We start from the raw sequence: 72,089 nt of genomic DNA on the forward strand, positions 1-72,089 counted from the left end.
TAGCCTACAGACCAGTGTATAGTTAAATCGTATTGCATTACATTTAACTCAACTTATTTACGCAGTGTTGTTGTTATTAGGTCGTGCGATATTGCTTTACGGTTTTGTAGTTAGTTAAAACTTATTCCATTACATTCAGCCCATCTTAGTTACGCAGTGATAAATTAACAGTACCTATTTCACTTATTCAGGGACGGGTTCACTTTAGTAGGTAATTCACGTAATTTTAAAAAATACTTTGTGGCGTAAGCACTGCCATCAAGATAAATTAAGTAACGAATTGCTTTAATGTTTGTTATTTTGTGAGCTAACACTAACAAAGAAAGCACATTAATTGGTACACTGCATCCAGATCCTTCAATCGAACGTAAACAATAAACATTCACTTGTCCGTGTATCAGAACAAAAACAGTATGCGAATTACTTTCAAATTAGTTTCTTAACTACCCGCGTTAGTTTCTTGACTACCCGCATTAATTTCTTAAACTACCTGCGTTAGTTTTTATTTAGGCTATAACCCTTGACAAATAACAATTAATTGCTACACAAAGACAGCCTTATTGCTATTCGATTAAAAACGAAAAGTAATGCCTTAACTAGTGCATTAGAGGTTTAAAAAAAAAACTTTTCGTAGGTTTTATTTAAGGTGATATTTGAGGTAATTTCTTAAAATAAAGTTGTGAACAATTCACAGTATACAGTTTTACGATATGAAGTTTTATGAAATGTTACAGATTTACTTTGATCGAATAAAAGGTAAATCGAGGCATTTAGTTTTGAATTTTTACTTGGGAGAATTTATTAGGTCCTTATTTAGGCAGTTCATAATACAATGTCGCAGATAATTAGCGTGTTCAAATAAACAGCTGGCCTAAGATAAATGTTATGATTGGAATACGGGTCTAGATTTAGTTTGAGTACGTAACTTGATTGCTTTAAAATTATTTTAACTATCTCATCGACGTTTGGGTCCGTTCAATGTAAAGATATTAAGATTTAAGACTGTTGAAAATAATCTTAAGGTTAATAGCGCCTTTACAGTTTACATACTATCGTCAGATAATGTCTGTTTAATTGCATAGAGAAAAGAAAAACCCATCCAGGTTTTCTGAAGGTTTTTGAAGTGAAACTTCTTTATCGGGGTTGAAAAAAAATTTAGCGTGACATTTTTCCGTTACGCACCATTTTTTTTCTTATCCCTATCACGCGTGATTCGACATATTTCTGTAAAGTTGCATATAGTAAATTATTTTTTTTGAAAAAATAAGGTCATAAAGAAGTTTCATTTCGTGCGTAGTACACGCACATATTCACACCTCGATCTAGAAATAAATGCATTAAAACAACACGTGCGCTATATGGAACAGCAGCGTCTGGATACCGTCATAGAAGTTGCCAACATTCCGTCTCGTCCTAATGAAGACCTTAATGACTTATGTAACAAGTTAGCTGATAACCTAAATCTAACCAAAGAAGGAATCTCCAACGTGAAGCGCCTGGAAGGAAGAAACGGACAGGATGGATGTATTCAACTGGAGTTCAAACAGGAGGAATTATGTAATATGTGGGTACGTGCTTCCAGACGCAGAGAGGTACTTGTGGGACAGGTGGTATGTGATGAAGCAGTACCAGCAGCTAAAACCAAAGTGATAGTACGCAAAGCCCTAACTAAAGCGAATAAAACCCTGCTGTGGCAAGCTAAGCAAAAATTAACACCAAATTATAAATATGTGTGGTTCCAGAATGGGAATATTATATTAATCCGTAAATCAGAGAATAATAAACCTATTGTGATCAGAAGCGAAACAGACATTGAAAATCTCCTCAACCAGGCAGCACCAGCACATCATCGGCGGTAATAGATATAGTATTTTATGTAGGTCACCATAGTTCAGTCGAATATCCCAAGCAATAATTTAGAACTTTTTAATTGTAGTACATATAACTCATTTTGTAAAAATGTTCCATCGTTAGCGAAATCTCAATTTAAGTTAAATTTAGTCCATATAAATGTAAGATCACTAATTAAAAATTTTTGTTATGTTTTAGAATTAATAAACAGTTCATGTTCACCAATAGATATTCTCATATTAACTGAAGTAAACATTAAAGATAATATCGCAAATATGTTCAATGTAAATGGCTATATAATGCACAAAAAGTTACGTAAGAATAAAAAAGGCTCATCAAGCTTGCTCATCCTGCACACCGAGATGTTGAACAATTATGGTTGTCACTTAACCTTAACAGCACTAAAACGATAATCGGTACCGCTTATAGACCACCTTGGTTAAATTTGGACGTTTTTATTGATGGTTTAACAGATAGCATAACCTCTCTAGCACCCTATGATAAAATTATTCTACTTGGGGATTTTAATGTTAATATGTTGAAGGAAGAGAACATTAACACAAAAAAGATTAAGGATTTTCTCAATATTTTTACTCTAAATCAAATTGTTTGTTCACCGACTCATTTTATAGGCGATAGTAGCTCTTTAATAGATGTTATTTGTACGGATGTTGATTGCAAAAACGTTACTGTTGATCACATTTCAGAACTTGGCCATCATTGTTTTATTGCATTTGAAACTGTATTTAAAAAACAAAAGTTAAAGCCTAAAACAATTACTTTTCGACCCATAAAAAACATATCGTTTGACTCATTCTCAAAAGACCTTGAACTAATTCCATGGTATAGGATAATTAATAATTGCTCTGATGTTAATGCAAAGGTTCATTTACTACAAACATACATTTTACAGCTTTTTGATGCTCACGATGCCCTGAAGGTCAGAAAATTTAAAACACCCCCAACACCTTGGATTACTGATAACGTAAAATTGTTGTTTAGATTAAGAAATAACGCTAAAAAGAAGTTCCGTAAATCTAAATCTGATATTGACAAGAAATATTATTTGGATCTAAAACATCAAGCTAATGTTGTATTGCAAAACGATAAAACGGCATACTTTCAGAAACATATAAATGATAACATTAATAATGCTAAGTGTCTGTGGAAAAACCTGAAGTCCCAAGTATTACCCTCTCATACTAGTAGCTGTGTCCCGGATTGTTTTGATAACCCTGATAAATTAAATGAAGACTTTTTAAACGTACCAGGTTCCATAGACGAAAGTGCTTGTGCTTCACAGTTGAAATTTTTTAAGGAGAATAAATATAGTATAGCTGAATTTAAAATAAAACCAGTAAGTGAGGATACAGTCTTGAAAATTATTAACAACATTAAAACAAATGCTCAAGGAATAGATAACATAAATATAGACATGATTAAACTTACTTTACCAAATTCACTCAAAGCCATTACTGATATAGTAAATACTTCCATAACTTCTGGTATATTCCCTGAGCTTTGGCGTCGTGCTATAGTACGACCCATTCCCAAATCGTGTAATCCTTCAACTTCAAAGGATTTGAGACCTATCAGTATCTTGCCATGCCTCTCCAAAGTTTTGGAACGAGTAATATACACGCAGGCGGTGGAGTTCATAAATAAGCACCGTATCCTTCCAGAATTTCAATCGGGGTTCAGAAAAGGGCATGGGACCGTTACTGCTCTGAGTGATGTAGTAGGTAACGTATTGGAAGCCTGTGATGAGGGGGAAGGCACGATACTTGTTCTATTGGATTATACGCGTGCGTTTGATGCAATTAACATAAACTTGCTCTTATCAAAATTAGCGTACTATGGCTTTTCGGGTGCCTCTCACAAATGGTTCACAAGCTACTTATCTATGAGATCACAGATTGTTGAGATACGTAATGAAAACGGATCATTGCTAAAATCCTCCCCGCGAGCTATTTGTAGAGGTGTACCACAGGGATCTATTCTGGGACCCCTGCTTTATATTATCTATAGTGCTGACATAATTCAATGTTTTCGTTACTGTAGATATCATATGTACGCGGATGATATCCAGCTTTATATTTCCTGTAAGCCAAATTGCACACCTTTAGCTGTACAGAAAATAAATGAAGAACTGCAGAGGATTGTAGAATGGTCTGAGCAAAATTCTCTAGTGCTGAACCCGCAGAAGTCGAAATATATTGTTCTTGGAAGTAGGAAACAAGTAAAATCTATCATTAATGCTAAACCCCAAATTGTTATTAACTGTAGTGTAATTGAAGGTGTCAAAGTCGCGTGCAACTTAGGTCTTACAATTGACCCACAGCTCCGGTTTGAAACTCATTTAAATAATGTTGTGAGAAATTGTTACTATAGGCTAAAAATATTATACTCATTTCGAAATTTCATATCCATATCACTTCGTAAAAAATTAGTTGAAAGCTTGATTCTATCCAAACTTAATTATTGTGATGCTGTTTATGGTCCATGCTTGTTGGTCAGAACGGAGCGAATGATTCAGAGAGTTCAAAACGCGTGCGCACGATACTGCTTTGGAATACCAAAAAGAAATCATGTAACACCTTATCTCAATAATAATAATATTTTAAAAATGGCTGCAAGGAGGAGATTACATCTGGCTAATATGGTATTTGCAATTATCAAAACGGAATCACCAAAATATCTTTACGATAAAATTAAATGGAGAGAACAATCAAATGTGTACCCTACAAGAACAACGACGAATCCTCTTATAGTACCGAAGTATCGTACAAGCGCTTTTCGAGGTAGCTACAAATGGGCAGCAACGCATTGTTGGAACGATTTACCTCCACCGATTCGAGAAAAAAAGTCAAAATTCTGTTTTAATAAATATTTATCAGCATACCTCTTAAGTAAACAAAAAAATATTTAAACATATTATAGCACATTGTACCTACACACAATATATTCTGGTTATGGCTTCGATGTATATTTTTATCACACGTATTTATATATTTATTAACACGATATGTATATTTATTTTTTTAAAATAGATATTACTATTTATTATTTTATTTATTATATTATTTATTCTTTTTATATTTATTTATTTATTAGATATATATATACCTTTATTGAATCTTAGCATTAGATCGTTTTTATAATTAGGTGTCGCTGAAAATCAGCTCTGCAATGAAGGCCTATGCTTTTCATTGTAAAATGCTGAGCGGCAATCCTTTTAGCATGTAGGTTGTTAGATTAAGTAGATTGTAAGTACATAAATTGTTAATTTTTTTTTAATATTGCCTACCTGCTAATAAAGAGTTTATTATTATTATGTTTCTCATCTCCATAATACTCGGGTACCACCAGAAGGACGGTACCCGGATCTTTGGAAGGCTTACGTGGGGACACGGATCCAACACGCAGAGGCCCTTTCGAGAATTTTAATGTGTTGTGGGACACCAGCCGCAGCCTGCCCATAACTGCACTATAGAGATACAGCCCTAGGCAGTCCGCGGCCAATGTAGGACTATTGCAGGGTATGGAAATCTAATAACTGGGCTATGGATTGGGATGCTAAATGGACTGGTATTGGGGACTATGGGAAACTATGGCACCTGCCTTTCTACTAAAAGAAAGTAAAAATATGTTGGCAGGTGGTGACTCGCCCTCTCACTGTATGGGCCCCCGAAATAAGTCGCTGCAATAGTGCGACAAGGGGGCAACATATTGTGAGCAGCTAAGGGTGGAGAGGCGTCCCTGGACTTTAAACTACGATCACGCGCTCCCTGAGGGTCCAGAATCACGTGCCCACTCGCCACTTATGATTCGCATCCACCCTTCGAGCTAAAAGCTCTCGCGACTCCACTCTGGCCGGCCGGTTAAGGCAAGCCAGAGGTGGGGGTCCTGTCCTCGTCAGGCTTCACTCCGACCGGCTGGTGAAGGCAAGCCGGAGATGAAGACAGGGGCCTCCCCCGGGAGCACTCGGTTCCCGCGGGGTCGCTACTCCCCGACACCCCGCCACAAGGTGTCCTGCGGGTTGACTGATTGCACGGGTGGAATATCTGTTGTCACGTAGACAACAGACATTCCAACCGTGGGCGATGGGGTCGTCACATCCCTACGCCCTTTTATTATTATTATTATGTTTCTCATTTCCATAATACTCGGGTACCACCAGAAGGACAGTACCCGGATCTTTGGAAGGCTTACGTGGGGACACGGATCCAACACGCAGAGGCCCTTTCGAGAATTTTAATGTGTTGTGGGACACCAGCCGCAGCCTGCCCATGACTGCACTATAGAGATACAGCCCTGGGCAGTCCGCGGCCGATGTAGGACTATTGCAGGGTATGGAAATTTAATGATTGGGCTATGGATTGGGATGCTAAATGGACTGGTACTGAGGACTATGGGAAACTATGGCACCTGCCTTTCTACTCAAAGAAAGTAAAAATATGTTGGCAGGTGGTGACTCGCCCTCTCACTGTATGGGCCCCCGAAATAAGTCGCTGCAATAGTGCGACAAGGGGGCAACATATTGTGAGCAGCTAAGGGTGGAGAGGCGTCCCTGGACTTTAAACTACGATCACGCGCTCCCTGAGGGTCCAGCATCACGTGCCCACTCGCCACTTACGCTTCGCATCCACCCTTCGAGCTAAAAGCTCTCGCGACTCCACTCTGGCCGGCCGGTTAAGGCAAGCCAGAGGTGAAGACAGGGGCCTCCCCCGGGAGCACTCGGTTCCCGCGGGGTCGCTACTCCCCGACACCCCGCCACAAGGTGTCCTGCGGGTTGACTGATTGCACGGGTGGAATATCTATTGTCACGTAGACAATAGATATTCCAACCGTGGGCGATGGGGTCGTCACATCCCTACGCCCTTTTATTATTATTATTATTATTGTTTCCGTGCAGTATTCAATTAATAGACCAATAGCAACATGGCATTAATGCCAAACTGTCTCATGTCGTCACTTGAACCAATGACACTAAAAGAGTTGTTCCTTTATGCTCATGAAACTGTATATAATATTATGTAGTATTTAATAAACTATAATATTATGCTTTTAAAAATATACGTGTTTGTGAAAAAGTAAATTCTAGCCTATGTTCAAATAAAAATAGTAGGTAGCGTTTATTTCCCTCTGAGTAAGTAGTGTGTATTGTGTATCAAAAGTAACATTCAATTATGTATTGTGTTAATTTTATTTATTACGGATTCAACATCAAACAACTCTACGGTAAGTATCAAGGTGCGTATTAACTATAGAGCTATTATTTATTACCTTACCTAATACCTATAGGTATGTTATAGCTAATTGCTGCTGGGCGCTGGCTGCGATTTCGTCCATGTATCTACTGAAAGGTTTCATAACATAATATGAGCACAGGGGAATAAAATAAAAATACCAGTATGTACATCCAAAAATATTTATTTCAATTATTACAAATTATCCTTAATCTAATTTTGAAAATCTAACACTGAATTAGATTCCTTACAATAATATTATTCAAATTAATAACAAAATAACGTATTTTACGGCTAAATTAATATTGAACTAATAATGTAGTTAAAACACGAAAGCGCATTACCTTGTTATACCAGCTGCATTAACCAAAAATTTTATAGGATACAATATTTTCAACTGATATCGAAATGTACGAAAATAGTAATAATGTAATTGAACTGAGAACATAATATTTTAATATTCAGACAAAGCTGTATTGTTTCGATATACGTAGTTTTTATTGTAAACTGCACATATTTTCATAGAAAAATACTGTAAAACAACAGATGATGAAATTTTCAAAAAGAAAAAAAAAATACAAATTTGCCGCGCAATTGACATTAATTGACAGTTTTAAAAGTTTGTACCTATAGGTAATATTAATAGAAATAAGTATCGAGATTTAAATGGCTCTACACGAGATTTATTTTGTTTTTTTTTATTACTATACTTCATAAAGACACAATTAACTCGTACCTACTCGTAATACGATACCTTGGAGTTGGAGCGAAAATATTGTTTGTAATAATTTGGCTAGGTAACTAATTATTGAAATGAAAATAATAATTAGAAAAATGCATTGTGAAACCGTTTTAAGCAAAAAACGTTTCGATAAACGAATTATGTTTTTGAATGAAATACAAATTATTGCATGCTTTTAAAATACAAGACTTAACTATCTACTAATGAAAGTTTTCATGCATTTTGTTCGAAACACGGTAGGTCAGCCGTGTTTTGTTACTTTAAAAGTGACATTCGAAAATGAAACAACGATTTACGGAAAAGCACAGATAGAAACGCGTTTAATCGAGATTGGGTATCTAATATTAAGATAATTGGAATACTTAATGAAAATAGGAATTGTAGAGTCAGTAATAATTCAGATTAGTTTATTGATATCATATTAGATACTTACTTAGTTCGAGTGAACGCGTTTTTACAATTCGTTCTATACAAAGTATGTTTTTAACTAAATTTTCGAATTTCATCGTGTATTTTACAATAATTTTGAATGATTTGAATGCGAAATGTACTCATTATTATATGAATCGTTTCATTCGAAGATATTATTTACTATGTAGTTCCCTTTTTCAATGCTAGCAACTACGCACGCCTTTAGATTTTATTTTTTTTTAATTGTGGGTATTACGACCTGACAAGTATTTGCTCGCTTTGTACGATATTCGTTATTTTTAGAGTCTGTAATCTTACAAAACTTTGGGTTAGGGTGTGGTGGGTGTTAATATCTTCGAATGAAGCGATTCATATAATAATGATCGAACTTCACTCTGAAGTTCGTTTGATCATATATTATATTTCATCGCTTCATTCTTCAGATATTATTCACTATGTAGATGTTAAGAGATAAAAGTTTTGTAAGAATCATTTTGGGTGCAAGTTTAGAATAAAACATATATAGATATTATTAGTTTTATTTTGTATATTAACAAAAATATAATCAAACATTATTCTTGCAAAATTGATTCTGCAAATTCGTTTTCATTAACTACATTAAGTTTATAGAACCTTGCAAAGGTTTCGGAATGTTTAGTCCAGCCAGCAGTTTTACGTATATTATCAACGCATACACCACTAGCACAAGCAGTAGATGTTGAAGCGTGTCTTGTGCTATGTGAACTAAATATTGAAATGTTGACACCACTTTCCGATAACACGTTTTTGATCCAAAGACTGATTGTTTGAGTTGTGGCGGGTTTATTAGGTTTTTTAAAAGTTAGTATTAATCTATTGTCCTCCTCATTCCTCAAATGTTTTGTGACATTGATATAATCAGAAAGTGCAGTAGCGGGACAAATACTTATATTTTCTTTAAAGTATGGAAGTATAAGAAGGGGTTGATCTCTACCCGGAGCCGAAGTTTTTATCAAGTCTGTTATGAAAATCTTAGCTCCACTGTCTGAGAAATAAATATTATTAAGATTGATAAGGGATAAAGTTTGGACCCGCTGTGCTGTACACAGCGCAAGTAAAATTACTATTTTTTTAGTCAACTGCTCCAAATTAATGTTTATATTAGGAAACCAGCTTGAGATATGGTTCAAAACTAATTGTGGGTCCCAAGAATAATTATTGTATTTAGGATTACTGGGTTTCAATTTGAATGCTCCCTTTAGGAGTCGTTTTATGCATTCATCCGACCCGATATTATTTCCTAAGATTAAAGACAAGGCAGACCTGTGCGAGTTTAAAGTACCATATGAAGCCCCTTTGTTAAACTCATTTGTTAAAAACGATATAACTGTCGCTACTGTACTTTCAAAATTGGAAATATTTCTATCTAGACAAAATTGCCACCATAGTTTATAAGTTACGTTATATTGCTTCTTAGTGTTACTGGAAAGCGATGCCAACATTAGTTCGACAGCTTCCGATGGGATGTTTCTCCGTAAGAAGGCTTCGCGGAGAGCCTCGCTGCAGCCAGCGTAAGGTGTGAGTGCAGTGGGCGCGACAGGTGACTGAAATGAGAATGCGTTAGATTCGTATCTGCTTTAAACTTGGAACCCCTACCCTTTACGAGAAAGCTCTGCCAAATGACTTCTCATTTCTTTGCTTTTATCGTGCGCCCGACATTATCGTGCGCCCCGCCACCTGGTGGAGAGGTGTGCGAGAGAGATAGCATACATACAACGGAAAGAGAGGGAAGAATAGGCGGAAAAAGCTAGGTGCCTTCTCAATGAAGTAAGCTTCAAATTACGGTCAAGTGTTTAATAAATAAATAAAATACAATGAGCCGCAAAGATTTTATGAAAAAATTAAGCACAGATTTGAAGGTGCCTTGGATGCAAATACGACTTGTGGCACGCACTTTGAAGAGACTCTACGTGACAATAGCCCAATTTTTTCAAAATATGTGGTACCAGAGTATCCATAAAATGTTTACGAAAATGCAGGACCAAAGAAGTATCGATATTGCGGATTTTTTTCCCATAAAAAAGGCAAATTACCAAAGCACAGTGGCTAAAACGCTCATAAATTGTCAAGACTGGTTATAAATACTTTTTTTTTATGCGACTATTATAGACTATAGTATTATTGTCTTGATTATTGTAGTTAGATAATTTTTTTGAAAAAAGATTAAAAACGAGTTATTTTTTAAAAACTTACCCAATTATAAGAAGAAAATAATTTGGAAAATCCAAAAGTGCACGCCTCATAATTTTTTTTTAATAAATATTTATTAATTATTATTTTTGTTTATTTAATAACAATTAAACCACATAGAATCAGACCCTGAAAAATGAAAGGGTTCTATTCCTGAGCATACTCAAGCGTAAGAGAAAAAAAAAGACTCGATTAGTAAAGTATTTCGGTCGCTATCGTGTTAACAAGAAAAAGGATCCGCACATACAGACACACGGACGTCCAAGACAGAACTTTTTTAAACTGTTTTTTAACTAGTTTAAATAACAAAAATGACATCAAAAATATCATGAACGTTAAAAATATTGATAATGATTGAAAATGATTGAATAGATTGTTGAATGCTTGCTCTCTTGGCTCTAATCAGGATGAATTCCTAGTAGCTATGGCTCAGTATTCGGTTGACATCATGGCCATCAATGAAACGTGGCTTCGGCCAGGAGAGGACGGTCGCGCGCCTACAGTCCCCGGATATAAATTGAAACATGTGCCTCGCCCAGTCCATATCCGTGGCGGAAGAGGGGGAGGTGTTGCTTTTTATGTGAAATGCGGTGTTAATGTTCGAGTTCTTGCTCATCCTGCACACCGAGATGTTGAACAATTATGGTTGTCACTTAACCTTAACAGCACTAAAACGATAATCGGTACCGCTTATAGACCACCTTGGTTAAATTTGGACGTTTTTATTGATGGTTTAACAGATAGCATAACCTCTCTAGCACCCTATGATAAAATTATTCTACTTGGGGATTTTAATGTTAATATGTTGAAGGAAGAGAACATTAACACAAAAAAGATTAAGGATTTTCTCAATATTTTTACTCTAAATCAAATTGTTTGTTCACCGACTCATTTTATAGGCGATAGTAGCTCTTTAATAGATGTTATTTGTACGGATGTTGATTGCAAAAACGTTACTGTTGATCACATTTCAGAACTTGGCCATCATTGTTTTATTGCATTTGAAACTGTATTTAAAAAACAAAAGTTAAAGCCTAAAACAATTACTTTTCGACCCATAAAAAACATATCGTTTGACTCATTCTCAAAAGACCTTGAACTAATTCCATGGTATAGGATAATTAATAATTGCTCTGATGTTAATGCAAAGGTTCATTTACTACAAACATACATTTTACAGCTTTTTGATGCTCACGATGCCCTGAAGGTCAGAAAATTTAAAACACCCCCAACACCTTGGATTACTGATAACGTAAAATTGTTGTTTAGATTAAGAAATAACGCTAAAAAGAAGTTCCGTAAATCTAAATCTGATATTGACAAGAAATATTATTTGGATCTAAAACATCAAGCTAATGTTGTATTGCAAAACGATAAAACGGCATACTTTCAGAAACATATAAATGATAACATTAATAATGCTAAGTGTCTGTGGAAAAACCTGAAGTCCCAAGTATTACCCTCTCATACTAGTAGCTGTGTCCCGGATTGTTTTGATAACCCTGATAAATTAAATGAAGACTTTTTAAACGTACCAGGTTCCATAGACGAAAGTGCTTGTGCTTCACAGTTGAAATTTTTTAAGGAGAATAAATATAGTATAGCTGAATTTAAAATAAAACCAGTAAGTGAGGATACAGTCTTGAAAATTATTAACAACATTAAAACAAATGCTCAAGGAATAGATAACATAAATATAGACATGATTAAACTTACTTTACCAAATTCACTCAAAGCCATTACTGATATAGTAAATACTTCCATAACTTCTGGTATATTCCCTGAGCTTTGGCGTCGTGCTATAGTACGACCCATTCCCAAATCGTGTAATCCTTCAACTTCAAAGGATTTGAGACCTATCAGTATCTTGCCATGCCTCTCCAAAGTTTTGGAACGAGTAATATACACGCAGGCGGTGGAGTTCATAAATAAGCACCGTATCCTTCCAGAATTTCAATCGGGGTTCAGAAAAGGGCATGGGACCGTTACTGCTCTGAGTGATGTAGTAGGTAACGTATTGGAAGCCTGTGATGAGGGGGAAGGCACGATACTTGTTCTATTGGATTATACGCGTGCGTTTGATGCAATTAACATAAACTTGCTCTTATCAAAATTAGCGTACTATGGCTTTTCGGGTGCCTCTCACAAATGGTTCACAAGCTACTTATCTATGAGATCACAGATTGTTGAGATACGTAATGAAAACGGATCATTGCTAAAATCCTCCCCGCGAGCTATTTGTAGAGGTGTACCACAGGGATCTATTCTGGGACCCCTGCTTTATATTATCTATAGTGCTGACATAATTCAATGTTTTCGTTACTGTAGATATCATATGTACGCGGATGATATCCAGCTTTATATTTCCTGTAAGCCAAATTGCACACCTTTAGCTGTACAGAAAATAAATGAAGAACTGCAGAGGATTGTAGAATGGTCTGAGCAAAATTCTCTAGTGCTGAACCCGCAGAAGTCGAAATATATTGTTCTTGGAAGTAGGAAACAAGTAAAACCTATCATTAATGCTAAACCCCAAATTGTTATTAACTGTAGTGTAATTGAAGGTGTCAAAGTCGCGTGCAACTTAGGTCTTACAATTGACCCACAGCTCCGGTTTGAAACTCATTTAAATAATGTTGTGAGAAATTGTTACTATAGGCTAAAAATATTATACTCATTTCGAAATTTCATATCCATATCACTTCGTAAAAAATTAGTTGAAAGCTTGATTCTATCCAAACTTAATTATTGTGATGCTGTTTATGGTCCATGCTTGTTGGTCAGAACGGAGCGAATGATTCAGAGAGTTCAAAACGCGTGCGCACGATACTGCTTTGGAATACCAAAAAGAAATCATGTAACACCTTATCTCAATAATAATAATATTTTAAAAATGGCTGCAAGGAGGAGATTACATCTGGCTAATATGGTATTTGCAATTATCAAAACGGAATCACCAAAATATCTTTACGATAAAATTAAATGGAGAGAACAATCAAATGTGTACCCTACAAGAACAACGACGAATCCTCTTATAGTACCGAAGTATCGTACAAGCGCTTTTCGAGGTAGCTACAAATGGGCAGCAACGCATTGTTGGAACGATTTACCTCCACCGATTCGAGAAAAAAAGTCAAAATTCTGTTTTAATAAATATTTATCAGCATACCTCTTAAGTAAACAAAAAAATATTTAAACATATTATAGCACATTGTACCTACACACAATATATTCTGGTTATGGCTTCGATGTATATTTTTATCACACGTATTTATATATTTATTAACACGATATGTATATTTATTTTTTTAAAATAGATATTACTATTTATTATTTTATTTATTATATTATTTATTCTTTTTATATTTATTTATTTATTAGATATATATATACCTTTATTGAATCTTAGCATTAGATCGTTTTTATAATTAGGTGTCGCTGAAAATCAGCTCTGCAATGAAGGCCTATGCTTTTCATTGTAAAATGCTGAGCGGCAATCCTTTTAGCATGTAGGTTGTTAGATTAAGTAGATTGTAAGTACATAAATTGTTAATTTTTTTTTAATATTGCCTACCTGCTAATAAAGAGTTTATTATTATTATGTTTCTCATCTTCATAATACTCGGGTACCACCAGAAGGACGGTACCCGGATCTTTGGAAGGCTTACGTGGGGACACGGATCCAACACGCAGAGGCCCTTTCGAGAATTTTAATGTGTTGTGGGACACCAGCCGCAGCCTGCCCATAACTGCACTATAGAGATACAGCCCTAGGCAGTCCGCGGCCAATGTAGGACTATTGCAGGGTATGGAAATCTAATAACTGGGCTATGGATTGGGATGCTAAATGGACTGGTATTGGGGACTATGGGAAACTATGGCACCTGCCTTTCTACTAAAAGAAAGTAAAAATATGTTGGCAGGTGGTGACTCGCCCTCTCACTGTATGGGCCCCCGAAATAAGTCGCTGCAATAGTGCGACAAGGGGGCAACATATTGTGAGCAGCTAAGGGTGGAGAGGCGTCCCTGGACTTTAAACTACGATCACGCGCTCCCTGAGGGTCCAGAATCACGTGCCCACTCGCCACTTATGATTCGCATCCACCCTTCGAGCTAAAAGCTCTCGCGACTCCACTCTGGCCGGCCGGTTAAGGCAAGCCAGAGGTGGGGGTCCTGTCCTCGTCAGGCTTCACTCCGACCGGCTGGTGAAGGCAAGCCGGAGATGAAGACAGGGGCCTCCCCCGGGAGCACTCGGTTCCCGCGGGGTCGCTACTCCCCGACACCCCGCCACAAGGTGTCCTGCGGGTTGACTGATTGCACGGGTGGAATATCTGTTGTCACGTAGACAACAGACATTCCAACCGTGGGCGATGGGGTCGTCACATCCCTACGCCCTTTTATTATTATTATTATGTTTCTCATTTCCATAATACTCGGGTACCACCAGAAGGACAGTACCCGGATCTTTGGAAGGCTTACGTGGGGACACGGATCCAACACGCAGAGGCCCTTTCGAGAATTTTAATGTGTTGTGGGACACCAGCCGCAGCCTGCCCATGACTGCACTATAGAGATACAGCCCTGGGCAGTCCGCGGCCGATGTAGGACTATTGCAGGGTATGGAAATTTAATGATTGGGCTATGAATTGGGATGCTAAATGGACTGGTACTGAGGACTATGGGAAACTATGGCACCTGCCTTTCTACTCAAAGAAAGTAAAAATATGTTGGCAGGTGGTGACTCGCCCTCTCACTGTATGGGCCCCCGAAATAAGTCGCTGCAATAGTGCGACAAGGGGGCAACATATTGTGAGCAGCTAAGGGTGGAGAGGCGTCCCTGGACTTTAAACTACGATCACGCGCTCCCTGAGGGTCCAGCATCACGTGCCCACTCGCCACTTACGCTTCGCATCCACCCTTCGAGCTAAAAGCTCTCGCGACTCCACTCTGGCCGGCCGGTTAAGGCAAGCCAGAGGTGAAGACAGGGGCCTCCCCCGGGAGCACTCGGTTCCCGCGGGGTCGCTACTCCCCGACACCCCGCCACAAGGTGTCCTGCGGGTTGACTGATTGCACGGGTGGAATATCTATTGTCACGTAGACAATAGATATTCCAACCGTGGGCGATGGGGTCGTCACATCCCTACGCCCTTTTATTATTATTATTATTATTGTTTCCGTGCAGTATTCAATTAATAGACCAATAGCAACATGGCATTAATGCCAAACTGTCTCATGTCGTCACTTGAACCAATGACACTAAAAGAGTTGTTCCTTTATGCTCATGAAACTGTATATAATATTATGTAGTATTTAATAAACTATAATATTATGCTTTTAAAAATATACGTGTTTGTGAAAAAGTAAATTCTAGCCTATGTTCAAATAAAAATAGTAGGTAGCGTTTATTTCCCTCTGAGTAAGTAGTGTGTATTGTGTATCAAAAGTAACATTCAATTATGTATTGTGTTAATTTTATTTATTACGGATTCAACATCAAACAACTCTACGGTAAGTATCAAGGTGCGTATTAACTATAGAGCTATTATTTATTACCTTACCTAATACCTATAGGTATGTTATAGCTAATTGCTGCTGGGCGCTGGCTGCGATTTCGTCCATGTATCTACTGAAAGGTTTCATAACATAATATGAGCACAGGGGAATAAAATAAAAATACCAGTATGTACATCCAAAAATATTTATTTCAATTATTACAAATTATCCTTAATCTAATTTTGAAAATCTAACACTGAATTAGATTCCTTACAATAATATTATTCAAATTAATAACAAAATAACGTATTTTACGGCTAAATTAATATTGAACTAATAATGTAGTTAAAACACGAAAGCGCATTACCTTGTTATACCAGCTGCATTAACCAAAAATTTTATAGGATACAATATTTTCAACTGATATCGAAATGTACGAAAATAGTAATAATGTAATTGAACTGAGAACATAATATTTTAATATTCAGACAAAGCTGTATTGTTTCGATATACGTAGTTTTTATTGTAAACTGCACATATTTTCATAGAAAAATACTGTAAAACAACAGATGATGAAATTTTCAAAAAGAAAAAAAAAATACAAATTTGCCGCGCAATTGACATTAATTGACAGTTTTAAAAGTTTGTACCTATAGGTAATATTAATAGAAATAAGTATCGAGATTTAAATGGCTCTACACGAGATTTATTTTGTTTTTTTTTATTACTATACTTCATAAAGACACAATTAACTCGTACCTACTCGTAATACGATACCTTGGAGTTGGAGCGAAAATATTGTTTGTAATAATTTGGCTAGGTAACTAATTATTGAAATGAAAATAATAATTAGAAAAATGCATTGTGAAACCGTTTTAAGCAAAAAACGTTTCGATAAACGAATTATGTTTTTGAATGAAATACAAATTATTGCATGCTTTTAAAATACAAGACTTAACTATCTACTAATGAAAGTTTTCATGCATTTTGTTCGAAACACGGTAGGTCAGCCGTGTTTTGTTACTTTAAAAGTGACATTCGAAAATGAAACAACGATTTACGGAAAAGCACAGATAGAAACGCGTTTAATCGAGATTGGGTATCTAATATTAAGATAATTGGAATACTTAATGAAAATAGGAATTGTAGAGTCAGTAATAATTCAGATTAGTTTATTGATATCATATTAGATACTTACTTAGTTCGAGTGAACGCGTTTTTACAATTCGTTCTATACAAAGTATGTTTTTAACTAAATTTTCGAATTTCATCGTGTATTTTACAATAATTTTGAATGATTTGAATGCGAAATGTACTCATTATTATATGAATCGTTTCATTCGAAGATATTATTTACTATGTAGTTCCCTTTTTCAATGCTAGCAACTACGCACGCCTTTAGATTTTATTTTTTTTTAATTGTGGGTATTACGACCTGACAAGTATTTGCTCGCTTTGTACGATATTCGTTATTTTTAGAGTCTGTAATCTTACAAAACTTTGGGTTAGGGTGTGGTGGGTGTTAATATCTTCGAATGAAGCGATTCATATAATAATGATCGAACTTCACTCTGAAGTTCGTTTGATCATATATTATATTTCATCGCTTCATTCTTCAGATATTATTCACTATGTAGATGTTAAGAGATAAAAGTTTTGTAAGAATCATTTTGGGTGCAAGTTTAGAATAAAACATATATAGATAGTTACGCATCCACCCCAACCCTCTGTATTAGGTTGAGCAATAGCTTTCCGCTGGCCTCAGCAAGACCACCGGAGAGTTCTTGCAATTTAGCATAAGCATAGCAATTATTGAAAAACATATTTTGTTTCGTAATAAGGTATCGATTGTATCATTGCATGTAATTCTGGCATTAACATTTGTGACTCCAAATCGTCCACTTGTTATAGTTAATAATTAAATAAGTTTAATTTTAATTTTATTTTATTTTTTTAAAAAAGTCGAATCGCTCCCGCAAAGTTTAACTGGCGCAGCCGGTAGGATAGCCATATAAGGTCTGCATGTCTAGAGGTCTTCAAAATTAGCCCTAGAACATTGCTATAAAGGCCGTGCTATCCTAAAAGAACCGAAATAAATTTGTTAAACGACCACGACGAGGACATGGGATCGACGATCGGTTGGTGAGTAAAACTTTTTGCCATCCTTTCTGATATATTCCTATATCCTTTTCACGAGAGTGTAATTTTGACTTTTAACTATTTTTAACTGTTATTTTGGGATTGAACGTCTCGCATTATAACGGATCTGGTTTTAATATGAAATTCTATTAAATCAGTAATTAGTTATAACTTATACATAAGAAATATCGTATTAAATTCTAAGAATTGTCTTGCATAAAACTCTGCACAGACTAATTAACTATAGAGTGTAACTTAATTAAAAGTTTTAAATTAGAAAATTAAATGATTTTTGCATAAAGAAATATTAATATTAATTGATTTAATTGATCTCAAAATCGATCGTAATTCAATTAATGATTTTTATATTTTATAACTTATTTCAAGTTTTAATTTTTATAGTAATTGATAACATATATTTTTTTTATTGTGCTATATTTTAAGAATTTTTATTATATCGTGTTTTTAATTGATTTCGGTGTGTGTGATTTTTATAATTCGAAATTATTGTAATTGGTTAAAGACTTCAGAACTTTAATTACTCTGTACTTATTTAACATGGAAAGCGTAAACGTAATAACAATTCCGAGTGATATGTTAAAGCTTATTCCTCTTTTTGGTGGAGACAAAAGAATTTTGAATCTATTCTTTCGAAAATGTGAATATATAATTAATAAATTTAGAGGGCATGAAGAGCAGAATATTTACGTTTTACATGCAATAACTAGTAGATTAATAGGCGATGCCGCCGCGTTATTATCCGAGCGCGAAGATATTAACACTTGGCCCGCGCTAAAAGAATTACTGGAACAACATTTTGGCGATCCGCGAACTGAGGATTGCATAAAAATCTCTCTCGAGTCCTGTAAAATAAAATCCGGGGAAAGTTATCTTGAATTTTGTAATAGGATACAGAATATTAGATCGTTACTAATATCGAAGGTTAATTTATCGGTAGATACGGAAATTAAACGCGCGAAAATTGCGATTTATAATCATACAGCCCTGAACGTTTTCTTGTATAATTTGCCCGAAAACATGGTGCGAATTGTTAGACTGAAATCGCCTAATACATTAGAACAGGCATTAGAAATTGTGTTAGAAGAAGTTAATTTTCACGAACAATATCAGTCGCGCAAACGTATCCATAATAATACAACGGTGCCCCAATTTTTACAAAATCCTCAACAAAGATTTAATTGTGGCACACCAAACGTACCTCAAAAATTTGGTTTTAAATTTGCACCTCAACAACCGTCTAATAAAAACCCACAGTTTGGGTATAGGCCTTCATTAAATCAAAATCCACAATTTGGTTATAGGCCAACATTTAATCAAAACCCACAATTTGGTTATAGGCCTCCTGAAACTTTTGGTATGACGCCACAGAATTTCGGTCAAAGACCTCCTCAAATTAACCGCTTTGAGTCTACTGACGTTTCCATGAGGACGGCACCCCCTCGACCACAAAAAATAACTCAGTCAGGTTTTAGACTGAATGAAACCGACTTACATAATGACAATTCACTATATGACAATTATTACTCTGACTTTAATCCTTACGACTATACAAATTACGAATACAATGAGAATGAGATTTATACACCCACTGACGATACTCAAGACATTAATGTGCTTCCGTCTGATGAAGAAAATTTTCAAACGAAAGGCCTCTATAAAGAAAACATCATAGAATTAAATTGCGATCCAAATCTGAAATTGCCACACATTTATATTCCTGAAATTAATTCCAAATTTATGATTGATACAGGGAGTACGCGATCATTTATCAGCCCCCGAATTGCGTATCAATATTTTCCAAATTTTATAAAATATGAACCCTTTAAGGTTATAAGCACCCATGCATCCAGTCAACATGATGAAGTTATAGAAATTCCGCTTTTTCCAACGTTAAGTACCTCTGACCACCATAAATTTCATTTGTATGACGTAGACGAGCGCTATGACGGACTTATTGGTAACGACTTACTAAAAAAATTAGACGCAATAATTGACCTGAAACATTTGCTACTGAAAACCAAGAACACAGACATCCCCATCATTAATAATAACTTAGATTATATTATCCACTTGCCACCCCGATGTGAACAGAAGGTAAAAATTCCTACCGACCTTCACTCAGGTGTTGCAGTAATCGACTTTAAAGAATTTATACCCGGAGTAAGAATGCCTTCAGCACTAGTCAACTGTATTAATGGCTATGCCACAACAATAATCCAGAATAGCGTAGAATCACCCATTACTCTAAAAATTAGCAAACCATTCAAAACATCGGACCCAGATTGTAACTTTGTACACGACGACAAACTCAACGACAATGACAACGACGAATTACTCAAAAATAACTTATCAAAGCTGAGACTTGACCACACTAGCGAAATAGAGCGTAATAAGATATTCGCATTATGTCACGAATATAGAGACATATTTTATTGCGAACATATCCCATTAAGTTTTACAAATGAAGTTAAACATAAAATCAATACCAAAAACGAAGACCCGATTTTTGTTAGACCGTATAGACAGGCTCCTGCGCAAGCAGATGAAATTAATAGACAAGTCGAAAAATTACTTCAAGACAATGTAATACGAGAATCACATTCCCCGTGGAATGCTCCTGTTCATTTAGTTCCAAAGAAGCGCGATGCTTCCGGATTAGTGAAATGGCGTATGGTAGTTGATTATCGAAGACTTAATGACGTGACTATTGACGACCGTTATCCACTTCCTAATATTACTGACTTACTAGACAAACTTGGTAAGAGCCTCTACTTCACTACGCTAGATTTAGCAAGCGGTTATCATCAGATTGAGGTAGACGAGCGAGACATTAAGAAAACAGCCTTCAGCACTCAGTATGGACACTATGAATTCCTTAGAATGCCATTTGGCCTAAAAACAGCTCCTGCTACATTCCAGAGAGCAATGGACAATATATTAAGAGGACTACAGGGAATACATTGCATGGTCTACTTGGATGACGTAATTGTATTCTCCTCTAGCCTAGATGAACACATATTAAAATTAAGAACCATTTTTGACCGACTCAGACAGACAAACTTAAAGATACAACTAGACAAATCTGAATTTTTACGAAAAGAAGTAATTTACCTCGGACATACTATTACTAAAGACGGACTGAAACCTAACGACGATAAAATTACTGCAGTACTTAATTACCCGATTCCCAAAACAACTACTGAGATCAAATCTTTTCTTGGTCTTATCGGATACTATAGACGGTTTATTAAAGATTTTGCACATGTAACGAAGCCTTTAACATCTTGCCTGAAAAAACGAAATAAAATCATTTTAGATAAAAATTACATAGATGCATTCAATAGATGTAAGGAACTCCTAACGAATGCACCACTTTTGCAATACCCAGACTTTGAAAAACCTTTTATCTTAACAACTGATGCATCTAATGTTGCGTTGGGCGCGGTATTATCACAGGGCCCCATTGGAGGCGATAAACCCGTTGCATATGCAAGCCGCACCTTAAGTGACACCGAATCACGCTATAGCACCATAGAACGCGAGTGTCTAGCCATTGTTTGGGCTATTAAACATTTTAGGCCTTATCTTTATGGTAAGAAATTTATGATATATACTGATCACAAACCTTTAGCATGGCTTAACTCTCAAAAGGATACAAGTAGTAAACTGACTCGTTGGCGACTTCGACTACAAGACTATGACTATGAAATAGTTTATAAGAAAGGGAAGCAAAATTTAAACGCAGACGCTTTGTCTAGAATTAGGGTTAACGCTACGCATTCCGATAACGAAAACGAATCTATGGTTATTAATATAGGCGATAGAGACAATAGGCCAAGAACGCATAACGACTCTAGTATAATTTCTATATCAGAACGCGATTCTAGTGAAACGACATCTATTTCCGATCCTGAAACTCTATCGGCGCTGATTTCTCCTAGAAGGTCACCATTTGTGACGTCGAAATCGGATACAGTTCATTCATCTAATATTGTAGAATCGTCCGGTATACCTATACCCCATAAAGCTAAGGTTATAGGACAAGGTTCAAGTAACGTTATACCGATAGAGATTGGTAAAAGGAAGACTAAGGTCCCTATTATAAATGTAAAACGCCCTCCGCAGGTGGTGTTGGCTGATAGTGATGAGGTCCGCGCTGGCCCTTCAACTACAACTTCTTCAACATAACCCGGGAATTTATCCTGTGAAAGAAGGGCAAGCATATCTCCAAACAGACTATTGGACTATAATTAAGGTTTTAAATTTAGATAAGATAAATGATGACTTAAATTTTATTATTAGCAAATACAGTGAATTCGATAGTTTAAGTAATAAGAATATTTCATACTTACACGATTTTCAAGTGGCAAAATATCACGCTGAATATATTCGCGACATAACGGTTCAGAAATACGAACAGTTAGTTCCACACAAACGTGTCAAGAGAGGTATCCTCAACCCTCTGGGTTCCTTAATTAAATTATAACGGGAAATTTAGACTATAGTGACGCAATTAGATACGATAAACTTACAGCTAAACTTGAAAACGATCAGACTATCATTAGAAATAAAATTACCTTAATATCTAAAATGCTCGATAGTTTTATCAATTCTACTGAAGTCTTAAATCAAAATTCTAATATATTAGATAAGCGTTTAAAAATTGTAGAATCTATGATTAAGGAATTAGCATCTAAGGATAATCATTGGGTTTATACTACTTATGTTGTAAGCCTTTTAAATTTATTTGTTAGTAATTTTCGTTCTATTTTTATAAAATTAGGAGAAATAGAGACTGCTCTAGCATTTAGTAAAGTATCCATATTACATCAAAGTATTATTAATTCTACTGAGTTGTTGCAACATTTAATTCTTATATCTCAAACTGAAAATTTAGTGTTTAAAGCGAGTGAGGCAAATTTAGTAAAACTAGAAGAAACTATTAATGTTAAATCGTATATTAAACAAAACCAGATTACGTTCATAATGGAGGTTCCAATTACAGATAATTATACTTATAACTATTACAAATTATACTCTATACCTATGTACCGTGAATCCGATAGTAATACCGTTTCCATTTTTCCTAAATATCCTTACCTGTTGGCAAAGGGGATGAAATACTTACCGGTCGTAAAACCGTGCCGATCGCTCGCTGCTGGAGAACAATTTCTATGCGATGAAGAAAATCAAACGCCATATCCTGAAACTACTTGCATAGAACAACTGCTTAAATTTGAAGGAAACCCAATGCACTGCGAACAACAGCTAATCAATATAGAGAATGTGAGAATTCAAAGAATCACACCTATAAGTTGGATACTTTTCTCAAAATACAGAAATACTCTAACTCAAATTTGCCATGGTGATGTCAGCAAATATCCTGTCGTGGGCACATACATAATGACCATCGACGAACCCTGTAGCATCGAGATCCAGAATATAACGATTCGCCCTCACCAAGTAATCACTGAGAATGATCCCGTAGAACCAACAAAAATTATAGTTTTGCCGCAATTACCTGTGAATAGAACTCCAATATTATCCAGTACACGTGTACTCAATATGCGAGGCATCGACTTGGACGAAGTTAAATATATGTCAACGATATTAAAGCAATCAGTGTTCAGTGATAGTGAAATGGTTAACAGTGAAAGAAATTTTAGATTCAGTGTTACTTTAGGCTATACGTCTCTATTTTTAATCTTTGTACTTGTAATTCTATTTTTACTTTACTTACTTCGTTATAAGATATTAAATGTAACATGTCTGCGAAATCATCGGATAGTTATTAAAAATGAACAAACCGATAATTTCGCACTTAAGGAGGGAGGAGTTACGCATCCACCCCAACCCTCTGTATTAGGTTGAGCAATAGCTTTCCGCTGGCCTCAGCAAGACCACCGGAGAGTTCTTGCAATTTAGCATAAGCATAGCAATTATTGAAAAACATATTTTGTTTCGTAATAAGGTATCGATTGTATCATTGCATGTAATTCTGGCATTAACATTTGTGACTCCAAATCGTCCACTTGTTATAGTTAATAATTAAATAAGTTTAATTTTAATTTAATTTTATTTTTTTAAAAAAGTCAAAACGCTCCCGCAAAGTTTAACTAGATATTATTAGTTTTATTTTGTATATTAACAAAAATATAATCAAACATTATTCTTGCAAAATTGATTCTGCAAATTCGTTTTCATTAACTACATTAAGTTTATAGAACCTTGCAAAGGTTTCGGAATGTTTAGTCCAGCCAGCAGTTTTACGTATATTATCAACGCATACACCACTAGCACAAGCAGTAGATGTTGAAGCGTGTCTTGTGCTATGTGAACTAAATATTGAAATGTTGACACCACTTTCCGATAACACGTTTTTGATCCAAAGACTGATTGTTTGAGTTGTGGCGGGTTTATTAGGTTTTTTAAAAGTTAGTATTAATCTATTGTCCTCCTCATTCCTCAAATGTTTTGTGACATTGATATAATCAGAAAGTGCAGTAGCGGGACAAATACTTATATTTTCTTTAAAGTATGGAAGTATAAGAAGGGGTTGATCTCTACCCGGAGCCGAAGTTTTTATCAAGTCTGTTATGAAAATCTTAGCTCCACTGTCTGAGAAATAAATATTATTAAGATTGATAAGGGATAAAGTTTGGACCCGCTGTGCTGTACACAGCGCAAGTAAAATTACTATTTTTTTAGTCAACTGCTCCAAATTAATGTTTATATTAGGAAACCAGCTTGAGATATGGTTCAAAACTAATTGTGGGTCCCAAGAATAATTATTGTATTTAGGATTACTGGGTTTCAATTTGAATGCTCCCTTTAGGAGTCGTTTTATGCATTCATCCGACCCGATATTATTTCCTAAGATTAAAGACAAGGCAGACCTGTGCGAGTTTAAAGTACCATATGAAGCCCCTTTGTTAAACTCATTTGTTAAAAACGATATAACTGTCGCTACTGTACTTTCAAAATTGGAAATATTTCTATCTAGACAAAATTGCCACCATAGTTTATAAGTTACGTTATATTGCTTCTTAGTGTTACTGGAAAGCGATGCCAACATTAGTTCGACAGCTTCCGATGGGATGTTTCTCCGTAAGAAGGCTTCGCGGAGAGCCTCGCTGCAGCCAGCGTAAGGTGTGAGTGCAGTGGGCGCGACAGGTGACTGAAATGAGAATGCGTTAGATTCGTATCTGCTTTAAACTTGGAACCCCTACCCTTTACGAGAAAGCTCTGCCAAATGACTTCTCATTTCTTTGCTTTTAGGGGGGGGGGGGGGGGCAATAAATGAAATGTACAGACTATACGGCTTTTAAAATATAAGTCTGGTATTTTGTAAGCCGGCGGCTGCTAAGCAATTTGATGACAAATTATCCTTAATCTAATTTTGAAAATCTAACACTGAATTAGATTCCTTACAATAATATTATTCAAATTAATAACAAAATAACGTATTTTACGGCTAAATTAATATTGAACTAATTATGTAGTTTTACCAGCTGCATTAACCAAAAATTTTATATGATACAATATTTTCAACTGATATCGAAATGTACGAAAATAGTAATAATGTAATTGAACTGAGAACATAATATTTTAATATTCAGACAAAGCTGTATTGTTTCGATATACGTAGTTTTTATTGTAAACTGCACATAATATTTTCATAGAAAAATACTGTAAAACAACAGATGATGAAATTTTCAAATAATTTGGAAAATCCAAAAGTGCACGCCTCATAATTTTTGTTTTAATAAATATTTATTAATTATTATTTTTGTTTATTTAATAACAATTAAACCACATCGAATCAGACCCTGAAAAATGAAAGGGTTCTATTCCTGAGCATACTCAAGCGTAAGAGAAAAAAAAAGACTCGATTAGTAAAGTATTTCGGTCGCTATCGTGTTAACAAGAAAAAGGATCCGCACATACAGACACACGGACGTCCAAGACAGAACTTTTTTAAACTGTTTTTTAACTAGTTTAAATAACAAAAATGACATCAAAAATATCGCACGCTGAGAACGAAAGTGACCTAACTCAAAATTTTGCAAAAATGAGTTATACTCATAAAATGACTCAGAATAAGGTATTCTATCATCTAATAAATCAAAAACTATCCTATGTCACCTAGAAACCGAAAAACACGTATGTTGCGTCTCTTTATAATTTGCGTTTAAACGTCCCTCCGCTAAAATAGTGACCGTTTTAGTATTATGTCGGCACGGTGATTACATTTCTTAGTTTTAAAGTGATTTAATCCTGATTGCGGCGTTTATTTACCGAAAGGTAAGTAAATATTTTGTCAATGTTCTAATCCTAACAAGACCGTTATTCGTATTAGGTCACTTTTGTACTAAAATGCAGTTTTTGAATTGTGACTTAAATCATATTAAGTCATTTTTGTATTATCAACTATTCTAAAGGTAACGACATATTTCTCGTTATGCCTGTACTTTATTAAATGCTTTCTTTGTTTAAGTGTATTATGTATAAATAGGCCGTTTTAATAATATTTTGATAAGTTAATTTTATGGCGTATTAAAGTTTATGTCGTTGTTTCAATAATAATTTGTTTAAATATTTATGTTTAGGTCATTATATGAAGAGATTAAAGATGATTTTATATTACAAATGGTTCAAGAAAATGAAAAAGAAAACGAAAAATTCATACCCAAAAAGTTATCATGAAATACAAGAGTTTCCTCGCTGAGTGATCATCATCATCTGAGGCTCTACAGCTGCTAGTGGGCCTTGGCCTGGTCCAGTATTTTCTTCCAGATCTCTCGGTCCTTTGTCTGAGTTCTCCAGATTTTCACAGCAATCATTAGATGCCATCCAACCATCGGAGCTTCGGCCCATCTGGTTTTCCATAGAGAAGACGCAGAGGTGCCTTCTTGTCGTCCATACGTGCCTCGTATCCGGCCCAGCGTAAACGGCCTAGTTTTATGGTCTATAAGACATTCGGCTCCTCGTAAATTTCATAAAGCTCATGGTTATACCGCGTTCTCCAATGTCTATTTTCCAGCACAGCACCGAAAATCCGTCTAAGGATTTTTCGCTCGAACACCGCAGGCAATCCTCATTTTTTTGCTCAGGACCCAACTTTCGGACCCGTATGTTAGTACTGGTCTTAGTAGGGTCTTTTATAGCAGTACCTTTATGTTTCGGGATAGCAGTTTCGATCAAAAATATCTTAGAAGGCCGAATCAGCCATAATTCGTTTACATATTTCTGCAGATATTTCGTTCTGGTTTGTTATTAATTATGCCAGGTACACAAAGTCACGTACAGCCACGAACTTGACTTGTAGACCGAGCTTTTGGGCAGTTTTGTCTATAGCAAGATATGCGTTAACAGCAATAGAGGATCACTGCTGGTAGCGTCCTCCCGATCCAGGTCTATATCATCCGCGTATCTCAGTATTTGTATCTATTCGAAAAATAAAGTGCCCGATGTCTCAATTTCTGGAATCTCGGATGCATTTTTCTAAGGCTATGTTAATCAGAAGGCTGGAGAGCGCATCACCCTGCCTAAGGCCTTCCATTGCCCTAAAAGGTTGCAAGATACTGAATGGATCCGAACGACGCTTTTTTATTTTTTTAACGTCATTGCTGTAAGTGACGACACCAATTGTGGTGGAATGCCGATCTCAGTCAACGCTTGGTACAGGAAATTTCGGTGAACATTGTCGTATGCAGCCTTAAAATTCACGAAAATAATATGGTGTGTTATGACATTGAACTCAAGTGTTTTAAAATCTGATCAGTAGTCGAACGGTTAGGGCCCCAAGCGTACTGGTAGTCGCCTAGTTTGTCTTCTGTGTATGGAGATATTCTATTGAAAAGGACATAGGCGAAGATTTTATATGCCGTGTTTAAAAGAGATATACCGTGATAATTCTGGCAATCAAATATGTCACCTTTCTTGTGCTGTACACACCGCTGTAATATATACCCTATGTTACTGCGATGTTCCACTCATCGGGCGTATTAGATTATATTAGAAAAACTTAACTATAATTATTTTTCTTATGTCATTGTTGTGGCAACCCTGTACTTAGTCTGTGGTTCATGTACCTATGCAATGTGTAAGGCAATGTGCTTTTAGAAAGAATAAAGAAAAGTTAACAGGGCGTCGTTTCAGACTTCCACTGGTTCCACACCTAGACTATCAGCTTTTAAAATTTCTCCTTAAAGCTAGTTTCAGCATATTTAAGCAATTCCACAGAGATGTAATCAGTTCCTGGTGGCTTATGATTTTTGAGTTTCCTAATGGCCAATCTAACTTCGTCTATTTGTAGGCAGCGAGATATCTGGGATGTTGTATGGCAGAAGGTGTTTCAGCAGTTTCTGTGCTATTTAGCAGTTCTTGGAAGTACTAATTCCATCTTTTAATAATATCGTTCTTACTATTTAGTAGCTCACCATCTTTACTTTTACAAGCTGAGGTTCTAGGTTTGAAATCTTTCCTACCTCTATTAGTTTGGCTGTAAAAGTTTCTCGAGTCCTTCGTTGAGAAACTTTTAGCAATCTCTTCAAGTAAGTTGACATCAACACATTTCTTCTTCTTTCTCTTGTGTAGTTATTTTTTTTCCTTCGTCGCGCTTTATGCTCTCTCTCGTCTGCAAGTGTAGGTCTGCTGTAACGATAGGTATGCTTCATTCTTTTCGTTAGTAACCTTTTGGCATTCGGCCACTTGTTTCTGCATCGTATCTCATTACCTAGATTTTCACTCGCAGCTGTTAGTAGAATTTTACTTAGTACTTTTTTTTAAATCCTTTGATATCAAAGAAGTGCGTTTTTGCTGGGTGGTTCCTTTTTGCTTAAATACGGACAATTATTCTTGGGACCCACAATTAGTTTTGAACCATATCTCAAGCTGGTTTCCTAATATAAACATTAATTTGGAGCAGTTGACTAAAAAAATAGTAATTTTACTTGCGCTGTGTACAGCACAGCGGGTCCAAACTTTATCCCTTATCAATCTTAATAATATTTATTTCTCAGACAGTGGAGCTAAGATTTTCATAACAGACTTGATAAAAACTTCGGCTCCGGGTAGAGATCAACCCCTTCTTATACTTCCATACTTTAAAGAAAATATAAGTATTTGTCCCGCTACTGCACTTTCTGATTATATCAATGTCACAAAACATTTGAGGAATGAGGAGGACAATAGATTAATACTAACTTTTAAAAAACCTAATAAACCCGCCACAACTCAAACAATCAGTCGTTGGATCAAAAACGTGTTATCGGAAAGTGGTGTCAACATTTCAATATTTAGTTCACATAGCACAAGACACGCTTCAACATCTACTGCTTGTGCTAGTGTTGTATGCGTTGATAATATACGTAAAACTGCTGGCTGGACTAAACATTCCGAAACCTTTGCAAGGTTCTATAAACTTAATGTAGTTAATGAAAACGAATTTGCAGAATCAATTTTGCAAGAATAATGTTTGATTATATTTTTGTTAATATACAAAATAAAACTAATAATATCTATATATGTTTTATTCTAAACTTGCACCCAAAATGATTCTTACAAAACTTTTATCTCTTAACATCTACATAGTAAATAATATCTGAAGAATGAAGCGATGAAATATAATATATGATCAAACGAACTTCAGAGTGAAGTTCGATCATTATTATATGAATCGCTTCATTCGAAGATATTAACACCCACCACACCCTAACCCAAAGTTTTGTAAGATTACAGACTCTAAAAATAACGAATATCGTACAAAGCGAGCAAATACTTGTCAGGTCGTAATACCCACAATTAAAAAAAAATAAAATCTAAAGGCGTGCGTAGTTGCTAGCATTGAAAAAGGGAACTACATAGTAAATAATATCTTCGAATGAAACGATTCATATAATTATGATCAAACTTCACTCTGAAGTTCGTTTGATCATACATTAGTACATTTCGCATTCAAATCATTCAAAATTATTGTAAAATACACGATGAAATTCGAAAATTTAGTTAACCCTTAATAGGGCGGAGGTAAAAAATATTAAAAAAACAGTTTTTGTGTTATTATTTATTCGTATATTAGGACTTATTTTAATCGTATTCAAGAAAATCTAAGAATATATAATCATAAGTACGCGAAAATTGGGTGGTAATTATTTGACCTTAGCCCGTCAAGGTACAAGAACTAGAGCTGCTACAGTCCCTAGCTTCTCTTTCTTCTGGAGCAATATGAAAGCTTTTGAAGCATGGTGTAGCACATAAAGCTACTTTGCAGATGTTACAAATAATTCTCGATCGTTTTTGAATGCTTTTCGTGCTACATAATCGACATCTAGTAAATTTTTCCTGGTTTTCTGGGTAATGTGGTACAGAAGAGCGTCTGATTTCAGCGGGTACTCCGAAATTCCCACCTTGTTTATTCTTGAAAATAATACTTGATGTTCTTTTTTTGCATGTGAATCCATCTATAAGACTCCGAGCCAAACGCGCATATTTACAGTTAGCACTTTGGTATGCTATGCCTTGGAATCTTATCTGACCAATTTTGTTAGTGCCCCAAAGTGGTTCTTCCGAGATACTTTCGTCACTGCTTTCAATATCGGAGAGATTTCCTTCTAAAATTATCTCGATTGCAGTGTCCGAAAGCTTCTTTTTCTTGATGTTAGTATTCGACATTTTCTGAAATAGCAATTGCGAGAAGGGTAATGGTAACTATATAACCACCAAATACTATAATATGTCGGTGTAACCAGGCAATGGTATAAGTTTTACCACCGAGTTTACAATGATTTTCTGAATAGTACAAACTTCATTTCAAAAATTACTATAACAGTCATGCAGCTAAACATATTCAATAATGCTACCAAATATCACAAAACCATTTACCGGAATCTTAGTAGAACAAAATTATAACTAACGCAACCACATACCTCCAATTTTCAAATTTTTTCGATACTTTTTTTTTAATTGTTGGTAGTTTGTAAACTTTTTCAGTTACGTTATTGTCAGGTCTAATAAAAGTTTATACGCTATTTACACCTTCCAAAAGATGAATTTATGAAATCATGCATAAAACGTTCCTTGGTTTATGGTCAATAAACTGAGGTGGTAACCAATTGGCCTTTGCCCTATTAAGGGTTAAAAACATACTTTGTATAGAACGAATTGTAAAAACGCGTTCACTCGACCTAAGTAAGTATCTAATATGATATCAATAAACTAATCTGAATTATTACTGACTCTACAATTCCTATTTTCATTAAGTATTCCAATTATCTTAATATTAGATACCCAATCTCGATTAAACGCGTTTCTATTTGTGCTTTTCCGTAAATCGTTGTTTCATTTTCGAATGTCACTTTTAAAGTAACAAAACACGGCTGACCTACCGTGTTTCGAACAAAATGCATGAAAACTTTCATTAGTAGATAGTTAAGTCTTGTATTTTAAAAGCATGCAATAATTTGTATTTCATTCAAAAACATAATTCGTTTATCGAAACGTTTTTTGCTTAAAACGGTTTCACAATGCATTTTTCTAATTATTATTTTCATTTCAATAATTAGTTACCAAGCCAAATTATTACAAACAATATTTTCGCTCCAACTCCAAGGTATCGTATTACGAGTAGGTACGAGTTAATTGTGTCTTTATGAAGTATAGTAATAAAAAAAAACAAAATAAATCTCGTGTAGAGCCATTTAAATCTCGATAATTATTTCTATTAATATTACCTATAGGTACAAACTTTTAGAACTGTCAATTAATGTCAATTGCGCGGCAAATTTGTATTTTTTTTTCTTTTGCACGCCTCATAAGCGAAGCGTTGAGGTGGGTACTACTGTCACTTCGCGAAAAACATCTGATTTTTCAAACTTAAAATGTCTTTATGTATCATACATTGCACTTGTAAGATAATACATACACACACATATTAAGAAAAAACACTATTTTTAACGTTCATGATATTTTTGATGTCATTTTTGTTATTTAAACTAGTTAAAAAACAGTTTAAAAAAGTTCTGTCTTGGACGTCCGTGTGTCTGTATGTGCGGATCCTTTTTCTTGTTAACACGATAGCGACCGAAATACTTTACTAATCGAGTCTTTTTTTTCTCTTACGCTTGAGTATGCTCAGGAATAGAACCCTTTCATTTTTCAGGGTCTGATTCGATGTGGTTTAATTGTTATTAAATAAACAAAAATAATAATTAATAAATATTTATTAAAACAAAAATTATGAGGCGTGCACTTTTGGATTTTCCAAATTATTTGAAAATTTCATCATCTGTTGTTTTACAGTATTTTTCTATGAAAATATTATGTGCAGTTTACAATAAAAACTACGTATATCGAAACAATACAGCTTTGTCTGAATATTAAAATATTATGTTCTCAGTTCAATTACATTATTACTATTTTCGTACATTTCGATATCAGTTGAAAATATTGTATCATATAAAATTTTTGGTTAATGCAGCTGGTATAACAAGGTAATGCGCTTTCGTGTTTTAACTACATAATTAGTTCAATATTAATTTAGCCGTAAAATACGTTATTTTGTTATTAATTTGAATAATATTATTGTAAGGAATCTAATTCAGTGTTAGATTTTCAAAATTAGATTAAGGATAATTTGTAATAATTGAAATAAATATTTTTGGATGTACATACTGGTATTTTTATTTTATTCCCCTGTGCTCATATTATGTTATGAAACCTTTCAGTAGATACATGGACGAAATCGCAGCCAGCGCCCAGCAGCAATTAGCTATAACATACCTATAGGTATTAGGTAAGGTAATAAATAATAGCTCTATAGTTAATACGCACCTTGATACTTACCGTAGAGTTGTTTGATGTTGAATCCGTAATAAATAAAATTAACACAATACATAATTGAATGTTACTTTTGATACACAATACACACTACTTACTTAGAGGGAAATAAACGCTACCTACTATTTTTATTTGAACATAGGCTAGAATTTACTTTTTCACAAACACGTATATTTTTAAAAGCATAATATTATAGTTTATTAAATACTACATAATATTATATACAGTTTCATGAGCATAAAGGAACAACTCTTTTAGTGTCATTGGTTCAAGTGACGACATGAGACAGTTTGGCATTAATGCCGTATTGCTATTGGTCTATTAATTGAATACTGCACGGAAACAACACACACTATTCCTTATTATTTTTAAATCGTTTTTTTCAATAAATCTGCAACAACAAATCTTTATATTTTTAAAAAAAGGTATTTATCAGTTAACTTGGGATACTAATATATTTCTATGGAAATTAACTATTTTTTGCAATAGATATTAAAAATACAGTTAACACATTAAGTGCATTTAATGATATTATACTCTTTGTTTATATAAATACAGAACGATAATTGAATCATCTAAAAAAAGCCAACAAAAAATGTTAAACTTATATTTTCTTCTTATAATTGGGTAAGTTTTTAAAAAATAACTCGTTTTTAATCTTTTTTCAAAAAAATTATCTAACTACAATAATCAAGACAATAATACTATAGTCTATAATAGTCGCATAAAAAAAAAGTATTTATAACCAGTCTTGACAATTTATGAGCGTTTTAGCCACTGTGCTTTGGTAATTTGCCTTTTTTATGGGAAAAAAATCCGCAATATCGATACTTCTTTGGTCCTGCATTTTCGTAAACATTTTATGGATACTCTGGTACCACATATTTTGAAAAAATTGGGCTATTGTCACGTAGAGTCTCTTCAAAGTGCGTGCCACAAGTCGTATTTGCATCCAAGGCACCTTCAAATCTGTGCTTAATTTTTTCATAAAATCTTTGCGGCTCATTGTATTTTATTTATTTATTTTTTTTATTTTTTATTGTGTGATAGGGAAGCGCTTGACCACGATCTCGCCTAATGGTAAGCTGAGATGTGGCCTATGATGGAGCGCGCTTCCCTAGAAGGAAGCATTAGCATTTATCTACATTATTTGATTCATTCCCGATTGTGGTGTGATTTTAAGAAGATAGTTCATTAAGTAAGTACAAGAGGAATCCTCTGTGGATTTACGTATTTTAACGACAATGTCGTTGTTCACGAAGGCGCGGCGAGTCGAATTAAGAGATCATTTTGTTACGATTCATCTGTCATTGTGAGATGAAACTACTAAAGTCTAAACCCTGTTTTAAAAATAACTGTCGATGATCTAGGTACCTACCTACTATTTTGGTAAAATACGTTTAGATTCAGATTCAGTACAGTACATTCAGCCACATCATTCAGCGCATATAATTATTTGTTTGATTTTAAAACTCGCGCGGCTACTGTTTTGACCGGAACAAGGCCCTAGCCTGCGAAATTCAAAATTTTAACAAGTTTATTTAATTTTTTGCTAGGGTTGCCACTGTTGCGCATGATTTTTAGGGTTCCGTACCCAAAGGGTAAAACGAGACCCTATTACTAAGACTCCGCTGTCCGTCTGTCTATCCCTCTGTCTCATGAACCGTGACAGTTAGATAGTCGAAATTTCATATGATGTATTTCTGATGCCGCTGTAACAACAGATACTAAAAAACAGAATAAAAAAAAGACGTGTGGTACTCGGGGACTGCCACGGTAAAGCTATTGCATAGCATGCCTTCAAGCCACACCTCCGAGCCCGTCGGAGTGGAGAGCGTGAGGTTTTTTCGTAACGGAATTTCTCGATTCGGTCCCCGCGCTCAAGGCCCGCGATAGAAGCTATGCAATAGCTTAATAAATATTTAAGAAGCTCCCATACAATAAGCCGTGATTTTTTTGGCGTTTTTATAGATAATGGTACGGAACTCTTCGTTGCGCGAGTCCGACTCGCACTTAGCCAGTTTTTTGTACATGGCGCATGTACATACAACATACTTAGTCGTCTAGTAGGGACACGGCTTTATAAGAACTAATAATATTTTGCTGTCGCCATATACCTACCTACGTATAAAAGCCACGCGGCTTTATTATTTTGATTTAAAGCTTTTTTCTATTTATTACAGAAGATAACGAAGAACCTTATACGTCGCTGCCTCTGGAGAAGCTTTTTTCACCTTCTAGCGATATTCAGTCCATATTACATCTCATTCCACAAGATGCACAGTTTTTATAACGGTCTCATTAGTGATGATGCAATAGAAGACCACATAGATGAACTAGACACGATGGATTTCGAAATCCAATTCGATGATAACGTCGAATAAACGTCCTATATAAGTATTATTGCACGCCTCATAAGCGAAGCGTTGAGGTGGGTACTACTGTCACTTCGCGCAAAACATCTGATTTTTTTATATATTTTATTAATTAAAGCTTTAATTACGATATTATAAATACATAGTTTCATTTATATCATTAAATCCCTGGGATGTGGTTCCTTTTTGTATAAGAGAAAACCTATTAATTGATAAATGTTAAAAGGAACCACATGCACATTTTCTTAATTATCTAGAAAGTTTAAGAATATTCAGAGCAAATTTATATACACATACTTAAATAAGTAATTTATCAATGAATTTAAATAAAATAAATTTTAATTTTACTTCATCTAACAGAGCTGCAAATGTTTTTGTAAATCCTTTGATATCTCAGAAGTGCGTTTTTGCTGGGTGGTTCCTTTTTGCTTAAATACGGACAATTATTCTTGGGACCCACAATTAGTTTTGAACCATATCTCAAGCTGGTTTCCTAATATAAACATTAATTTGGAGCAGTTGACTAAAAAAATAGTAATTTTACTTGCGCTGTGTACAGCACAGCGGGTCCAAACTTTATCCCTTATCAATCTTAATAATATTTATTTCTCAGACAGTGGAGCTAAGATTTTCATAACAGACTTGATAAAAACTTCGGCTCCGGGTAGAGATCAACCCCTTCTTATACTTCCATACTTTAAAGAAAATATAAGTATTTGTCCCGCTACTGCACTTTCTGATTATATCAATGTCACAAAACATTTGAGGAATGAGGAGGACAATAGATTAATACTAACTTTTAAAAAACCTAATAAACCCGCCACAACTCAAACAATCAGTCTTTGGATCAAAAACGTGTTATCGGAAAGTGGTGTCAACATTTCAATATTTAGTTCACATAGCACAAGACACGCTTCAACATCTACTGCTTGTGCTAGTGGTGTATGCGTTGATAATATACGTAAAACTGCTGGCTGGACTAAACATTCCGAAACCTTTGCAAGGTTCTATAAACTTAATGTAGTTAATGAAAACGAATTTGCAGAATCAATTTTGCAAGAATAATGTTTGATTATATTTTTGTTAATATACAAAATAAAACGAATAATATCTATATATGTTTTATTCTAAACTTGCACCCAAAATGATTCTTACAAAACTTTTATCTCTTAACATCTACATAGTGAATAATATCTGAAGAATGAAGCGATGAATTAATATAATATATGATCAAACGAACTTCAGAGTGAAGTTCGATCATTATTATATGAATCGCTTCATTCGAAGATATTAACACCCACCACACCCTAACCCAAAGTTTTGTAAGATTACAGACTCTAAAAATAACGAATATCGTACAAAGCGAGCAAATACTTGTCAGGTCGTAATACCCACAATTAAAAAAAAATAAAATCTAAAGGCGTGCGTAGTTGCTAGCATTGAAAAAGGGAACTACATAGTAAATAATATCTTCGAATGAAACGATTCATATAATTATGATCAAACTTCACTCTGAAGTTCGTTTGATCATACATTAGTACATTTCGCATTCAAATCATTCAAAATTATTGTAAAATACACGATGAAATTCGAAAATTTAGTTAAAAACATACTTTGTATAGAACGAATTGTAAAAACGCGTTCACTCGACCTAAGTAAGTATCTAATATGATATCAATAAACTAATCTGAATTATTACTGACTCTACAATTCCTATTTTCATTAAGTATTCCAATTATCTTAATATTAGATACCCAATCTCGATTAAACGCGTTTCTATCTGTGCTTTTCCGTAAATCGTTGTTTCATTTTCGAATGTCACTGTAGCGACGACAAGCCAATTTACGAGTTACCGAAATATTTCAAGTGTAGTACCTACTAAGAAAGTTCCCACCATAGGTTCACACGGTAACTCGTATATAAACAGTTTGTGCGTTATGCACAGTTAGTTAAGGGCTTGTCGGGACGCGGGTTGGTCGCATTAGGTCGAATATTAATTACATACGAATATATATATGTAGTTAACGAAATATAACCTTTGCGTAGTTATTACATCTTTTATTACACCCGCACATAACAAGCCCCTACATTGGTGACCCCCGACGAAAAGTGAATATTATTATAGTGAATTGCATAGATTTCGTTTGTGTGATTATTTAATTTATTGATTAAATAAAAATTTAATTCAAAATGAATCCGGCAGTTCCAGTTAGAGCAGTTTCGTCGGTACAGTTAAACCTTCTCGAGCAGTTAGCACAATTAAAGCAGCGGGTAAACCAGCTGGAATGTGCAGGCTCGAGAGGCAGATCGTTTAGTGGTCGAAGGTATGGGAATCGCGCGCATCGCTCCGCATCCCGAAGTCGCGATCGTGCAGGGATATCAAAACAGAAAAATCCCAATTGGCTATGTTTTTTCATTACTGCTTTAAGCATATCGCCAGATTGTACTATCGTCAACCTTGTGCGTGGCAGAAGCAGCAGGAGAGCCGACTTTTAATAATTTTACCAGTGTCGAAAAATAACCAATCCGCGAGTGAGTGTACTGTGTAGTGATTATAAAGTGTAGTTTAGTGTAATTAAGACATTTGGTACTAAGTTAATGACTTTAGATCTTAGTTTACGGCGACCGTATAAATGGTTATTTATTATCGCCAAGGTAACTCAACTTATGTTTTTGTTTATAAAGTGCAGATTTTTTTAGCACCCTAAGGCCGATGCATCGCTCGCACTTATGACGGACGCATCGGATACTCATGTAGGTTATTTTTCTAAGAATCTATCTAAGACTGAACCCAAGTATAGTACGTATGATAGGGAGTTATTAGCAATTTACTTAGCTATTCGTCATTTTCGGAATATGGTCGAAGGACGACAGTTAACGGTGTATACGGATCACAAACCGTTAATTTATGCATTTTCTAAAGTAAATAGCGAGAAAGAGTTACCCAGACGTACACGACACTTGATATTCATTAGTGAGTTCACAACGGATTTGAGGCACGTATGTGGGCAAGATAATGTCATTGCAGATTCGTTATCACGAGTCGCAACAATAAGTTGTCCCACTGTAATAGATTATGCAGAACTTGCTAAGGATCAACAACAAGATTCTTATATGTTACAATTATCTAATTTGAAAGACGCTAATAATAGGTTAAAGAAAATAATGTTACCTGAAAGTGGTACATTTATTTATTGTAATTTAGATAATGATAAAATTAGACCCTACTTGACTGATAAATTTCGACGTATTGCCTTTGATAGTGTACATAATTTATGTCATCCCGGAATAAGGACTACACGCAAATTGATTCAAAATCGTTTTTATTGGCCAAATATGATTCGTCACGTTGGCCAATGGGTTAAAAGTTAAAACATGCATTGAATGTCAACGATCGAAGGTTAATCGACATACAATGTCAGGTTTAGGATCGTTTCTGCAGTGCGATAGGTTTGAACATATTCATATTGATTTAATTGGACCTTTACCCACTTCACCCGAAGGTTTTAGGACGTATTGCCTAACCATAGTGATAGGGGGACGCGATGGCCAGAATGTTTTCCTACGAGAGATATAACTGCTGAAACGATTTCGCGTGTAATATATGAAGGATGGATCTCTCGTTTCGGTTGTCCGAAAAAGCTAACAAGCGATCAAGGACGCCAATTCGAAAGTCAATTATTTGCTACACTAATGAAGTTATTAGGTATTAATAAGTTGCGTACGACACCTTACCACCCACAGAGTAACGGGGCGGTAGAGCGTTGGCATAGGTCGCTTAAAGCGGCATTAACGGCTCGCTTATGCAATATATCATCTTCTTGGGTTACGGAATTACCAACTGTGTTGCTAGGACTTAGAACAGCAGTAAGAAGTGATACCGGCATAAGCGCAGCAGAAATAACGTACGGAACAACTTTACGATTACCAGGTGATTATTACGATAAAAAATCGAGTTTTGAAATAGATAGCAGTCTTGAGTATGTAAGTAAATTACGAGACTCTATTAGGAAATATCAGTCAGTAGCTATTAGGCAGAATGAAAGACGGAACATATTTATTCACCCCGATTTGCAAAAGTGCGATTATGTTTTTGTAAGAAACGACGCAGTACGTAAGCCTTTACAACCAACATACGACGGTCCTTATCGTGTCTTGAGTCGAGAGGAAAAGGTATTTTATATTCAAATGACTGGCAGGAAAGTTAGTATATCTGTAGACCGTCTAAAACCTGCATATTATTTGAATGATGATAGTGATACGACATCTGGGGCAGATACTGAGGTTCCGTTACAAATTCCAAGTAGCGAATTGCCTAATACACATACCACGCGTAGTGGAAGAGCTATACGATTACCAGTACGATTTAGGTAATAGTATTGTATTTGTAATTTTTTCAACTATTTTATATTTATTAGAATTACGATGATTATAAGTATTCTTAAGTCTTCTTAGAAATGTATAATAAATACTTACTAATCAACACATCGTATTTAATAAATAATAGAACTTAAGTAATTTTGAAACGAGTTCATTGTTTAACGTTTTAAGTATGGTATTTCAAATTTATGTTTGTGTTGAGTTTTGATTGAAATGTTTACTACTTAGAAATTTAAGTACTTTTGATTTATGGCTTATGAGTGTATAGTAATAGCCTTTGTAATATTAAACGATACAAGTGTAAAGAACGTATTGAGATTTGAAATGTTGACGTTACTAAGTGTTAATTGACGTGTAACAATAATCGCACGCCACTTAGAAGACCCAACCGAGTTTTTGTAATAACATAAATAGTTTAACGAAATTAGGTGTTAACTGTAACCACTTGTATACGTTATGATTGATTTATATTGTGAACATTTTTTATACTTTATATTGTAAACATTTTGTAATCTTATATAGCGACACTTTATATATACCCCTTTGTTTATTGTTTAATTTTATTGTAAGATTTTTTTACTTGTATACCCTTTTTATTTTAAGGGGGGAATGATGTAGCGACGACAAGCCAATTTACGAGTTACCGAAATATTTCAAGTGTAGTACCTACTAAGAAAGTTCCCACCATAGGTTCACACGGTAACTCGTATATAAACAGTTTGTGCGTTATGCACAGTTAGTTAAGGGCTTGTCGGGACGCGGGTTGGTCGCATTAGGTCGAATATTAATTACATACGAATATATATATGTAGTTAACGAAATATAACCTTTGCGTAGTTATTACATCTTTTATTACACCCGCACATAACAAGCCCCTACATCACTTTTAAAGTAACAAAACACGGCTGACCTACCGTGTTTCGAACAAAATGCATGAAAACTTTCATTAGTAGATAGTTAAGTCTTGTATTTTAAAAGCATGCAATAATTTGTATTTCATTCAAAAACATAATTCGTTTATCGAAACGTTTTTTGCTTAAAACGGTTTCACAATGCATTTTTCTAATTATTATTTTCATTTCAATAATTAGTTACCTAGCCAAATTATTACAAACAATATTTTCACTCCAACTCCAAGGTATCGTATTACGAGTAGGTACGAGTTAATTGTGTCTTTATGAAGTATAGTAATAAAAAAAACAAAATAAATCTCGTGTAGAGCCATTTAAATCTCGATAATTATTTCTATTAATATTACCTATAGGTACAAACTTTTAAAACTGTCAATTAATGTCAATTGCGCGGCAAATTTGTATTTTTTTTTTTCTCTTTGAAAATTTCATCATCTGTTGTTTTACAGTATTTTTCTATGAAAATATGTGCAGTTTACAATAAAAACTACGTATATCGAAACAATACAGCTTTGTCTGAATATTAAAATATTATGTTCTCAGTTCAATTACATTATTACTATTTTCGTACATTTCGATATCAGTTGAAAATATTGTATCATATAAAATTTTTGGTATAACAAGGTAATGCGCTTTCGTGTTTTAACTACATAATTAGTTCAATATTAATTTAGCCGTAAAATACGTTATTTTGTTATTAATTTGAATAATATTATTGTAAGGAATCTAATTCAGTGTTAGATTTTCAAAATTAGATTAAGGATAATTTGTAATAATTGAAATAAATATTTTTGGATGTACATACTGGTATTTTTATTTTATTCCCCTGTGCTCATATTATGTCATGAAACCTTTCAGTAGATACATGGAGGAAATCGCAGCCAGCGCCCAGCAGCAATTAGCTATAACATACCTATAGGTATTAGGTAAGGTAATAAATAATAGCTCTATAGTTAATACACACCTTGATACTTACCGTAGAGTTGTTTGATGTTGAATCCGTAATAAATAAAATTAACACAATACATAATTGAATGTTACTTTTGATACACAATACACACTACTTACTCAGAGGGAAATAAACGCTACCTACTATTTTTATTTGAACATAGGCTAGAATTTACTTTTTCACAAACACGTATATTTTTAAAAGCATAATATTATAGTTTATTAAATACTACATAATATTATATACAGTTTCATGAGCATAAAGGAACAACTCTTTTAGTGTCATTGGTTCAAGTGACGACATGAGACAGTTTGGCATTAATGCCGTGTTGCTATTGGTCTATTAATTGAATACTGCACGGAAACAACACACACTATTCCTTATTATTTTTAAATCGTTTTTTTCAATAAATCTGCAACAACAAATCTTTATATTTTTAAAAAAAGGTATTTATCAGTTAACTTGGGATACTAATATATTTCTATGGAAATTAACTATTTTTTGCAATAGATATTAAAAATACAGTTAACACATTAAGTGCATTTAATGATATTATACTCTTTGTTTATATAAATACAGAACGATAATTGAATCATCTAAAAAAAGCCAACAAAAAATGTTAAACTTATATTTTCTTCTTATAATTGGGTAAGTTTTTAAAAATAACTCGTTTTTAATCTTTTTTCAAAAAAATTATCTAACTACAATAATCAAGACAATAATACTATAGTCTATAATAGTCGCATAAAAAAAAAGTATTTATAACCAGTCTTGACAATTTATGAGCGTTTTAGCCACTGTGCTTTGGTAATTTGCCTTTTTTATGGGAAAAAAATCCGCAATATCGATACTTCTTTGGTCCTGCATTTTCGTAAACATTTTATGGATACTCTGGTACCACATATTTTGAAAAAATTGGGCTATTGTCACGTAGAGTCTCTTCAAAGTGCGTGCCACAAGTCGTATTTGCATCCAAGGCACCTTCAAATCTGTGCTTAATTTTTTCATAAAATCTTTGCGGCTCATTGTATTTTATTTATTTATTTTTTTTATTTTTTATTGTGTGATAGGGAAGCGCTTGACCACGATCTCGCCTAATGGTAAGCTGAGATGTGGCCTATGATGGAGCGCGCTTCCCTAGAAGGAAGCATTAGCATTTATCTACATTATTTGATTCATTCCCGATTGTGGTGTGATTTTAAGAAGATAGTTCATTAAGTAAGTACAAGAGGAATCCTCTGTGGATTTACGTATTTTAACGACAATGTCGTTGTTCACGAAGGCGCGGCGAGTCGAATTAAGAGATCATTTTGTATTATAGCATTTATCTACATTATTTTGATATTATATGATATAGAAATTGTTAAAATTCTATATCATGCCGTAAAATATCGCCACTGACCACCTATAACTTTTCCTGTATTAACTGAACATACAGGAATATGGTTTTCGGGCTTCTCTTATCTCTTTATAGTGCTTGTATCCTCAATGTATACCACCATGACATTGTGGCGTTGCCACTTTTATTATCTATATTTTATTATCTGTGGCGTTCCGAAACGGAACGCACTTGATCGAATTTTAAATTGATTCGACGATAGTGAAAATGATTCACTAGGACAATAGTTAATACGCAAAACGCAATACGCAGTTGATACGTATTTAATACCAATACTCAATGATTGTCTCCTTGTGGTGACTGGTGAAACATTGTATAGCATTAACAACATAGTACTGTATTATTGAAAGATCGATTAAAGGTTTATTTTACAATCTACGACTTTCATTATACATGGGTAACAAAACCCCATAACATATTCGGTTTTACTCCGGACAACATCTTCAGCCACCCAATCCCTTTGCTTGAAGTCCAAATCCAGCGGAGGACAATAATCGTCATTTACTAAAATTGAAGGTTTTTCGTCCTAGTATAAAAGTTGTCTGGATCCCATTTTATACTCAATCTATAGTATAATACTATAGATATCATGTGAAACGTGACTTGGAAAAAAATCATTCAAATAAATCACAAAATAAAAATTTGAAACAATTTTAAAAGTTACGAAAAGCCCAATTATACGTCAAAATGACGCACAACATCCTCTTTACAACCAAATGGCGGAATTTACATGGATGAGCCAACTATGTACTGCTAGGTCTCGACGGCTAATGAGTTGGTTCTGGATTTTGCAGCGATTCGATGGTAAATATAGAAGAGTTCATACGTCAAATTTACGTAGATTGGACTTCTAGGGTTAAATGCATAAATACCTAAATGATGTTTTGTTTTTATTATCTAATAACGATAAAAAAACCCGTTGATTTCATTCGTTTTTCAAGCTACGTGCATAGTTTTTCCACTAAAAAGCCTCAATTGAGTCATAAAGTACACAAATTTCAAGCATAATAAGTCACATCATTTCTATAAAACCAAAACTGGCAATAATATAAGTCGTGTTGTGCGATTATGAACATAGTGCATAAGGGCATAAGTCGTTATATTATATATAAATAGCTAACTTAATTGTCTTACCATTTAACAATACCTCAGTCATGACCCACAGATCCTCGCACTCCGATTCCCCTATCCTATCGAAACGTTTTTTGCTTAAAACGGTTTCACAATGCATTTTTCTAATTATTATTTTCATTTCAATAATTAGTTACCTAGCCAAATTATTACAAACAATATTTTCACTCCAACTCCAAGGTATCGTATTACGAGTAGGTACGAGTTAATTGTGTCTTTATGAAGTATAGTAATAAAAAAAACAAAATAAATCTCGTGTAGAGCCATTTAAATCTCGATAATTATTTCTATTAATATTACCTATAGGTACAAACTTTTAGAACTGTCAATTAATGTCGATTGCGCGGCAAATTTGTATTTTTTTTTCTTTTTGAAAATTTCATCATCTGTTGTTTTACAGTATTTTTTTAATCATAATGATTAAAAGTATTAGAACTTATGAGATTGGTTCAAGTGTACCTTAGTTAACCTTTTGGGCTTGAAAAGTTAAAGTTACTACAATTTCCACTATCTTTAGCGTAAATCTGCGAAAGCGCCAGTAACGACTTTCAATTACGCATTTAGATGTTACTTACAAAATGAAGCAACAGCTGATCCCGACGAGGCAAAAATACCTCAAACTCAAACCTTTATTTATTCAATTAGAACTCTGCAGAAGCACAATTGAACCATCTTAACATAGAATTGCCACCTGTCTCAACTCACACAGTATTAACCCAACCGGACAAGAAGAGACCTTGGTCCTTACTTTTGGGGTCAGAAATAAATTTAAAAGGTCACCCCTTGAATAAGGCAATAAAATATCAAAACAGGTAAACGGTTTTAATTATAATACAGATTTTTAACATCCAACCAAACCGTGCGGTATCTATTAATGTTTAGAGCCAACGCCACCAATCATAATCTAAACATGGCTAGTACTTTCAGTACAATGCATGAATTATTTATTTAAAACTGATAGGTCATAAACTCTGTACTGGAAACAAATATACTGAACTCAAGAGACTAAAATGATAAGGAGCTTATCTGTGTCCCAAAACTGCAATTACTACAGCCAAGTACGTTACTTTTAATCAATTCGGTTTTAAGATATAATTATGATTTACATCAGAACTTATATACCGAAAGCCTCGGGCTGACTTATTTATAATAATTGTGTTTGTGCATAACACTAGGCAGTCAACAGCTATATGAACGTCAGATAGGAAAAGAGCCAAATTTATCCAGTCAGTAACAAAGGATTTTAACTATAGGTACTTTATTCTAATTCAACCAACTACTACTAGCTACTCCGTATGTCTTTTGGGTAGACGGAGGCAAATAGGATTTTTATTCCAACTATATCATTTGATATTTTGAAAATGTACGTTCGTGTACGGTAGGTACATTTTCATACCGTCAGAGTCATTTTGCAGATTATAGTGGTGCAGCACTGAACACTGTCTATTAGGTGGCTGGTGCTGCCGACCGGGCCTTCAGTTCCGCTTTCCAGAATACCTTCACCCTTCTAGGTGCTACTACTACTGAAATAGCGGTACTCTATCGCGTCGTTCAGGTCTCTAACTGACAGGATTTCTCATATTATCGTAACAACCTCGCTCGTTCTAACGAGAACAAATTATCGCCAAGGAATTCTGCTGCAGGATAATGGCAAGAGAGATTATAAGCTTAACTATGCATTATTATGTTCAGGAATATGGTGGATTTTGAATACTATCGTCGTCTGAAAGTATCTCCTTTCGATAAACTTCATTAAGGATGCAGATCTGATCCCATCTTTGTTCCGTAGGAATGCTACGACAGTCTAAACGTTACACTGTACAAAGAAAATTGCCCTAAATATAGTCGGTTGTTCCAACATCCGTAATATGGCTAGCCTGCCTTGCTAGCCCTTGATTGTAACTGCTACCAATGGAGGCATTGCTCTTGTGTTGTCCACAGTTGTGCGAGTGCAAAAATGAAGAACTGAGCTCGTGGGGAGCTATGTCGAATGAATCTGTGTTAAGATTATGACAGTATAGGACAGTTAGCTGTGGATGCGAAGACAGGACATTACTTTATTCATCCGTAAACACGCGAGGCAGCCACGGACAGCGATATAGCAAGAACTAAACTAGCAAAGTTTAGTTCGCTTACCAGACTTTGTCATGTTTTAAATGCAGTATATCCTCTGTATAGCATTGCATTTATGACTATTGATAAACTTAATTCACCCGTAAACACGAGAAGCAGGCACGGATAGCGATATAGCAAGAACTAAACCAGCAAAGTTTAGTTCGCTTACCAGACTTATATTTTAAAAGCCGTATAGTCTGTACATTTCATTTATTGCCCCCCCCCCCCCTAAAAGCAAAGAAATGAGAAGTCATTTGGCAGAGCTTTCTCGTAAAGGGTAGGGGTTCCAAGTTTAAAGCAGATACGAATCTAACGCATTCTCATTTCAGTCACCTGTCGCACCCACTGCACTCACACTTTACGCTGGCTGCAGCGAGGCTCTCCGCGAAGCCTTCTTACGGAGAAACATCCCATCGGAAGCTGTCGAACTAATGTTGGCATCGCTTTCCAGTAACACTAAGAAGCAATATAACGTAACTTATAAACTATGGTGGCAATTTTGTCTAGATAGAAATATTTCCAATTTTGAAAGTACAGTAGCGACAGTTATATCGTTTTTAACAAATGAGTTTAACAAAGGGGCTTCATATGGTACTTTAAACTCGCACAGGTCTGCCTTGTCTTTAATCTTAGGAAATAATATCGGGTCGGATGAATGCATAAAACGACTCCTAAAGGGAGCATTCAAATTGAAACCCAGTAATCCTAAATACAATAATTATTCTTGGGACCCACAATTAGTTTTGAACCATATCTCAAGCTGGTTTCCTAATATAAACATTAATTTGGAGCAGTTGACTAAAAAAATAGTAATTCTACTTGTCCAAACTTTATCCCTTATCAATCTTAATAATATTTATTTCTCAGACAGTGGAGCTAAGATTTTCATAACAGACTTGATAAAAACTTCGGCTCCGGGTAGAGATCAACCCCTTCTTATACTTCCATACTTTAAAGAAAATATAAGTATTTGTCCCGCTACTGCACTTTCTGATTATATCAATGTCACAAAACATTTGAGGAATGAGGAGGACAATAGATTAATACTAACTTTTAAAAAACCTAATAAACCCGCCACAACTCAAACAATCAGTCTTTGGATCAAAAACGTGTTATCGGAAAGTGGTGTCAACATTTCAATATTTAGTTCACATAGCACAAGACACGCTTCAACATCTACTGCTTGTGCTAGTGGTGTATGCGTTGATAATATACGTAAAACTGCTGGCTGGACTAAACATTCCGAAACCTTTGCAAGGTTCTATAAACTTAATGTAGTTAATGAAAACGAATTTGCAGAATCAATTTTGCAAGAATAATGTTTGATTATATTTTTGTTAATATACAAAATAAAACGAATAATATCTATATATGTTTTATTCTAAACTTGCACCCAAAATGATTCTTACAAAACTTTTATCTCTTAACATCTACATAGTGAATAATATCTGAAGAATGAAGCGATGAATTAATATAATATATGATCAAACGAACTTCAGAGTGAAGTTCGATCATTATTATATGAATCGCTTCATTCGAAGATATTAACACCCACCACACCCTAACCCAAAGTTTTGTAAGATTACAGACTCTAAAAATAACGAATATCGTACAAAGCGAGCAAATACTTGTCAGGTCGTAATACCCACAATTTAAAAAAAATAAAATCTAAAGGCGTGCGTAGTTGCTAGCATTGAAAAAGGGAACTACATAGTAAATAATATCTTCGAATGAAACGATTCATATAATAATGATCAAACTTCACTCTGAAGTTCGTTTGATCATATATTAGTACATTTCGCATTCAAATCATTCAAAATTATTGTAAAATACACGATGAAATTCGAAAATTTAGTTAAAAACATACTTTGTATAGAACGAATTGTAAAAACGCGTTCACTCGACCTAAGTAAGTATCTAATATGATATCAATAAACTAATCTGAATTATTACTGACTCTACAATTCCTATTTTCATTAAGTATTCCAATTATCTTAATATTAGATACCCAATCTCGATTAAACGCGTTTCTATCTGTGCTTTTCCGTAAATCGTTGTTTCATTTTCGAATGTCACTTTTAAAGTAACAAAACACGGCTGACCTACCGTGTTTCGAACAAAATGCATGAAAACTTTCATTAGTAGATAGTTAAGTCTTGTATTTTAAAAGCATGCAATAATTTGTATTTCATTCAAAAACATAATTCGTTTATCGAAACGTTTTTTGCTTAAAACGGTTTCACAATGCATTTTTCTAATTATTATTTTCATTTCAATAATTAGTTACCTAGCCAAATTATTACAAACAATATTTTCGCTCCAACTCCAAGGTATCGTATTACGAGTAGGTACGAGTTAATTGTGTCTTTATGAAGTATAGTAATAAAAAAAACAAAATAAATCTCGTGTAGAGCCATTTAAATCTCGATAATTATTTCTATTAATATTACCTATAGGTACAAACTTTTAAAACTGTCAATTAATGTCAATTGCGCGGCAAATTTGTATTTTTTTTTTCTTTTTGAAAATTTCATCATCTGTTGTTTTACAGTATTTTTCTATGAAAATATGTGCAGTTTACAATAAAAACTACGTATATCGAAACAATACAGCTTTGTCTGAATATTAAAATATTATGTTCTCAGTTCAATTACATTATTACTATTTTCGTACATTTCGATATCAGTTGAAAATATTGTATCATATAAAATTTTTGGTTAATGCAGCTGGTATAACAAGGTAATGCGCTTTCGTGTTTTAACTACATAATTAGTTCAATATTAATTTAGCCGTAAAATACGTTATTTTGTTATTAATTTGAATAATATTATTGTAAGGAATCTAATTCAGTGTTAGATTTTCAAAATTAGATTAAGGATAATTTGTAATAATTGAAATAAATATTTTTGGATGTACATACTGGTATTTTTATTTTATTCCCCTGTGCTCATATTATGTCATGAAACCTTTCAGTAGATACATGGACGAAATCGCAGCCAGCGCCCAGCAGCAATTAGCTATAACATACCTATAGGTATTAGGTAAGGTAATAAATAATAGCTCTATAGTTAATACGCACCTTGATACTTACCGTAGAGTTGTTTGATGTTGAATCCGTAATAAATAAAATTAACACAATACATAATTGAATGTTACTTTTGATACACAATACACACTACTTACTCAGAGGGAAATAAACGCTACCTACTATTTTTATTTGAACATAGGCTAGAATTTACTTTTTCACAAACACGTATATTTTTAAAAGCATAATATTATAGTTTATTAAATACTACATAATATTATATACAGTTTCATGAGCATAAAGGAACAACTCTTTTAGTGTCATTGGTTCAAGTGACGACATGAGACAGTTTGGCATTAATGCCGTGTTGCTATTGGTCTATTAATTGAATACTGCACGGAAACAACACACACTATTCCTTATTATTTTTAAATCGTTTTTTTCAATAAATCTGCAACAACAAATCTTTATATTTTTAAAAAAAGGTATTTATCAGTTAACTTGGGATACTAATATATTTCTATGGAAATTAACTATTTTTTGCAATAGATATTAAAAATACAGTTAACACATTAAGTGCATTTAATGATATTATACTCTTTGTTTATATAAATACAGAACGATAATTGAATCATCTAAAAAAAGCCAACAAAAAATGTTAAACTTATATTTTCTTCTTATAATTGGGTAAGTTTTTAAAAAATAACTCGTTTTTAATCTTTTTTCAAAAAAATTATCTAACTACAATAATCAAGACAATAATACTATAGTCTATAATAGTCGCATAAAAAAAAAGTATTTATAACCAGTCTTGACAATTTATGAGCGTTTTAGCCACTGTGCTTTGGTAATTTGCCTTTTTTATGGGAAAAAAATCCGCAATATCGATACTTCTTTGGTCCTGCATTTTCGTAAACATTTTATGGATACTCTGGTACCACATATTTTGAAAAAATTGGGCTATTGTCACGTAGAGTCTCTTCAAAGTGCGTGCCACAAGTCGTATTTGCATCCAAGGCACCTTCAAATCTGTGCTTAATTTTTTCATAAAATCTTTGCGGCTCATTGTATTTTATTTATTTATTTTTTTTATTTTTTATTGTGTGATAGGGAAGCGCTTGACCACGATCTCGCCTAATGGTAAGCTGAGATGTGGCCTATGATGGAGCGCGCTTCCCTAGAAGGAAGCATTAGCATTTATCTACATTATTTTGATATTATATGATATAGAAATTGTTAAAATTCTATATCATGCCGTAAAATATCGCCACTGACCACCTATAACTTTTCCTGTATTAACTGAACATACAGGAATATGGTTTTCGGGCTTCTCTTATCTCTTTATAGTGCTTGTATCCTCAATGTATACCACCATGACATTGTGGCGTTGCCACTTTTATTATCTATATTTTATTATCTGTGGCGTTCCGAAACGGAACGCACTTGATCGAATTTTAAATTGATTCGACGATAGTGAAAATGATTCACTAGGACAATAGTTAATACGCAAAACGCAATACGCAGTTGATACGTATTTAATACCAATACTCAATGATTGTCTCCTGCTAACCTGTACAGACTAGACTCATTGTGGTGACTGGTGAAACATTGTATAGCATTAACAACGTAGTACTGTATTATTGAAAGATCGATTAAAGGTTTATTTTACAATCTACGACTTTCATTATACATGGGTAACAAAACCCCATAACATATTCGGTTTTACTCCGGACAACATCTTCAGCCACCCAATCCCTTTGCTTGAAGTCCAAATCCAGCGGAGGACAATAATCGTCATTTACTAAAATTGAAGGTTTTTCGTCCTAGTATAAAAGTTGTCTGGATCCCATTTTATACTCAATAATATCATTTTATACTCAAAAAAAAAGGAGGGTTGTCAGTGATCGGGGTCTACTTCTCTCCCAACCGTAGCCTGGATGAATTCGAGCGGTTCCTGGCAGATCTTGGGGAACTGATTGACCTCGCTCCTTCGCAGCCCGTGCTTCTAGCCGGAGATTTCAATGCCAAATCAATGGCATGGGGATCATCGGTGAGAAATGCGCGGGGTGCGGTGCTGCAGGACTGGGCGGTCGCAGCTGATCTCTCGGTCGTAAATCGCGGGAGTGAGCTGACATGCGTGCGGCAAAGAGGGGGCTCCATCGTCGACATCACCTTCGCTAGCCCCCCCCTTGCAAGGCGAATTAGCGACTGGAGGGTTGTAACTGATGTGGAAACGCTATCGGACCACAGATACATCCGCTTCAGCGTCTCTGCGCCATCCGCGTTTCGCGGTGAGCCTTCCCTAAATGGTGGACGTCCACGTTGGTCGATTCGTAGTCTCGATAGGGAACTCCTAATTGAGGCTGCCATAGTTCAGGCATGGATCCCTGCACCGCAGATCGCAACAGTAGAGGACGATGCAGCATGGATGGCTGATGCCATGGCGCAGGTGTGTGATGCGGCCATGAGTAGAGTTCGCTCTAATCCGCGCAGAAGACCGATGTATTGGTGGTCCGCCGAAATTGCCCAGCTGCGCGCATCCTGCGTGGCTGCGAGGCGGGCGTACACCAGGCACCGGCGCCGGAGTGCACGGGACGAAGTGGAGGAAGCGCAACTGTATGCCTCCTACAGGGAGTGCGTTACCTCTCTGAAGGAGGCAATCAGCAGCGCCAAGGATAGAGCATGGGAAGAGATGCTCGAGGGTCTGAACCGAGTGCCGTGGGGTCGGCCGTATAAACGGGTGAGGCAGAAGCTCCGCCCGTGGGCTCCGCCCCTGTCTCAGTCTCTCGAGCCCCGTCTGTTAGAACAGGTTGTGGTATCTCTGTTCCCGGACCGGGGAAGATATTCTCCTCCGCCGATGGCGGCGACACCTGCGTCACAGGAGGAGCCCGCAGAAGAAATCCCTGCCGTTACCCATGAGGAGTTGGAGTCGGCAGTTACGCAGCTTAAAGGGAAAAACACTGCTCCTGGACCTGACGGGGTACCTGGCCGAGCGTGGGTGCTAGCGTTGGAAGCCCTCGGGCCCCGGGTGGAGCGGTTGTTTTCGGCTTGCCTTGAGCGGGGCCAATTTCCCCGTAGGTGGAAGACAGGGAATTTGGTCCTGTTAAGAAAGGAGGGGCGCCCGCGCGATTCGCCCTCAGCGTACAGGCCCATTGTATTGCTTGACGAGGTGAGCAAGCTTTTTGAGCGCGTTTTCGCAGCTCGCCTCGTCAACCATTTGGAGGGAGTGGGACCAGACCTCAGCGGGAACCAGTTCGGCTTTCGCCGTGGTCGGTCCACACTCGACGCAATATCTCGCGTGAGAGCCACCGCAGAAGATGCGGCCGCTAGTGGAGAAGTCCTCCTGGCGGTGTCTTTGGACATCGCAAACGCGTTTAACACCCTACCGTGGGGCAGTATCCTGCAAGCTCTCCACTATCATCGCGTGCCGGGCTACATGGTGCGACTGCTGCGGTCATACCTTTCAGATAGGACTGTTGCCTATCCAACCCGCGATGGATGGAGTGAGAGGGAAGTGTCGTGCGGTGTCCCACAGGGGTCGGTCCTCGGGCCTCTTCTGTGGAACATCGGGTACGACTGGGTCCTGCGCGCCACTAACCTCCCAGGTGTTGGCGTAACTTGTTACGCCGACGATACTCTGGTAACTGCGCGTGGGGCCACATACGAGGAGGCAGCTTTATTAGCTACCACGGGAGTTGAGCAGGTGGTGTGCTGCATCCGGCGGTTGGGACTACGGGTGGCGCTGGAGAAATCCGAAGCCATCTTCTTTCCCGGTCGCCGGAGGCTACATAGCGCAGGCGCAGAGATCCGGGTGGATGGGGTAGCAATCAGGGTCACCACCACCATGAGATACCTAGGCATCGTGTTGGATAGCCGATGGAGGTTCACGGAGCACTTCCGTCGCCTCGCCCCCCGTCTTGTAGGGGCGGCCGGAGCACTGGGAAGTTTGCTGCCAAACCTTAGAGGTGCTGGGGGTGGGTGTCGCCGGCTATACACTGGCGTAATCCGCTCCATGGCCCTCTACGGGGCCCCCATCTGGGCAGACACCCTGAGCGCCCGTACCAGACCCCTCTTGCGGAGGCCGCAGCGGGTCATGGCGCTCAGGGTAGTTAGGGCATACCGCACGGTGTCTTTTGAGGCTGCCTGCGTAATGGCCGGAACGCCGCCATGGGATCTGGACGCCGAGATGCTAGCGGACGTGTATCGCCGCGTCTCGGCGTCTAGGTCACATGGGGTGAATCCTTCCTACGAGGAAGTAGAGGAGTGGAGGGCCGAGGCTGTCGAGCGGCGGTTCCGAGAGTGGGAACGCCGGCTCGAGGAGCCCAGCGCGGGTGAGAGGACGGTTGCGGCCATACGTCCAGTCCTCCAAGAGTGGTGCGACAGGCGGCACGGGGCCATAACCTTCCGCCTTACGCAGATACTGTCCGGGCACGGCTGCTTCGGACGGTACCTGTGTAAAGTCGCGAGGAGGGAGCCCAGCATGGTCTGCCACTGGTGTGCCTGCCCGGAGGACACGGCAGATCACACTCTTGCCGTGTGCCCCGCGTGGGCCGAGCCCCGTGCTCGCTTAGTCGCGATAATCGGGCCGGATCTCTCTCTACCCTCCGTTGTTCGTGCAATGGTGGATGGCGACAGATCCTGGCGTGCGGTGATCGCATTCTCGGAGAGCGTGATCTCGCAGAAAGAGGAGGCAGAGCGGGTGCGCGAGAGGGATCCTCACGCGGACCCGATCCGGCGCAGACGTCTTATTGGGCGTCGTCGCCGTGTTGCGGCCGCTTTACACGGTCGCAACGTGCCTCCTTGACGAAGGGCACCGGGCGGTGGAACGGGGAATGTAATCCATCGTCCGGTGCGGTGAGGCGACTTGAGACGTGTTCCGCTCATGCCGCCAACGGGAGGGAAGAGCAGGCACCTTTCCTGTTCTTGGCTTGCGCCTGGCCTGGAGATGGGCTGCCGCCGAGGGGGTCGCGGAAGAATTCTAACAAATACCCGCGGCCCCATCATTAAAGCGGCTCGACGGAACACAGTGGGGTTTTAGTCGGTAAGAATCCGACATAACCCACGGCTCCTTCCCCGGGGGCCGTGGGTATCTTTGGAAGATTTCCCCACTATAAAAAAAAAAAAAAAAGGGGACACGAGGAATCAATACCTTCAGGATATTTCTTGTGAACACAGAATCATGAAATTTGTACAAGAAACGTCCTATAGCAAAGAATCTCATAATACAAAATTTAAGTTCATATGAAAACAGGTTTTTTTCTTAATTTGAATACCTTAAAATAATTTCCAACTTCAACCCTTTGAAATTAACCATTTTGATTAAAGTAATGAAACATTGAATCCTGATCATTTCGATTAAATTTATGAACTACTAACTACTAAAAGAAAATAACGCTTAAGCAACCAAATACCACTTTCACTGCTATTGTCATCAGCAGATCATTATTAAAGTATCACAAAAAAACTAGAGCATGAATCTTATCCGAGTCCTGTGGCTTTTCACTAAGCCCATCATCACGCACGCATTCCACCGAATGCCAACTCTGGCTTTTCACTAAGCCCAACATCACACACGCATTCCACCGAATACCAACTCTGGCTTTTCACTAAGCCCAACAACACACACGCATTCCTCCGAATGCAAACTCTGGCTTTTCACTAAGCCCAACAACACACACGCATTCCTCCGAATGCAAACTCTGGCTTTTCACTAAGCCCCACAACAAACCTCATGTTTGTTCCACACGCATTCCTCCGAATGCCGAGTCCCACGGACTCCCATATTCCAATGGTCTCTACAAGACCCAACCTCCGCCAGCGTCACCCGCGCACCGCGTATCCACGGTTTACTATAAGCAGCTATCTGTACTCCTAATAGCAGACGCCGGTTTCAAACGGACTACGGTAATACCGCGTATCCACGGTTCACTATAAGCAGCCATAGCTCCTAATAGCAGACACCGATTTCAACGGACTACGGCTACGAAATGACTACTGGCACTCTCTGACCAAACGAACTAAGATTCATCGCTACCACTCAACTCAAACTCAAATTTCAAACACTAACCAACTTCAAGTGGTACTTGGCCCTCAGGCATCCTCAATATATTAACAAGGTGAAGTTACCCGAACATAGTATAAACAAAATCTGTCATTTCAAAGTGATTATTGGTGTTTACAGGATTCAATAGCTCAACAGTAAAAAAAAGTGAAACCTGAACTGAACTATTACTCATCCAACAGAATCAATATTCTTAATCGTTTTTCATTTTAATAAACTCAAGTTATCTCCTATACAGCCATACCGACAATCATGCGTCCTCGTACGCCATTTCTCACACTACATTACTACGGTAATTCATCTCGGGATACCAAAATAGCTACTATCCTGCCTCGGCCCACACTGACCTTACAGGGTTACCATACTGCCCCAGTCCTCCTGACCGGTCAGAACACATCTACTATCCTGGACTTCATGCCAGATAGAACACCACAATCCTTCGACGAACTACATTACCATCACAATATTATTTCACGCAACACACATTTACTTCACAACGTACGAGACAACACAACCATCAGTATGCTACAACTATACTCCACTACAACTCTACTGAATTATACCTCCCAAGTCTATCATAATGATAGCCTGTGCAGCTTGCTCAAATTTTAACAGCAGTTTTATTTTGTTGTTATGATCATTGACAAACAAATGTGACAACAGCACAAAAATAACATCTTAAAAAGTTTAAAACGAATAATTCGTAACTGAACCGCAGAAAACACTCAAAGTGGTGAAAGCTTATTCTCAACTGAATATTTACCAACTTGAATTTAAAGTAATCATGTGATAACATATCTGCCTACAAAAAAATCGCGAGAAACCCTTCAAATTTTTTTTTTATCGGCAAATTTGAAAACTCAACTTAAAACAATTATTAAGTGTAGGCTTAAACTCATCTGTGAATCTAATATCGAACGGCAATAGGGCTGAGCTAAATTTTAGTTTCAACGTAATAAGAATGAACTGCTCAACAACTACTGTACAACTACCTAATTGATGTATTCAGTTGATGTCAAACTGCAGCTAGTCACAAAAACTATTATCAAGAAATTACATTAAATGCACACAATGTAAATCGATTAGGTACTATCGAATACTCCACGTTTAGGACTTATTTGAAGCTAAAAACCAAAAAAAATGTGTGCGTGTGCTACGCGTACGTGTACACACGTAAGAAATGAAACTTCTTTTTGACCTTATTTTTTCAAAAAATAATTTACAATATGCAACTTTACAGAAATATATCAAATCACGCGTGATAGGGATAAGAAAAAAAATGTATGCGTGTACTAGAGTACACACGTAAGAAGTGAAACTTCTTTATGACCTTAAAAATGTCACGAGTATGGCGTAACGCAAAAATGTCACGCGTACGGCGTAACGCAAAAATGTCACGCTTACGGCGTAACGCAAAAATGTTACACTAAATTTTTGTCCAACCCCGATAAAGAAGTTTCACTTCAAAAACTTTCAGAAAACCTGGATGGGTTTTTCTTTTCTCTATTCAATTAAACAGACATTATCTGACGACAGTATGTAAACTGTAAAGGCGCTATTAACCTTAAGATTATTTCCAGTTTTTTTTTTTTAAAGTCTTAATATCTTAACATTTAACGTACCCTAACGTTGATGGGATAGTTCTTAATTTTAAAGCAATCTAATGTACTAAAACCAAATGTAGATTCCAAAGATTTATCTTACGCTAGATGTTTATTTGAACACACGCTAATTATCTGTGACATTGTATTATGAACTGCCTAAATAAGGACCCAATAAATTCTCTGTAAAAATTCAAAACTAAATGCCTCGATTTACCTTTTATTCGATAAAACTAAATCTGCAACATTTCATAAAACTTCATATCGTAAAACTGTATACTGTGAATTGTTCACAACTTTATTTTAAGAAATTACCTCAAATATCACCTTAAATAAAACCTACGAAAAGTTTTTTTTTAAACCTCAAATGCACTAGTTAAGGCATTACTTTTCGTTTTTAATCGAATAGCAATAAGGCTGTCTTTGTGTAGCAATTAATTGCTATTTGTCAAGCGGTTCATTTTTGTTATTTAAACTAGTTAAAAAACAGTTTAAAAAAGTTCTGTCTTGGACGTCCGTGTGTCTGTATGTGCGGATCCTTTTTCTTGTTAGCACGATAGCGACCGAAATACTTTACTAATCGAGTCTTTTTTTTTCTCTTACGCTTGAGTATGCTCAGGAATAGAACCCTTTCATTTTTCAGGGTCTGATTCGATGTGGTTTAATTGTTATTAAATAAACAAAAATAATAATTAATAAATATTTATTAAAAAAAAATTATGAGGCGTGCACTTTTGGATTTTCCAAATTATTTGAAAATTTCATCATCTGTTGTTTTACAGTATTTTTCTATGAAAATATTATGTGCAGTTTACAATAAAAACTACGTATATCGAAACAATACAGCTTTGTCTGAATATTTTTTTTTTTTTCAAAAAAAAAAAATATTCAAAAATAATAATTAATCATAAATAATAATTAATAAATATTTATTAAAAAAAAATTATGAGGCGTGCACTTTTGGATTTTCCAAATTATTTGAAAATTTCATCATCTGTTGTTTTACAGTATTTTTCTATGAAAATATTATGTGCAGTTTACAATAAAAACTACGTATATCGAAACAATACAGCTTTGTCTGAATATTAAAATATTATGTTCTCAGTTCAATTACATTATTACTATTTTCGTACATTTCGATATCAGTTGAAAATATTGTATCATATAAAATTTTTGGTATAACAAGGTAATGCGCTTTCGTGTTTTAACTACATAATTAGTTCAATATTAATTTAGCCGTAAAATACGTTATTTTGTTATTAATTTGAATAATATTATTGTAAGGAATCTAATTCAGTGTTAGATTTTCAAAATTAGATTAAGGATAATTTGTAATAATTGAAATAAATATTTTTGGATGTACATACTGGTATTTTTATTTTATTCCCCTGTGCTCATATTATGTCATGAAACCTTTCAGTAGATACATGGACGAAATCGCAGCCAGCGCCCAGCAGCAATTAGCTATAACATACCTATAGGTATTAGGTAAGGTAATAAATAATAGCTCTATAGTTAATACGCACCTTGATACTTACCGTAGAGTTGTTTGATGTTGAATCCGTAATAAATAAAATTAACACAATACATAATTGAATGTTACTTTTGATACACAATACACACTACTTACTCAGAGGGAAATAAACGCTACCTACTATTTTATTCTATGCACGTTCTATGCATTCTATTATTTATATATAATATAATTAAATTTCGATCGATGTATCTCACAATAATTATTCTAAGTGTCATAATTTTTAAGAAATAACGATTTCCGTGTTTTTTGCCATTTACTCGAAACTCACTTCGTGGGCTTAACGGCTTTCTAGTTAAAGGACGGCAGAATAGTTAATACGCAAAACGCAATACGCAGTTGATACGTATTTAATACCAATACTCAATGATTGTCTCCTGCTAACCTGTACAGACTAGACTCATTGTGGTGACTGGTGAAACATTGTATAGCATTAACAACATAGTACTGTATTATTGAAAGATCGATTAAAGGTTTATTTTACAATCTACGACTTTCATTATACATGGGTAACAAAACCCCATAACATATTCGGTTTTACTCCGGACAACATCTTCAGCCACCCAATCCCTTTGCTTGAAGTCCAAATCCAGCGGAGGACAATAATCGTCATTTACTAAAATTGAAGGTTTTTCGTCCTAGTATAAAAGTTGTCTGGATCCCATTTTATACTCAATCTATAGTATAATACTATAGATATCATGTGAAACGTGACTTGGAAAAAAATCATTCAAATAAATCACAAAATAAAAATTTGAAACAATTTTAAAAGTTACGAAAAGCCCAATTATACGTCAAAATGACGCACAACATCCTCTTTACAACCAAATGGCGGAATTTACATGGATGAGCCAACTATGTACTGCTAGGTCTCGACGGCTAATAAGTTGGTTCTGGATTTTGCAGCGATTCGATGGTAAATATAGAAGAGTTCATACGTCAAATTTACGTAGATTGGACTTCTAGGGTTAAATGCATAAATACCTAAATGATGTTTTGTTTTTATTATCTAATAACGATAAAAAAAACCCGTTGATTTCATTCGTTTTTCAAGCTACGTGCATAGTTTTTCCACTAAAAAGCCTCAATTGAGTCATAAAGTACACAAATTTCAAGCATAATAAGTCACATCATTTCTATAAAACCAAAACTGGCAATAATATAAGTCGTGTTGTGCGATTATGAACATAGTGCATAAGGGCATAAGTCGTTATATTGCAAAGAGTAAAAAAAAAATTATGTGAATACATTGAGTTATTCCATGAAGTACTCGTTCATAAGGCCACAACTACAAAAAAACACGAAAAAAGTATATTTCTGGGGTTGTTACAACATATGTTCATATGTAAAAATATAGTCTAACATCATAATTCGCACGCTGAGAACGAAAGTGACCTAATACGAAATTCGTGTTTTTTGGGAATCATCAAAAAAGTGTTCGTAATTTACAGAACTATTTACAAATCATGTCATAATTTGTTCGAATGCAAAGTTATATAAGATATTAAAGTCTGATATCATTTTAGAGGATATTATCCACCCATACAATCCATAAAAAATAAATTAAATTAAATTTAAATATTTTTTATCTTTTTTTAAAAATTACCATTAGATATTGCGTCACTTTAGTACTGAAAACTTGTAACTCATCTTTGACTAGTTTGGGAATGAGTCACTTTAGTATTTTTGTTCTATGCATGCATTTGGACGTAACCTGAATTATGTCAACTTAGTATTAAAATATTAATGGGAAGTAGTCTAATGAAACCAAATGTTAACTAAGAAATTATATTTATTGTTTGTTTCAAGACTCATTTTTACTATTTACTTAATACCTATGGGCAATCAACTCTAATATTGGTATTATTAATCAACAAAAAATTATACTTCAGTATAATTAATTAAAAAAAGTAATACAAAAGTGCAGTTTTAGTTAGGAACTAGCGGTCCGCCCCGGCTCCGCCCGTGGTACATATTTCACAATAAAAGGTAGTCTATGTTCTTTCTCAATGTCTAAAGATTATCTGTGCCAAATTTCATCAAAATCGGTTCAGTAGTTTATGCGTGAAAACCATACATACATACAAACCTTTCCTCTTTATAATATTACTAGCTTACCGCCCGCGGCTTCGCCTACTTTGTTTCAAACCTAATAAATTATACACTAAAACCTTTCTATTTAATCACTCTATGAATTAAAAAAAACCGCATCAAAATCCGTTCCGTAGTTTTAAAGATTTAAGCATACAAAGGGACATAGGAACAGAAAAAGCGACTTTGTTTTATACTATGTAGTGTAGATTTATTTCGCACCTCTTAAAGTGAAAGTTTATCTAAAAATTTTGGCTCAGAGCAGATAGATAAATAGCGAACAAAACGCAAGTAAGATCCTGGGAAGTACTAAGTAAAATTCTACTAACAGCTGCGAGTGAAAATCTAGGTAATGAGATACGATGCAGAAACAAGTGGCCGAATGCCAAAAGGTTACTAACGAAAAGAATGAAGCATACCTATCGTTACAGCAGACTTACACTTGCAGACGAGAGAGAGCATAAAGCGCGACGAAGGAAAAAAAATAACTACACAAGAGAAAGAAGAAGAAATGTGTTGATGTCAACTAACTTGAAGAGATTGCTAAAAGTTTCTCAACGAAGGACTCGAGAAACTTTTACAGCCAAACTAATAGAGGTAGGAAAGATTTCAAACCTAGAACCTCAGCTTGTAAAAGTAAAGATAGTGAGCTACTAAATAGTAAGAACGATATTATTAAAAGATGGAATTAGTACTTCCAAGAACTGCTAAATAGCACAGAAACTGCTGAAACACCTTCTGCCATACAAAATTATACTAACATCCCAGATATCTCACTGCCTACAAATAGACGAAGTTAGATTGGCCATTAGGAAACTCAAAAATCATAAGCCACCAGGAACTGATTACATCTCTGTGGAATTGCTTAAATATGCTGAAACTAGCTTTAAGGAGAAATTTTATGAGCTGATAGTCCAGGTGTAGTAGTCTGAAACGACGCCCTGTTAACTTTTCTTTATTCTTTCTAAAAGCACATTGCCTTACACATTGCATAGGTACATGAACCACAGACTAAGTACAGGGTTGCCACAACAATGACATAAGAAAAATAATTATAGTTAAGTTTTTCTAATATAATCTAATACGCCCGATGAGTGGAACATCGCAGTAACATAGGGTATATATTACAGCGGTGTGTACAGCACAAGAAAGGTGACATATTTGATTGCCAGAATTATCACGGTATATCTCTTTTAAACACGGCATATAAAATCTTCGCCTATGTCCTTTTCAATAGAATATCTCCATACACAGAAGACAAACTAGGCGACTACCAGTACGCTTGGGGCCCTAACCGTTCGACTACTGATCAGATTTTAAAACACTTGAGTTCAATGTCATAACACACCATATTATTTTCGTGAATTTTAAGGCTGCATACGACAATGTTCACCGAAATTTCCTGTACCAAGCGTTGACTGAGATCGGCATTCCACCACAATTGGTGTCGTCACTTACAGCAATGACGTTAAAAAAATAAAAAAGCGTCGTTCGGATCCATTCAGTATCTTGCAACCTTTTAGGGCAATGGAAGGCCTTAGGCAGGGTGATGCGCTCTCCAGCCTTCTGATTAACATAGCCTTAGAAAAATGCATCCGAGATTCCAGAAATTGAGACATCGGGCACTTTATTTTTCGAATAGATACAAATACTGAGATACGCGGATGATATAGACCTGGATCGGGAGGACGCTACCAGCAGTGATCCTCTACTGCTGTTAACGCATATATTACTATAGACCAAACTGCCCAAAAGCTCGGTCTACAAGTCAAGTTCGTGGCTGTACGTGACTTTGTGTACCTGGCATAATTAATAACAAACCAGAACGAAATATCTGCAGAAATATTTAAACGAATTATGGCTGATTCGGCCTTCTAAGATATTTTTGATCGAAACTGCTATGCCGAAACATAAAGGTACTGCTATAAAAGACCCTACTAAGACCAGTACTAACATACGGGTCCGAAAGTTGGGTCCTGAGCAAAAAAATGAGGATTGCCTGCTGGTGTTCTAGCGAAAAATCCTCAGACGGATTTTCGGTGCTGTGCTGGAAAATAGACATTGGAGAACGCGGTATAACCATGAGCTTTATGAAATGTACGAGGAGCCGAATGTCTTATAGACCATAAAACTAGGCCGTTTACGCTGGGCCGGATACGAGGCACGTATGGACGACAAGAAGGCACCTCTGCGTCTTCTCTATGGAAAACCAGATGGGCCGAAGCTCCGATGGTTGGATGGCATCTAATGATTGCTGTGAAAATCTGGAGAACTCAGACAAAGGACCGAGAGATCTGGAAGAAAATACTGGACCAGGCCAAGGCCCACTAGCAGCTGTAGAGCCTCAGATGATGATGATCACTCAGCGAGGAAACTCTTGTATTTCATGATAACTTTTTGGGTATGAATTTTTCGTTTTCTTTTTCATTTTCTTGAACCATTTGTAATATAAAATCATCTTTAATCTCTTGAAATTGATATTTTTGGTTAAGGCATTCAAATGCTTTATAAATATAAATTATCACCTCAATAGATGGCGCGCGGTGTGTCCCTTTGACACATAAAACTGAAAGAATAGAATAGATTCGATTGCTCTGGCGGGTCACGAGTGGCTGAATTGGTCAGGCATCCGCCCCGGAATGGCGCGAAAGGATGCGGGTTCGAGTCCCGCCTCGTGATCGAATTTTTTCTATTCTTTATAAATTTATATTTATAAAGCATTTGAATGCCTTAACCAAAAATATCAATTTCAACAAAAAAGGTCGTGTTCCATCGTTACAATATTGTATTCACTGTAAAGTGTTTCGTGTTGGTTGAGATGGTTGTTTATCACCTCAATAGATGGCGCGCGGTGTGTCCCTTTGACACATAAAACTGAAAGAATAGAATAGATTCGATTGCTCTGGCGGGTCACGAGTGGCTGAATTGGTCAGGCATCCGCCCCGGAATGGCGCGAAAGGATGCGGGTTCGAGTCCCGCCTCGTGATCGAATTTTTTCTATTCTTTATAAATTTATATTTATAAAGCATTTGAATGCCTTAACCAAAAATATCAATTTCAACAAAAAAGGTCGTGTTCCATCGTTACAATATTGTATTCACTGTAAAGTGTTTCGTGTTGGTTGAGATGGTTGTTTATCACCTCAATAGATGGCGCGCGGTGTGTCCCTTTGACACATAAAACTGAAAGAATAGAATAGATTCGATTGCTCTGGCGGGTCACGAGTGGCTGAATTGGTCAGGCATCCGCCCCGGAATGGCGCGAAAGGATGCGGGTTCGAGTCCCGCCTCGTGATCGAATTTTTTCTATTCTTTATAAATTTATATTTATAAAGCATTTGAATGCCTTAACCAAAAATATCAATTTCAACAAAAAAGGTCGTGTTCCATCGTTACAATATTGTATTCACTGTAAAGTGTTTCGTGTTGGTTGAGATGGTTGTTTATCACCTCAATAGATGGCGCGCGGTGTGTCCCTTTGACACATAAAACTGAAAGAATAGAATAGATTCGATTGCTCTGGCGGGTCACGAGTGGCTGAATTGGTCAGGCATCCGCCCCGGAATGGCGCGAAAGGATGCGGGTTCGAGTCCCGCCTCGTGATCGAATTTTTTCTATTCTTTATAAATTTATATTTATAAAGCATTTGAATGCCTTAACCAAAAATATCAATTTCAACAAAAAAGGTCGTGTTCCATCGTTACAATATTGTATTCACTGTAAAGTGTTTCGTGTTGGTTGAGATGGTTGTTTATCACCTCAATAGATGGCGCGCGGTGTGTCCCTTTGACACATAAAACTGAAAGAATAGAATAGATTCGATTGCTCTGGCGGGTCACGAGTGGCTGAATTGGTCAGGCATCCGCCCCGGAATGGCGCGAAAGGATGCGGGTTCGAGTCCCGCCTCGTGATCGAATTTTTTCTATTCTTTATAAATTTATATTTATAAAGCATTTGAATGCCTTAACCAAAAATATCAATTTCAACAAAAAAGGTCGTGTTCCATCGTTACAATATTGTATTCACTGTAAAGTGTTTCGTGTTGGTTGAGATGGTTGTTTATCACCTCAATAGATGGCGCGCGGTGTGTCCCTTTGACACATAAAACTGAAAGAATAGAATAGATTCGATTGCTCTGGCGGGTCACGAGTGGCTGAATTGGTCAGGCATCCGCCCCGGAATGGCGCGAAAGGATGCGGGTTCGAGTCCCGCCTCGTGATCGAATTTTTTCTATTCTTTATAAATTTATATCTTTAATCTCTTCATAATAATGACCTAAACATAAATATTTAAACAAATTATTATTGAAACAATGACATAAACTTTAATACGCCATAAAATTAACTTATCAAAATATTATTAAAACGGCCTATTTATACATAATACACTTAAACAAAGAAAGCATTTAATAAAGTACAGGCATAACGAGAAATATGTCGTTACCTTTAGAATAGTTGATAATACAAAAATGACTTAATATGATTTAAGTCACAATTCAAAAACTGCATTTTAGTACAAAAGTGACCTAATACGAATAAAGGTCTTGTTAGGATTAGAACATTGACATAATATTTACTTACCTTTCGGTAAATAAACGCCGCAATCAGGATTAAATCACTTTAAAACTAAGAAATGTAATCACCGTGCCGACATAATACTAAAACGGTCACTATTTTAGCGGAGGGACGTTTAAAATACGCAAATTATAAAGAGACGCAACATACGTGTTTTTCGGTTTCTAGGTGACATAGGATAGTTTTTGATTTATTAAATGATAGAATACCTTATTCTGAGTCATTTTATGAGTATAACTCATTTTTGCAAAATTTTGAGTTAGGTCACTTTCGTTCTCAGCGTGCGAATTATCTTACACATACAAGCTTAAAATTTTGAATTAATAAAGATTTAGTATTGATATATAGTTTTTTGTCTCTCCTGAAAAGTGCTGTTTTTGAGTTATTCCCTTATTCACTGGAGGCACAGAATATATGGACGCCAATGTGAATTTGAATACATAAGTAATTACTTATTTCTTTATTTGAAAGAGTAAGGTGTGCAGATAGTATACCTACCAATAAATCACACAAATTTTTATATTATATAATATATTAACAATCCCAGATGAAAAGTTAATCAAATAAGAACCAAAAAGTAAATTAGATTTAGATACATTTATTTCAAAGGATTTACAATTCACTTCTAACGTTTTAGAATAATATTATAAACTTGTACACCTTGACAAAAAGTAAAAAATTGCGGGTGAGTTTATTTGAAAGAGTAGTAGTAGTAGTAAGAGTAGTAGTAGTAGAGTAGAGTATTCCGATGTAAATGTCTCGTTAAATAGTACGTGGTTAGAATTCTGGAAGTAGGATCAGAAATTTAAAGGAAAATGGTATGGAAATATTCAAGAAGATTTACAGAGAAGACCTTGGTATGATGAGCTGGATGTAACTAGTCGTGAGTTTATCATCACAATCAACAGATTAAGATTTGGCCACAATAAACCAATAAATCACTTCACACCTTGCAAGACTGAACATAATTAATAGCAATATATGCACTTTCTGTAATGAGAAGATCGGCGATATGAAATTATTATGAACCATCAACCTTATTATTTTCTTTGTTTTCATAATCTTCAACAGTCAACTGTTAAAACCATGCCAAACGCCCAAACAGCCAAAATACGCAAGTCGCAACTTGTAGGTACGCAACATTGATTTGAATTTTGACGTCTATCAAATTTATCTTCGAAGAGAGGTAACCTGCTTAGAAAGTGAAACATCGATTATAGTGAATTAATCGGTACTGACTAGAAACATGTGTCGCTCGAACTTGATACACATGTCAATTTTAAAATTCATCAAGCGAATCCCTTTTAAAGTAGTATACTTTCTTTCGTAAATTTAAGGAGCAAAAAAGGGCAAGTATAATAAAATAATTTGGAAAATCCAAAAGTGCACGCCTCATAATTTTTTTTTTAATAAATATTTATTAATTATTATTTTTGTTTATTTAATAACAATTAAACCACATCGAATCAGACCCTGAAAAATGAAAGGGTTCTATTCCTGAGCATACTCAAGCGTAAGAGAAAAAAAAAGACTCGATTAGTAAAGTATTTCGGTCGCTATCGTGTTAACAAGAAAAAGGATCCGCACATACAGACACACGGACGTCCAAGACAGAACTTTTTTAAACTGTTTTTTAACTAGTTTAAATAACAAAAATGACATCAAAAATATCATGAACGTTAAAAATAGTGTTTTTTCTTAATATGTGTGTGTATGTATTATCTTACAAGTGCAATGTATGATACATAAAGACATTTTAAGTTTGAAAAATCAGATGTTTTGCGCGAAGTGACAGTAGTACCCACCTCAACGCTTCGCTTATGAGGCGTGCAAAAACACAACGCATTTATTATTATGATGATTTTTATTCACTGCATTCGATTACTGATGTCAGATTTCGATTTCTAGAGTAACGTCTCGGGCAGTGTTGCCAATTTGGCATAATTTATGCTAAATTTAGCATATTTTTACATTGTTTAGCATTTTTATTTGTTGTCTAGCATATAGCTTATTTTTTAGCATATAAAATATTATAATATAATAAAAGTTAAACCATATGAAACCAACTACAGTTTTGCTACCTTGCATACGTAAATTTAGTCGACATTTCATGGACATGCACAACTTCCACCTTGGAATTCTGGAATGAAGTAATGGATTATAAAGACGCAGCTGGTAATAACCCTTTTGCAGATTTATCACAGCTGGCAATATCATTATTATCACTACCACATTCCAACGCGGAAATAGAACGTGTTTTTAGCCAAATGAATGTCGTCAAAACTAAGCTTCGCAACCGTTTATCGGTAAAAACTTTAAATGCCATTTTATACATAAGATTCGACCTAAAGAGGGCAGGAAAATGCTGCTACTCTTACACAGTTCCGGATAATGTACTGCGCTCTATAGGCACCAAGGAAATATATAGTCTTGGCAATGAGGCTTCCACGTCTACGTCAACATTATCGGCTGCGGATGAAGACCAAGATATTAATATTTTATTTGATAATAACACACTCGAATAAGAGATGTTATTATTTATGATGTCATTATTTACATATTATGTGTAAATAAATGTGTTGGATATATAAAATTTTAAGTAAAATGTCGTTTTATTTGACATTAAAAATTTTTAGCAAAATATTTAGCTTAATTATAAATCCTTTAGCAAAATTTTGGCAAAATTTTAACAGCCATTTAGCAAATTTTATGTTAGTCTTGCTGGCAACACTGGTCTCGGGCACAGAACAGTAAAAACCTCGGAGCAATTAAAACAAATAGAAGTGCTATAGTGTCATAATTATTAATATGAAAACCACTGTCGCCAAACCCACACATTTAAACCGATAGCTAAACACAAGTTTGATGCTAATTTTTGTTTTTAATCAGTGTTGCCAACGTAGGCGATTTTTCGCCATTTATGCTACTCCAGGGACAATTTTTTATACTACATATTAGGTAAATAGGCATACAGCCGGTAATCAGGCCGAATACTCTGAACACAGATAATTATATAAAGTATAGGTAAATCGATGAATTTTGTGACTGCTTGAACCAAAAACGAATCACACTGGCGAATTTTTATATGGATAAATACAATTTGTACACTTAATTAAATGTTTATTTAGTTATCTCATTTCATTTCGTGTTCACAGTTTAGGCATGACTATCATCGTAATTCTTCTTCTTCTTCTTTTTTTTTCAAATGGCAACTCCTGATCCCAGATCATCGTAATTAGAATTCTTTTAATTCACGTCTACCCTCTTCAAGAGTATTTTTTTAAACACGATAATCTCATTTAATTGTTAAATCAAACAAAACTCTATTAATTAAATATGTCGCGCTTAAGTAATGAAGAATATTTTGAGGAGGAACCAAGTAAGTTGAGACAATATTTATTTTATCAAAATAGAAGCCTGTACTGCCATTAGTATTTTTTAACCTCTTATGGCTAATTTTGCTGGAGATAATGATGATGAACCGCTGCCCTACCTCAAATTCGACTAGCTACGGCCCTGTGATGAAGTCCACTTCTATGAGGGATATCATGTGCAAAAGATACTTGTAGTTTATGTTTGAACATAAACTATTCTTTATATATAAACTAGCTACCCGCCCCGGCTTCGCACGGGTGCAATGGCGGCCGGCCGGTACCGCCGCAAACGCTACGTCCCGCAATTTTTAAAGTAAATGACAAAAGAAAGTTATTGTGGGTTATCCATAAGAGATAGACATAATATATACCATCACGGACTTTTCTGTAGACCTTTTCAATACTTAGTACATTATTTTGATAAAACTCGTAGGGTTTAGCCTGCGTTTGCAATGTAGGTAAGAGGAAAAAATGTAATTATTTACGGCATCACATTAGAAACCTCAAAAATAACAGTACTTCTCCACTATTTAATTTAATTATTATACATATACACCTTCCTCTTGAATCACTCTATCTATTAAAAAAACCGCATCAAAATCCGTTGCGTAGTTTCAAAGATTTAAGCGTACAAAGGGACATAGGGACAGAGAAAGCGACTTTGTTTTATACTATGTAGTGATTCCAATGCGATCGGAAAAATAAAGAAAAGGTATAATAACTAAATCATTGTTCATTTACTTTCAGGGTTATCTCCCTCATCAGAATCGCGAGAGCGACGCAGCAGTACTGACTCGAGTGAATCTTTACCAGAGCTAAATATTGAAGTGGTACCTAAAAGAAAAGATGACGATGACCCAGAAGAGTTTTATCAGGAGTTAGAGAAAAAAATGAAGGAAATTATATCGGCAGATCGAAGAGGGTGTGATGCCCCGAAATCTGATACTATTGACAAAGAATCAGTAGAATTAAATGTGTTTTGTCACATCGTAGCGTACACTGCGTAGTTTCAAAGATTTAAGCGTACAAAGGGACATAGGGACAGAGAAAGCGACTTTGTTTTATACTATGTAGTGATTCCAATGCGATCGGAAAAATAAAGAAAAGGTATAATAACTAAATCATTGTTCATTTACTTTCAGGGTTATCTCCCTCATCAGAATCGCGAGAGCGACGCAGCAGTACTGACTCGAGTGAATCTTTACCAGAGCTAAATATTGAAGTGGTACCTAAAAGAAAAGATGACGATGACCCAGAAGAGTTTTATCAGGAGTTAGAGAAAAAAATGAAGGAAATTATATCGGCAGATCGAAGAGGGTGTGATGCCCCGAAATCTGATACTATTGACAAAGAATCAGTAGAATTAAATGCAGTAGAAAAACCCAGTAGTCCAGAGATATAATTATGATCTCCGAAGTTTATATAATTATGATAATTTTACGGAATTTTAAAAGCATATAAGTAGTTTACTAAATGTTACTTCATTACATATACATAATTGTAAATAAATAGGTCACAATGGTTATTTTATTGGTATACTAGATTTCCGCCCGCGGCTTCGCCTGCGTTTTCAAAGGAAAACCCGCATAGTTCCCGTTCCCGTGGGATTTCCGGGATAAAACCTATCCTATGTGTTAATCCAAGTTACCCTCTATATGTGTGCTAAATTTCATTGTAATCGGTTCAGTAGTTTTTACGTGAAAGAGTAACAAACATCCATACATCCATACAAACTTTCGCCTATATAATAGTACTAGATTTCCGCCCGCGGCTTCGCCCGCGTTTGCAAAGGAAAACCCGCACAGTTCCCGCTCCCGTGGGATTTCCGGGATAAAAACTATCCTATGTGTTAATCCAAGTTACCCTCTATATGTGTGCTAAATTTCATTGTAATCGGTTCAGTAGTTTTTACGTGAAAGAGTAACAAACATCCATACATCCATACATCCATACATCTATACATCCATACATCCTTACAAACTTTCGCCTTTATAATATGTATTAGATTAAGATAATTGTTTATTTAATTATTTTATAATTACCTGCTTATCCAGGAGGCTATTCGAGATAATAGCACGATGGATTATTAGTTGAATATCAACTTACCTAAACTTAATTAATTTTAAGTAATTTTATAAGTACCCTCGATAACAATACTGTTTGCAATATCACGCGACACTCCATCGTATCGCATTCAAAATTGGGAATCGGAGTGCGAGGATCTGTGGTTCATGACTGAGGTATTGTTAAATGGTAAGACAATTAAGTTAGCTATATAACGACTTATGCCCTTATGCACTATGTTCATAATCGCACAACACGACTTATATTATTGCCAGTTTTGGTTTTATAGAAATGATGTGACTTATTATGCTTGAAATTTGTGTACTTTATGACTCAATTGAGGCTTTTTAGTGGAAAAACTATGCACGTAGCTTGAAAAACGAATGAAATCAACGGGTTTTTTTTATCGTTATTAGATAATAAAAACAAAACATCATTTAGGTATTCATGCATTTAACCCTAGAAGTCCAATCTACGTAAATTTGACGTATGAACTCTTCTATATTTACCATCGAATCGCTGCAAAATCCAGAACCAACTCATTAGCCGTCGAGACCTAGCAGTACATAGTTGGCTCATCCATGTTAATTCCGCCATTTGGTTGTAAAGAGGATGTTGTGCGTCATTTTGACGTATAATTGGGCTTTTCGTAACTTTTAAAATTGTTTCAAATTTTTATTTTGTGATTTATTTGAATGATTTTTTTCCAAGTCACGTTTCACATGATATCTATAGTATTATACTATAGATTGAGTATAAAATGGGATCCAGACAACTTTTATACTAGGACGAAAAACCTTCAATTTTAGTAAATGACGATTATTGTCCTCCGCTGGATTTGGACTTCAAGCAAAGGGATTGGGTGGCTGAAGATGTTGTCCGGAGTAAAACCGAATATGTTATGGGGTTTTGTTACCCATGTATAATGAAAGTCGTAGATTGTAAAATAAACCTTTAATCGATCTTTCAATAATACAGTACTATGTTGTTAATGCTATACAATGTTTCACCAGTCACCACAATGAGTCTAGTCTGTACAGGTTAGCAGGAGACAATCATTGAGTATTGGTATTAAATACGTATCAACTGCGTATTGCGTTTTGCGTATTAACTATTCTGCCGTCCTTTAACTAGAAAGCCGTTAAGCCCACGAAGTGAGTTTCGAGTAAATGGCAAAAAACACGGAAATCGTTATTTCTTAAAAATTATGACACTTAGAATAATTATTGTGAGATACATCGATCGAAATTTAATTATATTATATATAAATAATAGAATGCATAGAACGTGCATAGAATAAAATAGTAAGTAGCGTTTATTTCCCTCTGAGTAAGTAGTGTGTATTGTGTATCAAAAGTAACATTCAATTATGTATTGTGTTAATTTTATTTATTACGGATTCAACATCAAACAACTCTACGGTAAGTATCAAGGTGCGTATTAACTATAGAGCTATTATTTATTACCTTACCTAATACCTATAGGTATGTTATAGCTAATTGCTGCTGGGCGCTGGCTGCGATTTCGTCCATG

This window comes from Colias eurytheme, chromosome 32, assembly GCF_061535395.1.
Source record: "Colias eurytheme isolate Ceu_HAF_F1 chromosome 32, ilColEury1 Martin Lab GWU primary, whole genome shotgun sequence".
Taxonomy (NCBI): Eukaryota; Metazoa; Arthropoda; class Insecta; order Lepidoptera; family Pieridae; genus Colias; species Colias eurytheme.